This window comes from Dendrobates tinctorius, unplaced genomic scaffold (genome assembly GCF_039654945.1).
Source record: "Dendrobates tinctorius isolate UK_male_01 unplaced genomic scaffold, ASM3965494v1 ptg000030l, whole genome shotgun sequence".
NCBI lineage: Eukaryota > Metazoa > Chordata > Amphibia > Anura > Dendrobatidae > Dendrobates > Dendrobates tinctorius.
This window is the reverse complement of record NW_027361698.1, coordinates 9,749,111-9,821,199: the sequence shown is the minus strand read 5'-3', so window position 1 is coordinate 9,821,199 and position 72,089 is coordinate 9,749,111.

Genomic DNA, 72,089 nt, shown 5'->3' with positions numbered 1-72,089 from the left:
GAACGTTAGTAACAAAACAATTTTTTTTTCTGTGGATGAGGCCTGTATAACATAGATTAGATGCTTCAAACTATTTCAAACTGAGATCTCCCCTACTGTAGAACATTAGTAACAGAACAAATTTGTTTTTGTGTGAATGACGCCTGTATAACATAGACTAGATGCTCCAAACAATTTCAAACTGGGATCTTCCCTATTGTATCACGTTAGTAACAGAACAAATTTGTTTTTAGTGTGGATGAGGCCTGTTTAACCTACAAGATATGCTCCAAACAGTTTCAAACTCCGATCTAGCCTGCTGTATCACTTTTCTAAAAAAAAAAAAATACTGTGCAACAGCTCTGCACAGAGAACAATTTCTCTGCCACAAAATTTTTTAATGTGCATGAGCTCTGCAGACAGCTTAATTTCACGCCACAAAATTACAACATAGGATATGGCATGCTGAATCCCACTAGCAACAGCCATAAAAATATTTTTTTACTGTGCAACAGCTCTTCTCACAGAACAATTTCACCGCCACAAAATTTCAACGTGTGATATGGCAGTCTTTATTACATTTGGCAACAGAAAACATTTCTTTTTAATCTGGAGGAGCTATGCAGATAGTTCAATTTCACAGCCACCAAACGGCAAGGTGATATATGACTTGCTTAATCACGTTAGCAACTGCCCAAAAAATATTTTTTAACTGTACAACAGCTCTACACACAGAACAATTTCACATCCACAAAATTACAGAGTGGGATATGCCGGGCTGTATTATGTTTAGCAACAGATTTTTTTTATACGAGTATGTGCATGAGCTCTGCAGACAGTTTAATTTCACCGCCACAAAATGACAACGTGGGATATGGCATGCTGAATCACGTTAGCAATTGCCAAAAAAGAAAATTTTTTACTGTTCAGCAGCTCTACACACAGAAAAATTTCACCTCCACAAAATTACAAAGTGGGATAAGGTGTGCTGAATCACGTTTGCAACAGCTAAAAAAATTTTTGACGGCACACAGAACAATTTCACTGACAAAAAATTACAACGTGGGATATGGTGAACTGTATCACGTTTAGCAACAGAATTTTAAAAAAAAAATGTGCATGAGTTATGCAGACAATTGAATTTCAGTGCCAATAAATGACAAGGTGAGACATGGCATGCTGAATCACGGTAGAAACTGCCCCCCCAAAAAAAATATTCCTAGCCAACAGCTCAAATCACAGAGCAATGTCACCAACAGTAAATTACAAGGTGACATATGCCTTGCTGTATCACATTTAGCAACGGAAAAAAATAAGATTTAGAGAGGTCTTCTTGGGCATGAAGCACAGTAGAGGCAGTGCACAACACACTTCTATGAAATGTGCCCTGCTGTCTTTGTCTGTGGATCTCAGTAATAGCACAAAAAAATGCTGGAAGGTTGATTTCACAGCTACACAGGACACTAGCTATCTAAACTATCTGACTTAGAAACAACCATCTAGCTAAGTAGCTAAAATCTATCAGCACCCAGGACCAGTGTCAGAAGCAGCTTTTCTGCACTGTTACATTGTCAAAATGGAGCTAAAACAAGATGTCCGCTCTTTATATGGAGAGGGACATATGATTTTAGCAGCCAATGACACAAGCCATTGTGTCCGGACATTGTGGATGTTTCCTGTGCACTGATTGGCTGGCTGCAATGTGCACACATAAAGTTTGAAGAAAAAAAAAGTTTACAAGCATGCCGATCCTCTGAGCTCTGTCAACCCCTGATCAAACACATGCCCCACACTCATCATACACCACCATTATCATAGCCAAAGTGCTCAAAATACTTAAGTAGCAACGCAAATATTTTCTGGCACTTTTTACTAAATGTTACCAATTTTTTCTGATTTTATAAAATTTTGCTTGTGTTTCCGATCATGAGTCCGAATGTGCGTATTCGTGCCGATTTTAGGATTGGTGATTGTTTTTTGAACAAATTCGCTCATCACTAAATATTACAGGTTATGTCTACTATATTCTATGATGGGGCATTGATCAAGGGAACTAGTCTGATTACTCTATGCTGAGTCAGGAAGAACTTTTTCCCATAATATGAGGCAATTGCCATTATATCTTATGGGGTTTTTAGCTTCCTCTGGGTCAACACATTAGGATTGTAGTTTAAATTTAGATCGACTTGTGTCTTTTTTCAACCTTAAAGGTAAAAGAATATTGGAGCCAGTCATCGATATATCATGGCTTTTCCTATTGATCGCCCAAATCCTTTCAGCTCTTGAGAGATCTATCATGTTCACGGTTCCATCAAAATATATTAAAACAATAAAAAAAAACATAAGAAATCATTGAAGGAGATTATACTCATTTACTAAGGCAATTATTTTTGCAGACAATATGCAAAAAATGCCACTATAATAAATACTAATGTGACTTCATCTAAATCTTTACACAGATTTAGTAATAATGTAAGATCAGTATGACAATTTCAAATGGGTAATTTCACAGAAAATAAATATGGCCAAATGTGTTCATACAATTAACAAACTCACTATGACTTCCTTACAGCTGCATAGTAGTAAAAACAATAGGCAGTTAACTGTGGCTCTAAGCTAAGGCATCATGATTCTGAATTTGAAAAAAACACAAAAATTGAGCTTGGTTTGAGTTGGTATACATGCATGGTATACATGCATATAAACGCATGTTCACATTGGCCAGTGTGTGAATAAGGGCAGACAAAAGGACCGGGTCCCAACCAGCTGCAAATTGTATTTAAAGGCTTCCCCTGACTGGTGTCCACTGGTTGGGACTCGGTCCTTTTGTCTGCCCTTATTCACACACTGACATCAACTTTAACACATGATAAGGTTTTTAATATTAGACAGTGTAGGACCGCCCCGATCAGAGTCACCTTGTCGATGGTGGGACGGCTTTTATGCTATATTTTATCAAATACAGTATTACTAAGAACTCTGTATTACTTAAATGCACTTTGCTTTTTATTTATTTAATTACAGCAGGGTTTTTCTCATTTTGTCTTTTGTAGATTCTGTATGGTTCTGAATATGGTCAGATGGATTCCATCTGTATAAATGTCTAGTTATTGAGAAAAATTTGAAAATGTATAGAATTTAATAATTTGCATTTTATTTTCATGCCTTACTTACTTCACCCACCTATTTTGGCTTAAAATATAACAGTTGCCTTAGGAAATTAATTGAATTGACATTTTGTTTATATAGTCAGGGTTCTGTGCCCATATAGAAAACAGTGAAGCATGGAAAGTCATAGAAAGTGTACATTGTATGAAGTGAAAGGTTTACAATTCAAACACGGCTAGACTACACAATATGAAGCAATTTATCTAGTGAATATCAACTTTAATCAGGGCTGAAGAGAACAGACCAATGTTACTTTCCTGATGTCTAAGGCTTACATTTTATTGACAGAATGTCATTTATAACATAGAAAGAGAATTTTATATGGCTTTGTCTTCAATGGGAGTTAAAGTGAAAGAGTTAACCTTTATCATTGGCCTTCTGCTTCAGCTTATACATAAGGTGTTGATCAGGAAACATGATTTGATTAAATCTATAAAGAGGTTGTTATTTAGCACAACTCTTGCCATAATGACACTGCCCAAAGATGGAATTCATAATAATTATCCTTGATCATTAAAGTTTTCTATATAAAATAATAATAACAGAATGAAAAGAATGTGAGAGTGGGTAGTGATAAATTTTGAAAAGAAATATATTTATCTTTAAGGCACTACTCCAGCATTTTTTTTTATTTCAGCTCTGGAATGGTGCCACTAATGTAATTCCCCTGCCCTTAGTGCAAGGGGGTAAGATATAATGTCTTTCATGTTTCCCTTTCCTCTGATTGTCTTCCGGTTCTTGATGTTTACAGATGTGTTTTATGACAATTGCTTGCGGTACTGCTACATGTATAGCTATGTATACCGCTCATAGCTTATGGTATTGCCACTTGAATTTGTTAGCATTAAATAGAAGACTGTTATATATTGCTTTGTATTCGTGTATTATAGTATAGCATATATATTATGTGTCCTTTGTACATGTACAGTTAGGGAGAGTTAGTGTATCCTTCTTGGGACAGTAGAGGAGGACACTCTTAGTACATAGTTTTCCCATAGACCGGGTAGGTGTAATTATGTTGCGGGCCACTAGATGGGGGCATACTAGTGGGGTCTGATAGGATGTTTATAGAGGGTTAATTGTAGGAGGGGGTGCTGAAAGATAAGGTTAGTGATGAAGAGTGGTTTAGTCAGACGGGTCATGGCACCCAAGTGTCCACATGGGCTATAGGCCCGGACAGCTCGGCAGCCACGTAACATTAAGTCGTTATAGCCCACATTACCCACGGCCACTGTATGTCTTAGCAGTGGGTCAGAACAGGAAAAAGAAAATGTGGCAACCTGAGCCAATGCTTTTAGGGCAGAAGTTGGCTGGATTAAGGAAATTAAAGGAGTTGGAGCTTCAACGAGATCGGTACAGATGGGCCGGATGCTTCACCAGGGGCCACCAAACGTAGTGATTGATGAATTCATGTCTGGTGTCAAATAGGCTGCAGGAAATGTCATTATAGTGAGGTCAGGCCAGGAAGGAACTGGGAAGCAGTCTAGTACGGTCCGGTCTGGTAGTGTAATGCACAGAAGTGACAAGAAGCAAGGGAAAGATGAGGAAGCAAGAAAATGTTATAATGTACCAACTGTGGATGTAACGTGCAAAATCTTAAATAAAGAAAGTGTTAACGTTGTCTCAGACTGTGTCTCCATTGATGGGGTCGCCTAGAAGAGAGACTGTTGTGGCCTGGGAAGTGCCTGGGTGAAGTTGAATCTGGAGATGCAGATATGCTGAGAATAAAAGTATTGTTTCATGCAGGGGAAGGACTGGACGCAGCTGCCAGCAGAATACAGGTCACGACTACGGTCCTGTCCCTCCCTTACGCTTGGTGTAGTTGACAAGATTCAGCGAGGGAATGCTGCAAGTGATGAGCTTGAGAAAGATGAAGTTTGGCAGGATGCGGTTATCTTGCCATGTCGAAAATCCACTGAAAGAAAGAATGAGAATGTATGTGCGACTATTGTCCCCTGTAAGATGGTCAGGAGAAAGAGCCAGAAGTTGCTGTTGATGAAGAAACATTGAATTTGTCTACTACTAATTTTTTGACAACACCGGACTTGACTAGTGCACCGAATTTGACCGATTGGGGAGGAAAAACTAACACCTTCATTGTGGCCAACATGGCGGTGGTAAGAATGGCGGGAAAAGGCAGAGAAGAAGTAAACAACGAAAACCGCGTCCTTCGTCGGCATTTCCGTCACTCTTTGGCGCCTAAACTTGCCTGTCAGTATGCCCGGGTCCGTCCCTGGTGGGAGCGGCTGAAGAGAAGGAGAACTCGCCCCTTGCAACTGAACAGCAATGGAGGGGAGAGGAGGGGGTGTTCCCCCTGGGAGTGTATGGGAACAGAAGAAACATGCCATGTATGGCCGCGTCTATCGGAATTGGCTGCAGAAGGCTGATGAGATGGAGAAGTGGGTACCTGTCAGCCAGCGGAAAGCCGAGTTTGCCACGGTGGAGTCTGCAGCCTCTCAGTCCCCAAAGCCAGGGACTGAGGTGCTGCGCCTCCTGGAGTCATGGCGTACGGCATGAGGAGGAAGAACCTGGCCGTGGGACCGGAGTGTGCAGAATGTATTATCGAAAAATGGTGAGAGTGCCCCGGGTGCCTCGGTTTGGAATCTGCCGAGTCTGGACCACTCCGTCTTCGTCTGCTCCTGAAGATATTCCCCAGGATGTACCACCCAGGCGGCAGGTGTGGGTACCCTGACTAGGACCCACACCAGAATACTTGCGAACGTTCCCGGTGCCGTTCAGGTGGAGGGGCAGCCTCTCCAGTCCGGATCTCCCCTTCGTGATATTGATGCTGTTGCTGTTCCACCCAGTCGGATCCCGAAGTCCGTGGCTGCGGAGTCATCTTCGGCCCGTACCAGGGCATGAAAATCTGGAAGATATGAAAACATGGGTCCTTTTCCAGAGTCAGCACAGGTCCCATCATCGGCTGGCACCCGGAGATCTGATGGTGCTGTAGTGGCACCATTCACATCCTCTGCGGCTGCAAGGATGACACCTGATGGAGCGATACACGGTGCGTGCTGTTGAAGTTGTGTCCCTGTGGGCACTGTAGCCCTATAAAAAAAAAGGTTTTCTTCCCCGGTTTTCTTATGGTGAGCTTAAGTTTTTCAGTTTTCTTTGGTAGCGCTGAAAATAAGCGTTGTCGATGATGAATATTGATGTCCTAGAGGACAGCGAGCTAGGCAGAAGAAATGGAGCCTATGCAGTCTTGCTTTGTTTTTTTTTGTTGTGCCTGTTGCGCCCATTCTGCTGGAAATAGGAGAGACTGTCTATTTAACCGGAGACCTCTGAAAAGTCTGTACTCCCCTCAAAGGAAGGGAGAGCATCTCTCCTAGGACTGAGAACTTGGAGTGTTGAAAGAAACAAAGCAAACCATCTCACCTGTAAACCACGGGTGCACGGAACTCCACTAGATCAAGCGTGTTCAACATGGGAAAAAAAGGATGACGTTCCAGCTCCCATAAAATCTTCAACTTTATTAATACAATAAAAGCATTGAGTATGGTAACATGCTCACTGGGTCAGCTCAAGGCAAAGCAACAATGCTGTGATAAAGATCGCTCTGATCGAAACGCGTCACTTTGCCTTGAGCTGACCCAGTGAGCATGTTACCATACTCAATGCTTTTATTGGATTAATAAAGTTGAATATTTTATGGGAGTTGGAACGTCATCCTTTTTTTTCCAACTTGGAGTGTTACCTGTGCACCATGGACTGTGGTGCATATTGGAAGCTGCTAATATTAAGCCAATGACTTGCGGCTTTCTTGCGGTTTTTATTACTGATGGTTTTTGTATCGTACTTTGGTCGAGGACGACCAAGTTCAAGGAAATGAGCAGTGTAAGAGGGTAAGATATAATGTCTTTCATGTTTCCCTTTCCTCTGATCATCTTCTGGCTCTTGATGTTTACAGATGTGTTTTATGATAATTGACTACGGTACTGTTACATGTATAATTATGTATTACCACTCATTGCTTATGGTATTGCCACTTGAGGAAGCAAGAAAATGTTATAATATACCAACTGTGGGTGTAACGTGCAAAATCCTAAGTAAAGAAAGTGTTAAAGTTGTCTTGGAGTTGTCTCCATTGATGGGGGTCACCTAGAAGAGGGACCGTTGTGGCCTGGGAAGTGTCCAGGTCAAGTTGAATCTGGAGATGCAGGTATGCCAAGGAGAAGAGTATTATTTCACGTAGGGGAAGGACTCGACGCAGCTGCCACCGGAATACAGGTCACGACTACAGTCCTGTCCCTCCCTTACATTAGTATTATACGCACCAGCTTCCGTCTTTAGTTTTCCTGGCACCGCTCCGGTCCTGCACCCCCATTTTGTGACTGCAACTTCTGACTGACCAGAAGTTAGAGGTAATGGTCATAAACTTTCAATGTAAATCTTTGAGAGCCACATTCTGGCCATGTTCTGGCCCTCATAGACTTACACTGAGTAGTGACTTCCGGCTTGCCCAGAAACCACTTGATCCATCCGGCAGGTCACAACCTGCAGAAAACTGACCAGAGTGGCACAGGGTACAGAAGAAAAAGAAGGATGGTAGTATGATACAGCGTGCACAATATTTACATTGATAGCACCACCATAACGGTAAAATGACAGAAAAACCTGGAGTGATGCTTTAATCCGTGCTGGAAGGGTGTTTCTGACTGTGTGGACTCATAAAGCTTGTATAGAATGGCTTTGTAGGGTCCTTTTATTACAAGTTCTGCCAACAGTTATCTGTATTAATTTCTCTGTAATGTTGGAAACAGTTGTATTTTTATTACGTATTGACAAGAATAAAGCTTACAGTACATTGCTTTTGTGACTGACATATTTCTTAACATCACACATATCTATGGTGATAAAATACACACCATCTTTGCTGGTTTTCATTAGGACATATTCTGGTACCTTTGTCAAATGAGCTTTCCTCTTTAAAAATAATTTATTTGCCCGTAGTCAAAATACCGGTGTAGTTCCAACAGTTTCCTTCCTGTATATGATTGCTGCTTTTAAGCAGGATTAAAGGAAGATTAATCTAAAATGTGTTAAGTTACGGAAAGATCAACTTTCTCCATACTTTGCATTCCGATGGTCATTTTATAAGAAATTACATTTGCCTCAATATTTATATGCTAAGAGATACAAAAATAAGTTTACCCACACATAAACAATCAAAGAAAAAAAAAAGGTTTGAAAAAATTTATAAAATGTAAGCAATCCATCTTCCTTTTCTCCAATCATAGTGTACTTAATGTGATATAAGAATACATTGAATTTTCACAGCTTACTGTATGTTTATAATATGGCAAAGTTCAGCTGGCATTCCTGTTCATCAAAAAGATTGATAGAGGTTTCTGGTAATCAACAGAAATTCAACTACCATGAGCTGGATGTGAATGACTAACAACATAATTTGCTGCCTGTTCTATGAACCCAGGTATTAATGTCTGTATATTTTGGTGGGCAGTGCTAAGTTCATCTTTCCATTCACTAAATACTCTTCATGTCAAGGCAAGACATTGATCTACTGCATCTAAGCAACATTTTTCAAAAATTAACATGAGGTTCTTTCTTTACTTTATGATAAAAATATATAATCACATTACCATGAAATGGTGTCTTGTAAGTCCCTTCTGTAATAAGAGTAGCACTGCATCGTGACCACTGTTGCTGCAATACTGTACGCAATTCCAGTGCCCAACAGCACCCGTGCTGATTATCAAAGCCCCACCTTGGCTCTATACCATAGGAGCATACAGACATGGCAACAATGGTTGGCATACAGCCTCAACACTAAGTGATCTGATCTCAAAAACTCATCTTTTCATGTGTTATGAGACAACAACCCGAGAACAATAAGGTGGGACTCCAAACAGTAGTTTTCCACCATATTTGGGATATACTCAGGAGAAATTGCACAACAAATTGTACTGTTCATTTTCTTCTGTTACCCTTTTGAAAATTAAAAAATTGGTGCAAAATAAACATTTTCGTGGGAAAAATGAAAATGTTAATTTTTTCATTCCACATTGTTTTAATTCATGTGAAGCATGTGAAGTGTTAATAAACTTTTTGAATGTGTTTTTGAGAACTTTGTGGGGTTCACTTTTTACAATGGTGTCTCTTTTGAGTATTTTCTGGCATACAAAGTCACTTCAAATGTGATGTGGTCCCTAAAAAACACGGTTTTGTAAATTTTGTTGGAAAAATGAGAAATAGCTTATCGCTTCTAACTTTGTAATAAAATAAAATTATGCTTCAAAATTGATTCAGATGTAATGTAGACATATGAGAAATGTTATTTATAAATTATGTTGTACAGCCTGACTAACTGGTTCAAGAATATAAAAATTGAAAGTTCAAAAATTGTGAAATTTTCAAAATTTAAGACAAATAAACTCAAAATATTTCAACCTAAATTTACCACTAATATAAATTAAAATGTGTCATGAAATAACAATCTCAGAATCAGTGAGATTCGTTGAAGTGTACCAGAATTATTACCACATAAAGTGAAAACTGGTCAGAATTGTAAAATTTGACCTGGTCAGAAAAATTAAAACAGGCTTGGGGGTGAAGCAGTTTATAGAGTAGAGAATAAGGTGCCACTGCAAAAGTTGCCATGACATGTAAGTGGACTTAACAACACAAAAATAGCTGTCCACTAGATCAGCGTGGTGTAAACAATATTAATTGCAAATTGCCTAAGGCAACAAAAAAAACATCTAAAGATCTAAGAACATAGCCGTTAATTGCTGCTTCTAAGTATAACATTTAAAATCCTAACAAAGGTCAGTGTGCAAAAGGAACAATTTCATACTATCTCACTATCACAGTGTTCATCTCGTTATTCACATGCCTTTACTTGTATTGTGGTTTATAGGGTATTGCAGGTGCGGCCGCTACCTAATTCCCCTCAAGTACCCACGCGCACAAGGCCAATGTCAATTGAAATTCCCTAAAGCCTCTCCAACATGTTTTACCAGAGACCTGGCGTCATCAGGGGATAGAAGCTAAATGATCTGAGCACATGTGAGACAAGGGCTTTTAAAAGCTCTGATTGTAATGTCACCATATCATATCCAATCATCATGGACTACACAAATATTCAATCATTGATAAGCCACTAGGTCTTCCCCTTGACCAATTCCTTTCTGTTTTTCATCCAACTTCCCCCCTATTGGGTGATCGTAGATTACAGGACCTATCAAAAAGTACTCCCCATGGAGTACGCGGTATCTCCCTTATCAGTAGTCTCCCTAGAACAAGGGACACACATACCAGTCAATTAGGATTAGGTGCGCATGCTTAATTAAGTCATTCACCACTATATAACTCTGACTACAATTAGGATATTAATATGTGTGTCTCACGATAGATGGACAAGCCCCTTACAAATAATCTGTCTCAATACAATAAATTCAATCATTTTCATGCAAAAAATACAATAACATATATAACAATAATAATAACAATAATAATCGTTAGTCTTAGAATCAGCAATTAAAGGTTATGTTTTAAGGTCTTTAGATGGTTTTTTTGTTTGCCTTAGGCAATTTGGAAGTAATGTAAGTGGACTTATACACTTAGATCCAGATGTTAACCTCAAACCTTATTTTCATTTTTTTAATTGCTTAGTCAAAGTATGTCAAGGTGGTCCATGTCTTTTAATCTACAGATATAAAATAAAAAAATACTTATATGACCGTAATCGCACACTACTCAAAGGCAAGTAGACAATCTCAAAGACCATTAGGTGAACTTTAAGAGGGTGCAAGACCATTCCATGGTGATCTATTATACTAGGACTCAAAGTCTGCTAACCTGGTTGTTAGGAAGTGGTTAAAAATATTTTATCTTTATTATTCTGAACTTTAAAGATGACTGTAAAATGTAGAGTAAAAAGAATGAGTGTACGTCTGCAGGACAATCTGCTATATGCAAGCACAATTGCAAAGGTGATTCATCGTTGTAGCTTCTATCTTTAATACATGTGCAGTGTGGCCCATGTCGATGACGGCGCAAGAGCCCTCACGTTATGTGGCACTGGCCCAGTCATTGGCTGGTTTGGTAGCATCGGTACATTGGGACTCAGGTCCGTTGAACACCCATTTATCTTCTAGCACCCATGCAAATCTGTGCCAACTGTAATAGAATTTTATTTTGGCTTTTTTAGTTAATGTTCAGGACATACGCAAGTGACATACAGGGAAGTAGTGTTATAAACATATACCAGCACTTGACATTCAGTGAGAAATAGCCATCGTCCACTCAGTTCCACACAGGACTCTCCTGCATCTGTTATTTTATGCAACTTTAATAAAGAGAGACTTTTAATGGGACGGTGAGTGACAGCCTCATTTCTTTGAATACAGACTTTGCCCTTGTTGTTTTATTGCACCAGATTGGCACCTGAGATCCCGGGTATGGGTCATGTCATCGCTCCCCTGATTTAGTCCGGTGTGTTGGCTTCAGGTGTTGCAGGGGTGCAAATAATTTTTTCTTCTCCACGTGTACTATAAATATATACCAGCACTTGACATGCTTTTACATGTCATCGTATTTGTGGTATCATCATATCTCATGAGGAGACTGATCCAGAAACACCCATAGCCTCCTCACAACCCTTATAGTTTTCTTTCCTTTTTTATCTTTTTGCACTTTTGAACATGCAGACCACTGTGTCTATTTGTTTGCACTAATACACTTTATTATTATGGTGGCTATTTTAACGTACCCAGGTTGCTAACCATAAGGGGGTTATATCTGTAGTAGCTGCACGGTTATTAGTGTGTGACTATCGGCTAACAAGCATTTCTTGTTAGTAAATCTTGCAGCAAAGAAATGTAGTAAAATTCATGATAACATCCATCATAATAGACATCATAGTGTGTATCACTTGTCATACAGTTTGACTGGAAACTGACAGCACTTTTAATGGTCAGCAATCCTTGCAGCAAGCAGTTGTACAAATACATATTCTCAAAAAATTAGAATATCATCAAAAAGTTAATTTATTTCAGTTCTTTAATACAAAAAGTGAAACTCGTATATTATGTGGAGACATTACAAATAGAGAGTGTGTTTTCATTGGCTGTAAGCCATAATCATCAACATTAACAGAAATAAACACTTGAAATAGATCACTCTGTTTGTAATCCTTCTTTATAGTATATGAGTTTCACTTTTTGTATTGAAGAACTGAAATAAATTAACTTTTTGGTGATATTCTAATTTTATGAGAAGCACTTGTAGGTCTCCCAGACAGGCAAGCCTGCATTTACTTTCAGTCAACTACCTGTGCTACTTTACTTTCATTTTTCTACCAATATTACTCTATGAAACTGATGTTTGTGCTATCTGAGTGGCTGGAATAAAAAACAAACTTGGAGGTGTTACATGAGGTGTGAGGTCACCCAGCCAAAAATGCTTACACCGCTCCTTTAACCATCAGGTCCTCATTAGAACTTCAATTGTAAGCTGTAAATGCTGGGCCACACCCTGGTACCTCATGCATGGCCCACGGCTGACTGCTTGTGTGCCTTTATAATATATGCTACTGTGGGTCAATTGATCAGTCTACTACCTGTATTACTTTCCTTACATTTTTATATCAATAGTAGTCTATAAAACTGATTTTTGTGCCATCTGAGCATGGCTGGAATAAAACAAAAACTGGCGGTGTTGCTTGAGATATCAGGGCTCCCAGCTAAGAAAGCTTAGTCCGCTCCCTTAACCACTAGGTCCTTATTAAAACTACAATTGCAAGCTGTAAATGCTGGGCCAGACCCTGATTCCTCATGCATGGCCCTTGGCTGACTGCTGCTGTGCCATTTGCAAATTTCTACTGAGGGTCAATTGATGCCACTTTTCCAGGTGCCTGCCCCTAATTTTAGGCGTTTGGGAAGCTTTTTCTCACCTCTTAAGGTGTGGTCTATGCATTTTGGTTTTGCCTCCCTTTGAATCTAATCGGGTTCAGATATGTTCATCGAACAATAGGGTCCGGTACAGAACCCTGAATACAGAATTTTTTTTTGCCGGAATTGCGGTCTACTGTTCGTGTTCGGATGCCAAATAAAGTTTGCAGAAATGCTGCCGCCTTTCAAATCAAGAAGCTTTTAGTCACCCCTTGGGAAGCTTTTTGTTACCCCTTAAGGTGTTGTCTATGCATTTTTTGGGGTGTTTGCCTTCCATTGAATCTAATGCGGTTCGGGTACGTTCGTCGAACCGTTCGGTGAACGGAGATTCATTCGGCGAATCTGAACTGAACCGAACCTTGAAAGGTTCTTTAATCCCTAATAGTTTCCCAATACACTTGTGTGCGTAGTAGCCGGTTAAATATTAAATTGCTGTGTTAAGAGCTCTTCTTTTACAATATGTTTGGTATTATGAATGTACAGAATTCTATACTATCTGTAAACATACAAATTCAATATTAAAAAGACATATTTACAGAGAATCATGTGCCAAGTTAGCTAAGATTTTTTTTTATTGCATACTCATCCTAATGAGCAACAAGTTAGCACTGTATTGGTCGTTTAGTGTAGATTTAGTGTAGTTTTTTCCTCATCCATATTCTTGGCCATGTGTATAGAGTAGGAATTTTTGTAATGCTAGAGCATCAGTCATTGTTTGTGTTTCTTGTCTTAATATAGTGTGCTTTAATACAGTACAGGCAGTTCAATGTTTACAGTTTCCCATCCCTGAGAAAACCTATCAGTGTCACTAGAGAATACAATGACGTACTTTTAACCACAGAGAAATAATCCTTCACTAACCAAAACCGAATATAGTGACTCTAAAAACAGAATTGACAGTAATTATTTACTAACCTACTCTCCAAGAAAACATGTCAGGAATACTGCATACATTGTTTTGCAGTAGCCCATGGGAATAGAAGGAAAGGGTGCATCAAATGAAATGATATCCCTTAGAGATTATCTGTATCTAACAAATATTCTTTCTACAAATCAAGTAAGCCATGTAAAAGTCTCAAAATTTATGGTTGCTTCAGCATATATTACTGCAGCTGTCCAACTTTAATTATATAGGAAATATTCTCCAAACTCTTGACAAATAAATGTTATACCCTGTTCAAAATTATACCAAAGTTACTGTACATGTGTCAGGTGTCAGGTAAATCAATCTATATAGTTGAGTCTTAAATGACTGACATTGGCTTGCAGCTTGGATGCTGTGAGGCATGTCGCTGCAATGGTGTGTAGCGCCACTCCTTTAAGGCTATAAAAAGTTAGGGACCCACTGAAAAGTTTGCAGTGACATGGCAGTGGGCTTCATACAGTATGATCAGAATGTTAAACTAAGAATGTCAAGTTCAGTTTTGTAAATTTTTTCCTAGCGACAATAGATCAATGTATGATTTTTGTATGTGCTGTCCATGTCCTTTTTCTACAGTTCAGCTTACTACTTGACAAAACTTCTTCAAAACTGTAGTTGTAAGGATTTATTCACACATCAGTATTTTTGATCAGTATTTCATCAGTGTTTCTGGGGCTGAAAATCCTTTTCTTATACTTGAATAGGGCTGTTTCTGAAGTATGTACATGCATTTCTGACATCGTCATTCAGATTAGACAGTCAAAGTAATTTCTGCAAAAAATATACTACCATTGAACATATCCATTAGTCATTAAAGAGGGCATGTCAATTTTGCCGGCCAACTCGGTGAAGTAACATCTCACACATAGTAACTTCAACAAAGCAGGATTTTTTTTTTCCATTTTTGGAAAATCTCATAGGCCAATTCTAAATCCTTTCACTGAGAGTCAAAAAGCGTTACTGATCTGACAGAAAGAAAACATTCCTTTTCCAGCATAGGTCTGTTACAATTTCTATAGGTAAATTGTCATTCAACACTGAAAAATATACAAATGGCCTTTGGAAGCTTTTTTTCCCCTCACTATCTTTGTATGTTGTGAACTCCCATCTGAGAACTAGTAGAGGGACCATACCCAAGAAACTAATGTCATTTTAACCCCTTAGCGACAGAGCCAGTTTGCAGCTTAATGACCAGGCCAATTTTTACAATTCTGACCACTGTCCCTTTATGAGGTTATAACTCTGGAACGCTTTAATGGATCCCGCTGATTCTAAGACTGTTTTTTCGTGACATATTGTACTTCATATTAGTGGTAAAATTTCTTCGATAAGTCTTGTGTTTATTTATGAAAAAAATGGAAATATGGCGAAAATTTTGAAAATTTTGCAATTTTAAAACTTTAAATTTTTATGCCCTCAAATCAGAGAGATGTGTCACACAAATTTCTTAATAAATAACATTTCCCACATGTCTACTTTACATCAGCACAATTTTGGAAGCAAAATTTTTTTTTGTTAGGAAGTTATAAGGGTTAAAAGTTGACCAGCGATTTCTCATTTTTACAACAAAATTTACAAAACCATTTTTTTTAGGGACCACATCATATTTAAAGTCATTTTGAGGGGTGTACATGACAGAAAATACCCAAAAGTGGCACCATTCTAAACACTAGACCCCTCAAGGTGCTCAAAACCACATTCAAGAAGTTTATTAACCCTTTAAGTGCTTCACAGGAACTAAAGCAATGTGGAAGGAAAAAATTAATATTTAACTTTTTTTTGCAAAAAATTTACTTCAGAACCAATTTTTTTTATTTTCACAAGTGTTAAAAGAGAAAATAAACCACAAAATTTGTTGTACAATTTCTCCTGAATACGCCGATACCCAATATGTGGGGGTAAACCACTATTTCAGCACACGGCAGAGCTCGCAAGGGATGGAGCGCCGTTTGACTTTTTCAACGCAGAATTGGCTGGAATTGAGATCGGATGCCATGTTGCGTTCGGAGAGCCCTTAATGTGCCTAAACAGTGGAAACCTCCAACAAGTGACCCCATTTTGGAAACTAGACCCATTAAGGAACTTGTCTAGATGTGTGGTGAGCACTTTGAACCCCCAAGGGCTTCACAGAAGTTTATAACGTAGAGCCGTGAAAATAAGAAATCTATTTTTTTCCACAAAGATGATCTTTTCGCCCCCAAATTTTTATTTTTTACAAGGGTAACAGGAGAAATCATACCCACACAGTTGTTATGCGATTTGTCCTGAGTACGCCGATACTCCATATGTGGGGGGGAACCACTGTTTGGGTGCATGGGAGAGCTCGCAAGGGAAGGAGTGCCATTTTGGAATGCAGACTTTGATGGAATGGTCTGCGGACATCATGTTGCGCTTGCAGAGCCCCTGATGGGCCTAAACAGTGGAAACCCCCCACAAGTGACCCCATTTTGGAAACTAGACCCATTAAGGAACTTATCTAGATGTGTGGTGAGCACGTTGAACCTTCAAGTGCTTCACAGAAGTTTATAACGTAGAGCCGTGAAAATAAAAAATCCATTTTTTTCCACAAAAATGATCTTTTTGCCCCCAAATTTTTATTTTTACAAGGGTAACAGGAGAAATCATACCCGCACAGTTGTTATGCGATTTGTCCTGAGTACGCCGATACCCCATATGTGGGGGGGAACCACTGTTTGGGTGCATGGGAGAGCTCGGAAGGGAAGGAGTGCCATTTTGGAATGCAGACTTTGATGGAATGGTCTGCGGGCATCATGTTGCGCTTGCAGAGCCCCTGATGGGCCTAAACAGTGGAAACCCCCCACAAGTGACCCCATTTTGGAAATTAGACCCCCTAATGAACTTATCTAGATGTGTGGTGAGCACTTTGAACCCCCAAGCACTTCACAAAAGTTTATAAACGCAGAGCCGTGAAAATAAAAAGTCTTTTTTTTATTTCCACAAAAGTGATTTTTTTAGACCCCAATTTTTAGACCCCCAAAGTTGGCAAATAGTGGAAACCCCTCAATTCTTGCTCCAACCCTAACCCCAACACACCCCTAACCCTAATCCCAACCCTAACCCTAATCCCAACCCTAATCCCTAATCCTAATTCTAACCCTAATTCTAGTTCGCCCTAACCCTAATTCTAACCCTAGTCGTGACCCGAGCCCTAACCCTAACCCTAACCCTAACCCTAGCCCTAGCCCTACCCTAACCCTAATGGAAAACTGAAAAAAAAAATATTTTCTTTATTTCATTATATTGGCCTATATAAGGGAGTGATAAACGGGGGGGTTATGTACTATTTTTTTTATTTTGATCACTATGATCGTTTATCATAGTGATCAAAATAATGAATGGAATCTGCCAGCTGGAGCCGGCAGATTCCCGGCGGGCGCACTGCGCATGCGCCCGCCATTTTCAAGATGGCGGCGCCCATCGGAGGATGCCGGCGGGACGTGGGACCACCGGGAGGGGACGGAGGGCCACGGAGAGGTACCTGGGGGGGATCGGGGACCCTATTTCTCTCTCCTCTGATGTGCGATCACATCAGAGGAGAGAGAAATTAAATGTAAAATCGCGGCTTTTTTTTTTGCGGTCGCCGTTATAGGGTTAATAACGGCGATCGCAAAAGCGGGGGTCGGTAAAAACCGACCGATTCATGTTCTCTGGGGTATCGGCTACCCCTGGCAGCCGAGACCCCGGAGAAAATCCGACACTGGGGGGCGCTATTCACTTAAATCACAGCGCCGTGAATTAACGGCGCTGTGGTTTTAGTACCCTTAATTACCTCCGTTAAAAGGCGTATCGGCGGTCGTTAAGGGGTTAAACCAATAATTTTGGCTGGCCCTGGTGGCCAGCTAATATGTTTAAGGGGTGGTCACCCAACTGTCCCTTTGTGAGAGTGGAAATAAAGGATCTGGAATGTTGAAGTTTTCATGGGAGATAAACTGCAGCCAGACATGTTTGCCAGCATGCTAATCCCTACTCCATAAAATCTCAATGCATGAATGCCCAGTCTAGCAAAGTGTGGCTGTATGGAGTGATCAGGTGTAGGAATGAACAGACCTGTGTATGTTCGGGTTCTTTGGGATCGGCCGAACTGTATTTCATAGTTTGGTTCGGTATCCATGTGACCCCGAACCCAAATCCAAAAGAAGGCAATAGTGACCCAAACTTTGTAGCTTTAAATGGCTGTAAAATGATCTCGGCAAGGGCATTACAAAAGTAAGCAAAATGTGGGTGTAATATGCAGGTGTTGGAGTGCAGTAATACAAATGCTGCAGAGCAGGGGTTAACTATATTTAATTAATCAAAAGTAGGGAACTCCGAGCAGGGGGATACCAGGGTAAAAGGGTACAAAACTAAAGTGAAAAAACGGTTGTTTAACAAACAATCTCTGGTTAACAGTTCACTTATCGTGGCTCCGCAGCCTGTCATTTGCTGAAGGTCCCTTGGGTAGCAGGATGCTGGTGGCGGTTGGTGTGGTCTCTGCTGGCGTGCCCGTCCAGCACACGGTCCTACTTCTGGCGGCAGCTGTCTGTTTCAGGTTTTGCCCGCTGAACCCCTAGTCCATATGTCTGCGGAGCAAAATAATAGAGCTCTCCGTAGGATTCCTCTCGACGTGTGTCTCTTTGAGCAGCCACCTTCATTTGAAGGTCTGCGCTGCAATGCTCTGCCTGACGTGCGCCTCTCTGGATTTCAGAGCTGCGATGCTCCGTCGGTCGCATGCTCCCCTGTGTACCTGCTGGTTTTGGTGAGTAGCTCACTATGCTGCCCTTTCTCTTCATGCCGCAGCCTGTTGCTCCCCTCTCAGAATTTGTGGTCTGTACATCATCAGCGTTCTGACGGGAAGACTGCTTCCGATGCCATGCAACCCATTTTACCTCACAATGACTGGTCACACTCCTTTCACCCTGGTTACTGGCTTGCTCCGGCTGCAATCTCGTTCCCCCAGGAACAGGAGGTTCGGCCCCAGCAGTTCCGAACCCAGCGCTTCAGCAGCCCTGGCAGCCAGCTCTTCCTTTCTACATGCCCTGCAAACAAATGTGGTTAGGAAAACAACTTAAAATAACAGAATAACAAAAAAATAATAATAATCTTGAACCAGGAGGCGGAGGTCCAAGTGGTGGAGGAGGTGAAAATGGACGTGGAGTTGTTGGTGGAAGAGGCAGAGGAGGGGGTAGCCAACACTTTTTTTTTGGGGGGGTGGGTATTGTGAAAACAGGCTCTGTGGGGGTACTCTGCATACAGGAAGAGTAATAATAATCTGCTGGCCACTCTATCTTTCTGTATACAGACCCAGTAATCCTTTGCACTTTTTTTGGGTGCAAGTAATGTGGATAGGCAAATGACTTAAAGGGGTTTTCCCAACAACACAGTTAATTTTGCAGTTGATGTTCCTCTGCTGAGATAAACTTATAAATGTTCCCCTGCTGTGTACTGTGTAAGGCTGTGTCTCACCATACAGGAACAAGGTCTGATAATACCATATCTCCTGGAGAGGGGAGAAAGCAAAAGAGGGGGGGGCGTGGCCGGATGCCTAGGATGCCAGTTGCATGAGCTAAATGCTCCTTCCCTGAGACCCTGCAAAGCGACAATTCCAGCGCCTTTCCTGCATATTAATCAACCCACCCAGCTGCCTGAATCCTCACTGATCACTGGCAAGATGACAAGGGGTAAGAGAAATCTCAAAAACCAAAGCAAACTGGATATTTTCTTCAACAGGGATACCAGGCAAGATGGCCCCTCAGTAAGCAGAGTCTCCTGCTCCTCGGAAGAGTCCCCCTCTCCACTGCCCCTGAGCCCAGCAAAGACCACCACTTCGGTGCTGGATGAGGCAACACCCATCTCACCTTATCTCCGGGGTCCGGGTCCATCACCAGGATCTAGATTTTTCCCCACTTGCGGAAGGACACGAGGGAAACGTAGTTCCAGCAGGCCGGCGGATGGATATGCAGCAATGCACACCTCTCCTGCACTTCCAGAATAACAAGAAAGATGTTGCAGAGAAAGGGGATTCTGGAAGGGACATCCGGGTAAGGTGGGAACTCCTTTCCACACTCCAAGGAAAGAGGGTAGCAGAGCACCTTTGGTGGTTCCCTGCTTGGAACACTGGACGTGCTGGGAGGTGGGTGGAGTTAAGATACATAAAAGAGTGGGAAAGTGTAGGATGACAGGGTCAGTCTGTCAGAAGGTCAGTCGGGTAGGAAGTCACTCAGACAGGAGTGAGGATCCCTGGAAGAAGGGATGGAGGAAGGGGTGCTGCAGCTGCCTCAGTGATCTGAGCCAACTGGCACGGGAAAGGAAAAGAAGGAGAAAGATGTAGAACTGAAACCTAAGCTTCTATAAGAAAGAAAGACAAGTACGGAACGAAGGAGTAGAGAGAACAGAGAGGACGTGGGTCAGAAGAGGAACCCTGCCTATAGGTTCTCAGCGCAAGGCCGGGGCCCAGTCCCCGAGGTTGTATGGACACTTATGGTTCTGCAGCAGACACCGGTGGAGTAGTTGGCTGTAAATGCACTACTCCCATCTAAGACTTGGGGCACAACAGCAATTGGATAGAGAGCCGGGACTCAGGAGAAGGGAGTCCCCGAAGCAGGCTACAGCTGTCTGCCGTACAAGTAGAGTTCTTGGGAACATCAGTCAGGAGGAACTCCAGTGTAACTTAGTACTAGGAGATCTTCACACTTTAAGGCGCTATAGAGGAGTCGTTCAGAAAGGTACATGTTGGCGGAGTGTTGGAGGGGAGAATCCTAACTTGCCCGGAGGTTGATTGAGTCTCTGACCCAGAGGACATGGCCCGGAGGCAGGCACCTGTGTGTGTGTACAACGGACTGTGAGTAAAGCTTTGGAACTACAAGCCCCGGTGTCCTCCATTCATTTGTGCGCTAACACATTCAGCACCGCTACAGCTGGGTACCATTCTCCACACCGCCTGCACCTCTACTCTTCCATTGCATCCACGCTGCCCTGGGGCTACAGCTTCACCTGTGGGGAGCTACACCATCTAGGCTGCAACACACCACCAGCCCCAGAGGATCTGCATGCAGCGTCGACCTAACATCCTACTTGCCGAACATCACAGGTGGCGTCACAAACTATTCCACCATTTACATTCCCCCATTGATTTGGGCACCCAGGGCTACGGATCCGGTCACCACTGCTGTGACACATCCCGCTGACAGTGGCCCGGTACCGTGTACCCCACGGCTCTGGGAGGGCGACCCAAAAGCAAGGGCCGTGTAAAGGACAGTCATTTGCGGTCCTCCTTGCCAGAAGGTACAGATCACCCCACGCTTAACCCCAGGATTGCTGCAGCCCATTTTGTTTTGGCTGCGCAGGCTTATGGACTAGGGGCTCAACGGGTAAAACTGGAGCCCGCCTGTTGCCGCCAGAAGATGGATCATCACCCAAGGGACCATATCTGTAGACATCCCCCCGGTCGTTGCCAGTGCTACGACCCCCACAGGATCATCTGCTGTGGAGGAACATAAAGGACACGATAAGTTGATAATTGGGCTGTTATTATTTTACAACTACTTTCAACATTTAACCATTTATCTCCCTGCGAGTTTATCCCCTTGTTAAATTAAATTTTTAAACTTGTTAACCCTTACTCTGCCTCCTTTAGTCACTGCATTCCGCAACCTGCTTACATTACCATGGTTCTGATGGCGGTTTGCGGATGTGGGTTGGGTATGTAGGAGGTCAGGGCCCTTTCAAGGAAACTCCTCTCATGTTTCCAAAAACCATTGGCCTTAGGGGACTGCACAAGTCAAGATCTGGAGCCTGGGTTGAGTCTTTTAAATTCTAGTGAGATCCCCAAGAATATTGGGACTAGATTTGGCATGGTTTCCATAGTAAGCTATATGTGAGGAACAACTTGAAATGCAGGAACTCTTAGGACAAGAATTCTCCTTGCGAGGATTTTTCTTACTTGCAGGATAGCTTGGAGCACGTTCTGCTTCGCTGTCCCTTTCATATTGAGTTCTACAGTTAGGTGGGAATTTCCCTCTACTGACCTGGGCTAGTGGGTCCCTCTTAGGCCGGGGTCAGACTTGCGAGAAACTTGCATGAGACTCGCACCTCAATACTCGGCACTGTCGCCGGCACTCGGGACCAGAGTGTTCAGCTGCAAAGAAATACATGCAGCTGAATGCTCCGATCCGAGAGCCGGTGTCAGTGCCGGATATTGATGTGCGAGACTTGTGCGAGTTTCTGAGTGGACTTATGAGCCATTCAGTGACCTACAGGGGTGGGACCATACCACTTTATTTTATACTGTAAAGTTAGTGCAAAATCTTTCAGTCAGAAGAAGTTAGTAGTAACATCTTGGGTCGCCTGGTGAAAAAGTGCATTCCCTGGAGTATAAAAGACTGGGTGCAAGAAAGACCTCTCATCTTTTGAGGGGCTTTTCCTTGTTTTAAATAGTGGTAATGAATAGAAGGTTTACAGGCACTGAACCTGAGCTTTAAACTGTATATATGTAGGTTTGTAGGTTTCTCTCTGTATATAATTTGTAAATATGTAATTTTTAGATAGGTGGGTTTTAGTACTTTTTGAATGAGGGTTAAGGGACTGGGGAATGGGAGGTGTGTTGGTCCGGTCTGGCTGGGGCCCCATCTGGGGAGACTTTGCGGCTCTTTCTTTGCTCAAAAAGGCATACTGTTATTCTTGACTTTGTGGCCGAAGCTGGGGTGGTAGGTTAGTTAGATTTAACCCCTTAATGATCACCAATACAATAGACTCCACATTTCTCCACATTTCAAAAAATTGTTTGTAACATCAGCAGCAGTAGAGAGTGCAGGCACAGAAGACACCACAAAGATGGCACAGACTGCAATAACGCAAGATCAATACATAACACTAAAAACTACACCATCGCCTAGTCTGCCCATTCTGCAACAAGCCGAATGCGCTTATCCCTTAGGACACCAACAGCTGCCCTGAAGACACATTCTGAGAGAACACATGACTAAAACATCCAAGGTGTGACAGGCAAGCTCAGGTGACTCTTCAATTTTTGAAGACCAAAATGTAAAAGGGTCCAAACACCCCCTGATGGCATTGATATTGAGCTCTAGATACTTTACAGTCCATCACAACGATATTCACTCATCCTCTCCAGTCGTTCAAAATGTGACAGACTTGTACTCTGCTCTGCTGGTACATGGGCTGGTCTAAAAAATGTGTTAAACAACTCACAGAAATTGATTATGCCACTTACACTGCTGCAGCTGCTAATCTTTTGACAATGATGATTTGATGTTCCTGGGGTTGGATGTCAACAACTGGGATGCACACTGTGTGCCTCACTGCTGTCTTGGGGAAAACAACTCTTAAGATTGTCTACAAGTGTATTTCGATAAACCAGCATTCACACATCCATTTACAGGTGGGGGATGCTTCTGGCTAAATTTACTCTTGTGCCAAGGTTCTAACAGAGTGGCAATCCAGTAGTCAGCACTATTTCTAAGCCTAAAAATACGCGCATCATGTTGAAGATAGTGCAGCAAGAAGGCGCTCATGTTTCAAGCGCTTCCATTAGGTCCAAGTCCATGCTGTGTTGCTGGATTGGTAACAATCAAGCCTATGCAGTGTTGGTGGCATGGTAACAATCAAGCTTGCTTCCTCTTTCCCTTTCCACCCACCACGGACAACATAGAGCATATCATTATCCGCTTTATCTTCTGACTGTTGTATTTCCATCACTTTGTCCTCAATTTTTTCCTCGGCTCCTGCATCTTCACTAACAGTTTATATGGTACCATGAACCCGAATTGATTGCTGTTAGCCACCCACCCATGGCATCCGCCTGTGCAACGACAGTCCAGAAATTTGAGATGTTGTTCTGCATCCTCCTCTGCTTCCAACTCTTCCTCTGGGACATCCCTTGCTCACACAGACTATTCAATTTGAGCTCCAGCATATAGATGATTGGAATAGTGATGATGATAAAAACATCATCAGCGCTAGCCAGCTTAGTAGCCATTTCAAAACTGTGCAGAAGGATGCAGAGATCCTTCACCTGTGCCCACTGCACGTGATTTACACTACATATTGACTGCATTGGCCCAGGCTATGCAAAAGGACATCGTGCACCAGGACTCGTCGCTACTGCCACAGCTGCTGCAATAAGAGAATCCATCGTGTCAGAACATCGCTAATCAAACAGTTAACTGGTTGGTCGAAAGACCTCTGTAGCGATACAAGTCAATGACCCGCAGGGTGCGATTACTGGAAGTGAGCACACAGCAACTGTGCTTTCTGAAGCAGTGCATCTAAGCTGGGATAGTGGCGGAATAATTGCTGTACCACCAGGTTGAGGACGTTAGCCATGCAAGGCACATGTGTGAGGTTGCCATGACGTAGAGCCACCACCAGGTTTGCACAGTTATCGCACACAGCCTTCCCTGACTCCAGGTTTAGTGGAGACAGCCATTGCTCTAACTCAGCCTTGATACCTGTCCACAACTCTTGAGCTATGTGACTGCAATCTCCAAGGCATATTAATTTAAACACTGCCTGATTGTGGTGAGCCATGGCTTCGCAGTGCAGAGGTGGGGGAGATTCTATCTGCACTGTTCAAATGTGTTTCTGATTGAGTGAGAGGTTGAGGGCACAGGTGGAGGCCCTAGAGGAGGTGGAGGAGGCAGAAGCACTGAAGGAACTGTTAGATTCAAAGGTTTGCATCTCAAGTCTTGGAAATTCAAAGTCTTGGCCACCTGACCCCGCTGTCCCTAAAGTCACATGGTGCCAAGTCAGCAAAATGTAACGCCCCTGTCCATGTTCGCTTGTACAGGTGTCAGTGGTGAAATACACCCTGGTAGATATAGATTTTTTAAGAGAACAGTTGATGTTGTCAGTGACATGTTGGTCTAGCGCAGGCACAGCCTCCTTGAAGAAGTAATGGCGACTGGGCAACTGGTACTGGGAGAGATGGCAATCAATTTTCAGAAACTATCTGTATCCACCAGGCAGAAAGCAGAAAGACAGCATTTCCGTGGCCAACAGATTGGAGATGGTGGAGTTCAAGCTCTTAGCTTTGTCACATGTAGAAGGAAACATTATTTTATGTGTCCACAACTATGGGACCAAGAGCTGGCTGCTGTGTTAAGAGAGGGTAGAGTATGGAGAACTGGAGAAACTGCTTAACTGTGAGTAAGGTGCAGGCGGAAATGTTATGGTGAATTGAAAAAGATGCATTGTCGTAGGTGACACAAATATAGCAGTTATGTCTACTAACATAACAGCTGACCTGCTCTCACTCCCCACGACTGTGGTGGTTAAACAAGTGGAGTTTCTATGGCCAGATACCATTGTGTGAACACTTGGAATAGTGACGAAGGATGAAGAAGCAGCATATGGGGTTGATGGGACTGCCAGTGGTTGGCGAGGCCCGCTATTCCGCATTTTAGCACAGTAAGATTCCAAAACTAAGGCATAGTTATGGCGCATGTGCTGGTTCATGCAAGTAGTTGTCAAATTATTGCAATTTTGCCTCTACTGAGTTTTTTTAGCTAGTTTGACAGATATAGTCTGTGTTGGGTCATCCTTTGTGGTCTCAAAAAATGCCCAGACTAGGCAATCCTTACTGCCCCTGCGTACTGCACACTTATTAATGGTGCAGGCCACAGCCAGAGTTGGGGGCTGAGGATGCAGTGCTTGTCGTGGTTGTGTCACTTCATGTCTGTGTGGGAAACCACAATGCAACAGCCTCTTCTTCCTCCTTTCCCACCTCCTCTGCTGAACTACTCAGCTGCGTACTTCTGAGTTCACACCAACTGTGAAATACAAACTCATCGTCATCCTCTCTGTTCTCACACTCCCCGAGAGTCATCCTTCTCCTCTTTCTGCCCTGACGCCACATTACAGTCTGCGTGCGCCTCTGGTATCTGACTCTCATCATGATCACCTCCACCCTTGGTGGCTAACATCTGGTGACGAGGGTCTGGATTCTGCTCAGACCCTACTTCATCAGGTCCCGATTCAACAAGAAAAATTTTGGGCATCGGTGCCGATGCTTTCCCCTTCTGAAGTCTGTGATTCTTTGGAGCAGACCACTGATGCCCATGAAATTCAATGTGTGAACAGCTCTTCAGAATGGCCCATCTGAGGTTCCCCACAGTCAGTTGGGCGTTTGGAAATTTTTGACGCGGGGTGAAACAAGGGTGATTGGGTTGCCATCTCTAAAGATTGTACTGTGTATGATGTTAAGGTAGAGGAAGAGCAGGAGAGGCCACTTGATTCAGCACTTGCCTTCCACTTGAGCATATATTATTTCTGAGCCTCATTCACAAGGGGTACCGCTGTGCGGCTGCCACAGAAAGGGAGTCAAGTAGGCCGGCCAGTAACATATGTTGTCAGTGGTCTTTGGTTAGGATGATGCGTTGTTTGTTTAGTTCAGCATTCATTCGAAATATCACGTAACCCACATACACGTCCAACACCAATCCTATTCCCCCTTCCACCATGACCACGCTTTTTCCCACTCATATTGTAAGTAGCCTTCCTATCTTGTACCCTGCCGTTTCACGACCTTAGGTCCACAGCTGTCAGTCACCTGTTACTAAATGAACAATCACTATTTATTTTCTTAGGAAATCTAGCCTTCTATTTTGCCACTGAAACACAGTTTTAACACAAACGACTTGTAGTAACTAATTTGGCCTCGTGACTGGAACACTTTATTAGGTTTAACAATTTTTAAGTGGAAATCTAGCCCTCTGATTTGCCACTGAAACACAGTTTTAACACAAATGATTTGGAGTGTCTAATTGGGCCTCGTGGTTGCACCATCATAGTAGGCCTCATGAATTTTACGTGGAAATCTGGCCTTCTGATTTGCTACTGAAACACAGTTTAGCACAAACGATTTTGAGTAGTTAATTGGACATGGTGGCTGCAACACTATCTTAGGTATAATGATTTTTAAGTGGAAATCTGGCCATTTGATTTGCAAATGAAACACAGTTATGGCACAAATAATTTGGAGTAGCTAATCGGACCTCATGGCTGCACCACCATATTAGACCTAATGATTTTTACGAGGAAATCTGGTCTTCTGTTTTGCCACTGAAACACAGTTATAGCACAAACGATTTGTAGCAGCTATTTGGGCCTTGTGGCTGCAACACTCTATTAGACCTTGGAAAGATATATATATTTGTACCGTGTTAGCCAGAAGACAGAAGAATATTTAGAATTAAGAGTCCTCAGTGGTTGATACCTTTTAACGGCTAACTGAAAAGATGGTAACACATTGCAAGCTTTCGAGACTACTCCAGTCTCTTCATCAGGCTAAACTAATACAACATCTGAAGAATCACATATTTATTCACAAAACAGAACAGAAATAAGGCAATGGATAAGACAAGTGACGTGAAGCAGAATTGTCATTATGGGAGAGGGATAAACATAAATATTGGAACAGTTGATAGATAAGGAATGTGAAAGTTATGTTGTCCTCTGATTGGGGTCTGGTTGTGAGTTGTGTGATGCCCCCAGTCTTACTGTTCTCCTATTATACCCTAAGATGTCCACTCCCCCTCCCCAAGCAGGCCTGAAACAGAAATGCTAGTATATAAATAAAGACAAACTAAGGGGTAAGACAAACATGGTTAATAAAAGGCTTCTAACATACAAAACACTCACCGTAGGTAGAGAGTTATATAGGAAATGGTAGGAAAGTACAAACCAAATGGGAATAGGACAATGAGGAAAGCATACACCCAAAAACAACATGCAGCAACCTCCAGCAGCTACATTTCAACACAGCTACTCCAAGGAGCTAGGAAGTAATAATAATAATATTTTATTTTTATTTTTATAGCGCCGACATATTCCGCAGCACTTTACATTTCAGAGGGGATTTGTACAGACAATAGACATTACAGCATAACAATAATCACATACAGTAGATTATAACAAATAACAAGAGGAGTGAGGACTTTCACTGGTGAGGAAGAGACGGTCTGGCCAGATTTAAATGTAAGATCTGCGATTCACAATATATAGAGATTTTCTAACCCTATTTCTCCCAGGAGAATGTGACTTTCTTGTGACAACAATCTTTTCTGGTATCAATATATCCATCTTTCCACTGGCTTGCCGTTTTCTCCAAAAAATCCTGTAATGAAAGATTATGAAGTTTGGTGAGATCTGGAGAACTAAAGCACTAAAGACCTCAATATTCTCATGCTTATATATTATGGTACAAAACTTTTTGTAGCCTTTAGACAAGATTGACCTGTCTACGTGTCATTAACACATCAACAGAGTTGTCACGGTTCTCCTGACCCAAATTTGAGAGCCTTTAGTGCGTATATGAGGCTGTCAAGGTCACATCAGAGACTTGTAGACAGTCTGTGCATATCAGTTTGGGTACATAACACAAAACACAATTTGTGAATCCACCTTATTGAAAGTGACATTCAACCATAAAAATGCATTTTTCTTCTCTTTATTTATTGCCTTTTACAATTATATTCACTTACATTTTTTTCATTTTATTTATTTTTCCTAAATGTTTAGTTAAAGACAAAAAACAGACATGAAAGTATTTATAAATGGTGAAATGTGAACCTCACAAATCCTTTTTACATTAAGATTTTTTATATCCTTTTATTATGTCTTGTGATATGCAAACAAAAATAAACATTAAGGCAAAGCTAAACAACCTAACACTGGGATTTGTACAGAACGTAACTAAAATGAGAATCCTAATAATTAAAATTCTTAGAATTTGTAATGAAGTTATAAGAATTTAAATAACCTCTGGGAAACATGAAATTGGCAAAATTTGCAGTAAGTTAACTTACAAAAGTTCCAAGAATAATCCATAAATCTATTCTTATTATCTGATTGTTCACGTGTAAATTTAAAATAGAAATTGATATAATCATACAAGTCATAATAGATTTTTTTTATATCCTGGACTTAGGTTATAAATGGTTCAAGCAAACAATTTGCCTTCATTTTATTTTTCCAGGAAGATAATCTCCTATGTTGAAGATATTGATATACAGCTAACACAGTAATCAGAGAATGGCTGTTATCCAGATAAAAAAGACATTAAATGTACAATATAAATCAAGAAAAAAATAATTATATTTGTAGTTTTGGTACTTTTTAACCTAACTGGGCAAAAGGGTTTGTACTTATAGCACAATGTGCAAAGTCATACATAGAAAGTATATTATTTAGTTGATGCTTTACTCTTTTCATTATTCACCTTTTTATCTACTCATAATGCTTCAAGAGCTGTTCATATCATTTTTGCAAACTTTGCAGAGTTGAAGGAAATGGTTTACCCCACCGTATGTGTAAGCTGTAGGTATGAAAAGTAAACAGTAGTGAATTTGTCTTGTTTTTGCATATGTGGACCTAATGAGAATTAGTACAAATGATCTAATTTTTGATATTCAAATTTGCCGGCTTCGCCAATTTTTTTCCAAAAATCTATTTGCTAGTATTGCTTAGTGTTGTGATTGCGCAACAATTCACATGAGAGCATAAGAAAAACACTAAAACTGCAACGGTTCCTTTACCAACTACGGTTCCTACGTGGACTGAAATAGCAATAACAAAAGATGAAAAGATGGCAGCTCGGACTTATGCTGCCTGAAAAGCCATCAAGTGTTTCACGTTCCTCCTAAGAAACCGGAGGGCAGAACAGAGTGCAATTTACCTACAGAAGAGAAGGAGTACTGAGATAGATCCCAGAGTATGTCAAAACAAACCATGAAATAGAAAATGAAAAGATAAGGTATATACTGCTAGAGAGTATACCGGCTGTTAGGCGTTGGATTTCTTCCTCTGCAAGGGAGGAATCCCGAGCCTTGCCTTCTGCGGACTCCCATTCAGCCCTGACTGCAAAGGAGGCTGCTCAGCAGAGGCGTCGATCCCGGCATCTTGCTCAGGCTATTGCTGTCAGTGTGGTTTCTGCTGCAATCCCTGGCTCTGCTTTAGCAACCTGCACTAGCCAGCAGCTAGCAGCTCTTAGGACTAAGTCCTTCTTTCAGCCTACTGAGCATGCCCTTGGGACGTGCTCTCATTGGAAGCCAGAGGTCACATGCTCAGGTCCTGTTGCTGCTCCGATTGGACCACTGGGAATGTCCCGAAAGGCTGCAGCTATAAAAGGTCCGCATGGCGCCCGGCTATGCGCTAGTATAAAATTATAATCGTGTATATGTGGATGTGTGTCTGAGATCTGGTGCATGACTCATTATGATCCCCTCCCTAGCGTTGTTGCATGTGTTGGGTGATTGAGTTAGCTAGCGCCAGACTGTGCCATTCAGCACTAGGCATGATAGTACTGCGTCTGTAGCAGCATCCATCATAGCGGCGCCGTGCGCATTTAGTGCGCTTTCCTGGCCCAAGCTTTGGCTGGTTAGTGGCGTCTGCCAGAACGGCGCTGTACACACATAGTGCGGAAATCATTAGTTTGCTTTCCTGGCACGGCAGTTGCGGTGCCGACGCTAGTGGGTCTAGAGGGAATCTAACCTCTTGTTCTTTGGGCAGGGTCTTGTGACCAAATACTCTAGCATTTTCTCGGCGGTACTGCGGCCCTGTGATGTAACAGGGTCCGCCTCATACATACCGGGTGAACTTAACCCATGTGTGTTTATGCTTTACTGTCTTATACTGTCTGTCACTACTTAGCAGCAGGATCCATCTCTACATGGAGGACCCCAGGCTTCAAACGCACCTCATATCTCCCTTTTTATTTATTGGTGCGTTGTTGTGAGTTCATTTTTCCCTTCACCATTGAGGTCTGATGAACTCCCTGCTCTAGTGAAGCAAGGTAGTGAGACTGATTACCAAACACCTGGGCAGCTAGATGATGACTGGGTGGCTGGAATTGAGGACTGGATATAAGGCTGCCGACGCCCTTCTTCCTGGCTGGTGACTTTCCTGCTGGATTCTTGGAGACCAGTCTGATTCCTGCATCTCAAAGCTAAGTTTTCTGCTCTTCTTTGTACTCTTCAGTTTTGTTTTTGTTTTGCCTTGTTTTTTGGGAGTTCTGCCATCCCCTGCCGGGGGTGAGCTGAATTCCATTTTTGTCTCTGATCTGTTGATCTTTTGCTCTGTCTTCAGAATATACCTGAGTACTGATATAGTCTTTTGAAGCCTAGCGACTTCAGGGCCTGTTTTTCCTATCAGTCGGTTGGCTCATTTTGGTATGGTTTTTGCGGGTGGCAGACAGCAGCTTTCCTATCCTGTCCTATGTAGTTAGCTTGGGCCCCATCATTTGCTCAACCTATCTTTCTATCTGTGTTAGTGTTTTCATCTTGCTTCACCGTCATTATATGTTGGGGGCTGCCTATTGCTTTGGGGTCTGCTGTGGGGCAGTTTAGTTTTTCCCCTTTCTGTCTTTAGGCTATGTAGTTCTCCGGCTGTGATCGAGGGGTCTAGGGCACCGTAGGAACCCCCCACGGTTACTGCTAGTTGTTGTGGATAGGTTCAGGGGTCTGCAATCCGAGAGCTGCCATCCTCTCTGGTTTTTCTGGACTTAGCTGGTATTTTGTTTTTTCCTCCTTTGGTGACTCATCATAACAGTGCGTTCTGTCAGCCCTAACAGTATACTAGCACCAGGGTCTGGCTAGTAATGGCAGACGAACAGCAACTGCAGCGGTACTTCAAGCAGCTGGAGGGCAGGTTGTGTCAGAATTTTTTTTTTTGTGCATATTTTTTCCTCTATATCTCTGAGGCCGTAGGGGGAATTTTTCTCTCAATGGAGATGAAGCAATTGTCTGATCGTGTGGAGCAGCTCGCTGCTGAAGTGTGGGGAATTTCCGCCTATCTTGCTCATTCACATGCTGCTGAACCAAAGATTCATACTCCTGATGTGTTTTTTGGGGATCGGTCTAAATTCTTGAATTTCAAGAATAATTGTAAATTATTTTTTGCCTTGAAGCCTAACTCGTCAGGGAACTCCGCGCAGCAGGTTAAAATTGTCATCTCTTTGCTGCGCGGCGATCCCCAGGATTGGGCGTTTTCTTTGAAACCTGATGATCCTATTCTGAATAATGTAAACGCATTTTTTCAAGCCTTGGGGTTGTTGTATGATGAACCTAATGCTATTGATCAGGCTGAAAAGACCCTGTTGGCATTAAGCCAGGGTCGGGATTCGGCAGAGTTGTACTGTCAAAAATTCCGAAAGTGGGCGGTCCTTACTACCTGGAATGATGGTGCCTTGGCAGCCCTCTTTCGGAAGGGTTTGTCAGAAACTATAAAAGATACTATGGTGGGATTTCCTGTTCTCTCTGGTCTTGACGATTCTATGTCATTAGTCATTCAGGTGGATCGGCGTTTACGTGAACGCAAAACTACACGAGAGATATTGCCACCTGTTGAACAAATGTCTGAACCTATGCAATGTGATAGAGTTTTGTCTAGGGCGCAACGTCAGGAGTTCAGAAGGCTTAATAAGCTGTGTTTTTTTGTGGAGATGCCTCGCATATTATTTCTGTCTGCCCTAAACAAGAGAAACGTTGTGCACACACGTTTTCTGTGGGTGGTGTTAAACCTAAGTTTCTTCTGGCAATTACTCTGATCTGCTCCCTGTCCACATTTTCCGCCAAGGCTTTTGTGGATTCTGGAGCAGCTCTGAACCTGATGGACTTGGATTTTGCTAAACGTTATGGATTTCCTATGACACCACTGCGGATGCCTATCCCTTTGAGGTCTATTGATGCTACTCCTTTGGAGAAGAATAAACCTCAGTTTTGGACCCAGGTGGTAATGCGGGTCGCCCCAGACCATCAAGAAAATTGCAGATTTTTGGTGTTGCATAATTTGCATGATACCATTGTTCTGGGGTTTCCCTGGTTGCAAATCCATAATCCAGTTCTGGATTGGAAATCTTTGTCTGTGGTGAGTTGGGGTTGTCGGTGTGCCATTAGTGATGCTCCTGTTTTCTCCACCTCTCCCCAGTCACACGATGTTCCTGAATATTTGGCTGACTTTTATGATGTATTTAGTGAGAATGAGTCTGCGTCTTTGCCTCCTCAAAGGAGTTATGACTGTGCTATTGAGCTGAACCCGGGGTGTAAATTCCCCAAGGGTCGGCTTTTCAATTTATCTGTACCCGAGCACGAGGCTATGCGATCCTATATTAAGGAGGCGTTGGAGAAGGGTCATATTAGACCATCCTCTTCACCCTTAGGTGCTGGGTTTTTTTTCGTGGCTAAAAAGGATGGTTCATTAAGGCCATGTATTGACTATCGTGCCCTCAACAAAATTACTGCTAAATATCAGTATCCGTTACCCCTGATTTCTGATCTATTCTCCAGAGTTAAAGGTGCTTGCTGGTTTACCAAGCTTGACCTCAGGGGGGCGTATAATCTTATTCGCATTAAGCATGGGGATGAATGGAAGATGGCGTTTAATACTCCGGAGGGACATTTTGAGTACCTGGTGATGCCTTTTGGGCTCACTAATGCCCCTTCTGTCTTCTAGTGCTTCATGAACGATATATTCGGAGACTTTGTGGATAAATTTTTGATTTTCTATCTGGGTGATATTTTGATCTTCTCCAAGAATTGGGTCTCTCATGTGGAACATATTCGGACTGTGTTCCGGATTTTGAGGGAGAATTCCCTGTATGTCAAGGGATCGAAATGCCTTTTTGGGGTACAGAGGATTTCATTTTTGGGATTTATTTTGTCTCTGTCAACTATTGAAATGGACCCGGCCAAGGTACAGGCCATTTATGATTGGGTTCAGCCCACTTCTTTGAAGGCCCTCAAGAAGTTTTTGGGTTTTGCTAATTTTTATCGGAAATTTATAGCTAATTTTTCTGGTATTGCCAAGCCATTGACGGATTTGACTAGGAAGGGTGCTGATGTGCTGAATTGGTCTCCGGAGGCTGTTTCTTCCTTTCAGGAGCTGAAGCGAAGATTCACTTCTGCTCCGGTTTTGCGGCAACCTGAAGTCTCACTCCCGTTTCAGGTGGAGGTGGACGCTTCTGAGATTGGTGCAGGAGCGGTGTGGTCCCAAAAAGATCCTGTGACATCTAAAATGAATCCTTGTGCTTTCTTTTCCCGAAAGTTCTCCCCATCCGAACGTAACTATGATGTGGGGAATCGGAAACTGTTGGCCATGAAATGGGCATTTGAGGAGTGGAGACATTGGTTGGAGGGAGCCAAACACTAAGTTGTGGTCCTTACTGACCACAAGAATTTGATTTACCTGGAGTCGGCCAAGCTCTTGAATCCTAGACAGGCTAGGTGGGCCTTGTTTTTCACACGTTTTGATTTTGTGGTCTCTTTTTTTCCGGGCACTAAGAATGTCAAGGCAGACGCCCTCTCTAGGAGTTTCCTTGCTGATTCTCCTGTTGTGACTAAGCCTGCTACCATCTTAGGCGAGGGGGTAGTTCTTTCTGCCATCTCGCCCGATTTGAGACGTGCTCTGGAAGAGTTTCAGGAGGACAAACCTGAGCATTGTCCCAGTGGAAAGTTGTATGTTCCTGACCAGTGGAGGAAGAGAGTGATGTCTGAAGTTCATTGCTCTGCATTGGCTGGTCATCCAGGTATTTTTGGTACTAGAGATCTGGTGAGTCGATCTTTTTGGTGGTTCGCCTTGTCTCGTGATGTCAGGAATTTTGTGCAGTCCTGTGGGACTTGCTCCCTGTCTAAACCTTGTTCTCGCTCTAGTGGCTTGTTGATGCCTTTGCCGGTGCCCAGGAGGCCATGGACCCATATTTCAATGGATTTTATCTCTGATATGCCTGTCTCTCAGAGAATGACTGTTATTTGGGTGATTTGTGATAGATTCTCTAAGATGGTCCATCTTGTACCACTCCTTAAGTTGCTATCTTCCTCTGAGTTGGTGCCCTTGTTTTTGCAACAGGTGGTTCGCTTGCACGGGATTCCTGAGAACATTGTATCTGACAGAGGAGTTCAGTTTGTGTCTAGATTTTGGAGGACTTTCTGTTCCAAGCTGGGAATTCAGTTGTCCTTCTCCTCTGCGTTTCACCCTCAGACCAATGGGCAGACGGAGAGAACAAACCAGACTTTGGAGTCGTATTTGAGATGTTTTATTTCTGCCGATCAGGATGATTGGGTTTCATTTTTGCCCTTGGCCGAATTTGCTTTAAATAATAGAGCTAGTTCTGCCACTTTGATGTTACCTTTTTTTGTAGCTTTGGTTTTCACCCTCGATTTTCTTCAGGGCAGGTGGAGCCTTCTGCCTGCCCAGGTGTTGACACTGTGGTGGAGAGAATGCACCAGATCTGGGACCAAGTAGTGGATAAGTTGTCTCTCTCCCAGGAAAAGGCCCAGCGGTTTTCCAACCGGCGTAGGACCGTTGGTCCCCAGTTTAAGGTGGGTGATATGGTTTGGTTGTCATCAAAAAATATCGCTATGAAGGTGGCTTCTCCTAAGTTTAAGCTTAGATTTATTGGACCTTACAAGATTTTGGAGATTATTAATCCGGTCTCTTTTCGGTTGGCTCTTCCTGTCACATTTAAAATTCATAATGTGTTTCATAAGTCCTTGTTGAAGAGGTTTGTTGAACCAGTAGTTCCTGTGGTGGCACCTCCTGACCCTATATTGGTTGAAGGTAACATGGAATATGAGGTAGAGAAGATACTGGATTCCCGTCTGGCTAGACGGAGACTCCAGTATTTGGTTAAGTGGAAGGGTTATGGTCAGGAGGATAATTCCTGGGTCTCTGCCTCTGAGATTCATGCCGAAAGATTGGTGCGTGCCTTTCATCGGGCTCACCCGGATCGCCCTGGTGGCATGGATGAGGGTTCGGTGACCCCTCCTCAAGGGGGAGGTACTGTTGTGAGTTCATTTTTCCCTTCACCATTGAGGTCTGATGAACTCCCTCCTCTAGTGAAGGAAGGTAGTGAGACTGATTACCAAACACCTGGGCAGCTAGATGATGACTGGCTGGCTGGAATTGAGGACTGGATATAAGGCTGCCGACGCCCTTCTTCCTGGCTGGTGACTTTCCTGCTGGATTCTTGGAGACCAGTCTGATTCCTGCATCTCAAAGCTAAGTTTTTCTGCTCTGCTTTGTACTCTTCAGTTTTGTTTTTGTTTTGCCTTGTTTTTTGGGAGTTCTGCCATCCCCGGCCGGGGGTGAGCTGAATTCCATTTTTGTCTCTGATCTGTTGATCTTTTGCTCTGTCTTCAGAATATACCTGAGTGCTGATATAGTCTTTTGAAGCCTAGCGACTTCAGGGCCTGTTTTTCCTATCAGTCGGTTGGCTCATTTTGATAGGGTTTTTGCGGGTGGCAGACAGCAGCTTTCCTATCCTGTCCTATGTAGTTAGCTTGGGCCCCATCATTTGCTCAACCTATCTTTCTATCTGTGTTAGTGTTTTCATCTTGCTTCAACTTCATTATATGTTGGGGGCTGCCTATTGCTTCGGGGTCTGCTCTGGGGCAGTTTAGTTTTTCCCCTTTCTGTCTTTAGGCTATGTAGTTCTCCGGCTGTGATTGAGGGGTCTAGGGCACCGTAGGAACCCCCCCACGGCTACTGCTAGTTGTTGTGGATAGGTTCAGGGGTCTGCAATCCGATAGCTGCCAACCTCTCTGGTTTTTCTGGACTTAGCTGGTAATTTGTTTTTTCCTCCTTCGGTGACTCATCATAACAGTGCGTTCTGCCAGCCGTAACAGTATACTAGCACCAGGGTCTGGCTAGTAATGGCAGACGAACAGCAACTGCAGCGGTACATCCAGCAGCTGGAGGGCAGGTTGGCGGCTCTCGAGCACACAACCTCAGCTGTGGATGTTACCACAGTAGTTGTTCAGGCTGCTAGCGCGGCTGCAGCAAGTTTGTCCACTGTCACCTCTGTTCGAACCTTATCCCGCCTTCTGCTCCCAGATAAGTACTCACGTGATAGCAAGTCATGTAGGGGATTCATGAGCTAGTGTGTGATACACTTGGAGCTCCTGGCTTCATGCTTCCCCTCAGAGCGGGCTAAAGTAAGATTTATTATATCACTCTTGTCAGACAGGGCATTGGAGTGGGCTACGCCGCTGTGGGAGCACAACGATCATGTGGTGCAGAGTGCTTCGTGGTTCCTGAGCACTCTGAAACAGGTCTTTTTGGGACCTCATGTCACCCATGATAAGGTGCTCCATCTGCTGGCGCTGTCACAGGGTTCATCCAAGGTCACTCATTTTTCCGTCCACTTATGGACTTTGGCATCTGAGCTGGAGTGGCCGGATAAAGCCCTTATCCCTGTATATTGGAGGGGGCTGGCTGACCATGTGAAGGACATTTTGGCCACTAGGGAGATTCCCGACACACTGGAGGAGCTAATAGTGGTCTCCACTTGCATCGACCTTCATTTTAAAGAGTGAGGGTTGGAGCGAGCCCAGTGTAGGCAGAGGTTTCGGCTAGCTCCCACCTTTGCCAGACCTCTGGAATCTCCGGTTCAGGCGTACGAGCCACAGGAGGCCATGGAGGTTTCTCAAGTGAGATCTAAGTCCCAGTCTGCTCGAATACCCATGGTTTGTCCTGTCAGCCAGCAGTCAGGACATTGTGCCAGGAAATGTCCCCAGCGGTCAAGGAGACATCAGCATTTAGTGGTTGTAGGAGGAGGTACACTAGACACGGCAACGTTTTCTCCCAAATTGTCCTTCAAGGGGACCATTACCTTAGGCACAGCCACTCACATGGTTGAGCTTTGCGTGGATTCCTGGGCGGAGGGCAACCTCATGTCTTCTGCCTTTTCCCAACGGCACGCAATACCCTTGGTGATGCTCGCTTAACCTGTGACCGTACGAGTGGAGAATGGGTCGACTCTGGCCTCACAGATAACACACCAGACCATCCCATTTATTCTGTCCATGTCTCCATCCCATCAGGAGATCATCCCGAGGGGATTGATGAGGTCCTGCTGGGGATACCTTAGTTACGGTACCACTCCCCTCACATAGAGTGGTCCACAGGGAGAGTTCTGGGATGGAGTGAATCTTGTGAGGGTAGTTGTCTGAGGGATTGCCTTCAGGTTGCCACTACGGAAGTACCCGCAGAACTTTCCTCTCTCCCCAAGCTCTATTGGCCCTTTGCAGACATGTTCTCCAAGAAGGCTGCGGAGATCCTTCCACCTCACTGCCCCTATGACTGTCCGATTGACCTCTTGCCTGGTGCAGAGACTCCCCGGGGTCAAGTTTATCCCTTGTCTCTCCCAGAGACAGAGGCAATGACCCAATACATCCAGGAGACTCTGGCAAGAGGATTGATAACTAGTGTTGAGCATTCCGATACCGCAAGTATCGGGTATCGGCCGATACTTGCTGTATCGGAATTCCGATACCGACTTCCGATATTTTTTCAATATCGGAATTCGGCATCGGAATCGGAAGTTCAGTTGATTGACGGCCTGACGTCATCATGATGCGCGGTGTGTGCGCATCATGATGCGCCGTCATTTCGGGCCTTCCGGGGGTCTCTGCCGGCCTGCCGGGGGGCTGTGCCGGCCTGCCGGGGGGCTGTGTGGACTGCCCGGGGTCTGTACCGGCCTGCCGGGGGGCTGTGCCGGCCTGCCGGGGGGGCTGTGTGGACTGCCCGGGGTCTGTACCGGCCTGCCGGGGGGCTGTGCCGGCCTGCCGGTGGTCTGTGCACCCTGTGGGGGTCTGTACCGGCCTGCCGGGGGGCTGTGCCGGCCTGCCGGGGGGCTGTGCTGATGTCCGGGGGTCTGTGCAAGCATCGTCCGATGGGACTACAAGTCCCATCGGGCGATGCCTGCTACCATGACAGTGATTGACACATTAGCCAATGATGGGACAGTAGTAGTCCCATCATCCGGCTAATGTGTTAAATGTTAAAAAAAAAAAAAAAAAAAAAAAAATACTACATGCATGCTACATACATACTACATGCATACTACATATATACTACATACATACTACATACATGCTACATACATACTGCATGCTACATACATACTACATACATACTACATACATACTACATATATACTACATACATACTACATACATGCTACATACATACTGCATGCTACATACATACTACATACATACATACTACATACATACTACATACATGCTACATACTGCATGCTACATACATACTACATACATACTACATGCATGCTACATACATACTACATATATACTACATACATACTACATACATGCTACATACATACTGCATGCTACATACATACTACATACATACTACATGCATACTACATATATACTACATACATACTACATACATGCTGCATGCTACATATATACTACATGCTACATACATACTACATACATGCTACATACATACTACATATATACTACATGCATGCTACATACATACTACATACTACATATATACTACATACATACTACATATATACTACATACATACTGCATGCTACATACATGCTACATACATACTACATACATACTACATGCATGCTACATGCATGCTACATGCATGCTACATACATACTACATGCATGCTACATACATACCACATACATACTACATGCTACATACATACCACATATATACTACATACATACAATACATTCATACAATACATACATAGACATACAGTACATATAACATAGAGTAACATACTTACCAATACTTGTCACATTGTTCCCCGAAGCCATTGTCTATTCCGGGATAAATATTAACATAACAAACCACAAAAATACTCACCCACGATCCGAAGCAGTCCACGAGTGTGTCCCACGACGATCTTGGGTAGAGAACTGCAGCATCAGATGATGCTGCCGTTCTCTACGGGCTGCAGGAATCCAATGACGGAAGGTAGGTATCCTTCCGCACTGTATTCCTCCGCCACTTAAAAAAAAAAAGTCCCTAGTCTCACTTTATGCCATTGCTGTGTGGGAAATTCCCACACAGCAATGGCATAAAGTGAGACTAGGGACTTTTTTTTTTTAAGTGGCGGAGGAATACAGTGCGGAAGGATACCTACCTTCCGTCATTGGATTCCTGCAGCCCGTAGAGAACGGCAGCATCATCTGATGCTGCAGTTCTCTACCCAAGATCGTCGTGGGACACACTCGTGGACTGCTTCGGATCGTGGGTGAGTATTTTTGTGGTTTGTTATGTTAATATTTATCCCGGAATAGACAATGGCTTCGGGGAACAATGTGACAAGTATTGGTAAGTATGTTACTCTATGTTATATGTACTGTATGTCTATGTATGTATTGTATGAATGTATTGTATGTATGTAGTATATATGTGGTATGTATGTAGCATGTAGTATGTATGTGGTATGTATGTAGCATGCATGTAGTATGTATGTAGCATGCATGTAGTATGTATGTAGTATGTATGTAGTATGTATGTAGTATATATGTAGTATGTAGTATGAATGTAGTATATATGTAGTATGTATGTAGCATGTAGTATGTAGCATGCATGTAGTATATATGTAGTATGTATGTAGTATGTATGTAGCATGCATGTAGTATATATGTAGTATGTAGCATGTAGTATGTATGTAGCATGCAGGTAGTATGTAGCATGTAGTATGTATGTAGCATGCATGTAGTATATATGTAGTATGTATGTAGTATGTATGTAGCATGCATGTAGTATGTATGTAGCATGTAGTATGTAGCATGCATGTAGTATATATGTAGTATGTAGCATGTAGTATGTATGTAGCATGCATGTAGTATATATGTGTTATGTATGTAGCATGTAGCATGCATGTAGTATGTATGTAGTATATATGTGGTATGTATGTAGCATGCAGTATGTATGTAGCATGCATGTAGTATATATGTAGTATGTATGTTGCATGTAGTATTTATGTAGTATGAATGTAGCATGTATGTAGTATGTAGTATGAATGTAGCATGTATGTAGTATGCATGTTGTATGTATGTAGCATGTAATTTTTTTTTTTTTTTTTTTTTTACATTTAACACATTAGCCGGATGATGGGACTACTACTGTCCCATCATTGGCTAATGTGTCAATCACTGTCATGGTAGCAGGCATCGCCCGATGGGACTTGTAGTCCCATCGGACGATGCCTGCACAGACCCCCGGAGCCTGCACAGACCACCGGCAGGCCGGCACAGCCCCCCGGCAGGCCGGCACAGCCCCCCGGAGCCTGCACAGCCCCCCGGCAGGCCGGCACAGCCCCCCGGCAGGCCGGCACAGCCCCCCGGAGCCTGCACAGCCCCCCGGCAGGCCGGCACAGCCCCCCGGCAGGCCGGCACAGCCCCCCGGCAGGCCGGCACAGCCCCCCGGAGCCTGCACAGACCACCGGCAGGCCGGCACAGACCACCGGAGCCTGCACAGACCCCCTGGCAGGCCGGCACAGCCCCCCGAAAGGCCCGTACAGACCCCAGAGAGGCTGTACAAGGGCAGGAAAGGGTTTTTCTTATTCCGATACCGGAAGTCCCATAGACTTGAATGGGACTTCCGGTATCGGAATCGGCGATACCGATACTTTTTTTAAAGATCGGCCGATACCATCCGATACGATACTTTGAAGTATCGGACGGTATCGCTCAACTCTATTGATAACGAAGTCAGTGTCTCCTGCAGGGGCGGGATTCTTCTTCATGCAGAAGAAGAATGGAGAACTACATCCATGCATAGATTACAGGGGTCTTAAAGCCATCACCGTTAAGAATAAGTACCCTCTGCCCCTGATATCCGAGCTCTTCGATAGGTTGCGGGGAGCAAGGGTATTTACTAAGCGTGATCTGCGGGGTGCTTACAACCTGATTCGCATTCGTGAGGGGGACAAATGGAAGATGGCATTTAACACCAGGGATGGGCACAATAAATACCTGGTGATGCCCTTCAGGCTCTGCTATGCCCCAGCCATTTTCCAAGACTTTGTGAACGATATCTTCTGGGATATGCTCTCCACCTCGGTTGTAGTCTATCTGGATGATATTCTCATCTTCTCTCTAGATATAGACTTCCACTGGAGAGACGTTTGCAAAGTCTTCGACCTCCTACGAACAAACAAACTCCCTCTATGCTAAGTTGGAGAAGTATGTGTTTGAGCAGGAGCCCTTGCCCCATCAGTGCACCCCCTAGATGAATTCATTAGACAGCGTAGTTTGTAAAATGAGTTCACATATAGGGAGTTTCTGTTGTTCTAGCACCTTAGGGGCTCTGCCAATGTGAAATGGCACCCTCAAACCATTCCAGCAAAATCTGAACTCCAATTTGGCGCCTCTTCCCTTCTGAGCTTTGAACTGTGCCTCAAAAATAGTATTCTGCTGCATATGGGTTAATGGCGTACTCAAGAGAAATTGCACAACAACTTTCTCGGTCCAATTTCTCATGTTACCCTTGGTAAAATAAAAATTGGAGGCGAAAAGATCATTTTTGTTGAAAAAATATGATTTTTTATTTTTACGGCTCTACATTATAAACTTCTGTGAAGCACTTGGGGGTTCAAAGTGCTCACCACCCATTCCTTGGGGGGGTCTAGTTTCCAAAATGGTGTCATTTGTGGGGTGGTTTCCACTGTTTAGGCATATCAGGGGCTCTCCAAATGCGACATGGTGTCCGATCTTAATTCCAGCCAATTTTGCATTGAAGAAGTAAAACAGCGCTCCTTCCCTTCCGAGCTCTGCCATACACTCAAAAAGTGGTTTACCCACACATATGGGGAATCATACTCAGGACAGATTGCATAACAACTTTTGGTGTCCAATTTCTCCTGTTACCCTTGGTAAAATAAAAATGGGATTTGAAGTACAATGTTTGTGAAAAATGTTTTTAAACATTCCAAAAAGTCCTGTGAAGCACCTGAAGGGTTATTAAGTTTCTTGAATGTGGTTTTGAGCACCTTGAGGGGTGGAGTTTTTAGAATAGTGTCACTTTTGGGTATCTCCCTCAAAGTGACTTCAAATGTGATGTGGTCCTTAAAAAAAATGGTGTTGTAAAAATGAGAAATCACTGCTCAGCTTTTAACCCTTATAACAAAAAAAATTTGGTTCAAAAATTGTGCTGATGTAAAGTAGCAATGTGGGAAATGTTACTTAAGTATTTTGTGCGACATATCTCTGTGATTTAAGGGCATGAAAATTCAAAGTTGGAAAATTGTGAAATTTTCAACATTTTCACCAAATTTCAATTTTTTTCCACAAATAAATGCAAGTCATATCAAAGAAATTTTGCCACTATCATGAAGTACAATATGTGACAAGAAAATAATCTCAGAATCACCGGGATCCATTGAAGCGCTCCAGAGTTATTACTTAAGGGACAGTGGTCAGAGTTGCAAAAATTGGACCAGTCATTAACGTGCAAACCACCTTCCGGGGTAAATGGGTTAACAACACACAGCACAACAAACATTTGGGCTTTTTTATCATCCTTTTAGGGGGGTGTATATGCCTTCCTTGCAAATGTTTATGCATAGTGGGTACATATGGGATAGGTCGTGGCTTTTTCCCAAGGGATGGTGCAAAAACTATCCTAATTTGGAGAGCAATGGCTTCTTTGGGATCCAACAGAGATTTGCATTTGCAAAATGAATAATCAATGGTATATACTCAAGCCAAGTAAAACTCATCTTTTTATTTAGAGAGCAGAAACAGGTGTGCTGTTTTGAAATTAAACAAAAACAATGGTTTCTCATCTAGTAGTGAAAAAAATACCTTTTTGCGATTTGCAACACGATTGCTATTCGCAAAATGACTAAGCAGGAAGCAATTACACTGGCTTTTATAAAGTTGTCTAAGCATTATCTCTTTATTTAAGGAACAGAATCAAGTTATCTGCTTTCAAATTGAAGAAACAATGAGTTGTGAACAAGCTGTAAGAAAATAATTCCTATTTTTTAGCTTCCCAGCAGTAGTACAGTATCTATAATAATAAATGCCCTAAGCAACTTCCAGTTGTAACAACTTCCGTCCAGTTGTAACCGGTGACGTCACCGCACACCTCTTTCCATGTTAACCCTCAACACACACACTCCTCTCACCTTTCACCATCTCCACTCACTCTTTCACTCCACATACGACCCTTTCTCTCACTCCGTCTCTCATACTCACGCCGTCATCGCCGCTGATCCACGATCCCCGACATCTTCTTCCGCCGGCTCCATCCTGGATCCAGACGTCCTCCACGCTGGCGACATGTTTTTGCGGCGACGCCATTTTGGATCGGCGAAATCCCGCGTTAGTCAAGATGGCGTCGCCGCAAGAACATGTCGCCGGCGTGGAGGATGTTGGGATCCAAAATGGCGTCGGCGAAATCTCGCGAGATTTTGCCGACACCATTTTGGATCCCGACGGCATCCACGGCGGCGACATGTTCCTGCGGCGACGCTATTTTGGATGGGCGAAATCCCGCGATAGTCAAGATGGCGTCACCGCAAGAACATGTCACCGGCGACGACGACGACGTCGGGATCCAAAATGGCGTCGGCGAAAACTCGCGAGATTTCGCCAACGCCATTTTGGATCCCGACGTCGTCCACGCCGGCGACATGTTCTTCCGGCGACGCCAACTTGACTATCGCGGGATTTCACGATACTCAAGATGGCGTCGCCGCAAGAGCATGTCCGGCCCTGCGCCTACACCAACAGTGTCCCCAAGACGGAAGCCACGGATCTCGCCGGGCGACGTGGGTCAGGCCCCGGGATCCTCTATCTCAATGGCTACCTTTTTTGGGAATAACGGTGTTTGCGGCTGAGGCACCTGCAATTACCTCAGCCTCCGGTTTGCTAACTGAGCCTTTGATGTTCTCTACTAGTCTCAGGGGTCGGCTCCCCCACTGCAGCCTGGTCCCTCCAGTACTGGATACAGGCCCCACGGGTGGCTTCCGCACTTCCAGTGCCCTAAGGACCCCTTCTTTCTGTCTAGGAGCTTCATCAAGATGTTCCTCATGCTTTTCGGACCCTCAATCTTTCTACAACAGTCCTGCCTCTCCGCTGTTCCGCCACCGACTGACTGGATATTTCCAGAACAATCCATTTACCTCAGGACTAACTCCTCCCACTAACTGTCACCTAACTCTCACTGATTGGATGTTCTCAATCACACCAATTCTTAAACTCCTCCCCTTCTACCTACCTTCCCCACTAACTCCCCAACACCCTTTCCTGGCCAGCCTGGTGTGTGTTGGGTGTAAGTGTTAGGAGTCCTGGGTGGTGCCTCCTCCTTACCTGAGGGTGGGATATCACACTTCTGGATGAGGTGCAGTACCTCTCTGGCGACTGGACCCTCAGGGGCACCACATAGCAGCCCCATCAGCAGCACAGTATAGATGGAATGATGGACAGGGAGTATACGCTCAGCTGGATGTGGTCTGCTGGCATTGGCAGCAGTAGAACAGTGCATATTTCATGTGGGTATTGGGTGTGCTAGAGTACTAGATACTTAGAGCTAGACATTTTAGGGAAAGGCATAGAAAATTTCCTGACAAGTTCGTTGGCATTCATGTTATTCATAGTGATGAGCAAATACAATCGGCACTATTCGTTACTCACACAAATAGTACGGTATTTGGGATATTTGTTACTCGGCGAGTAATTTGCTATTCGCCGCCATATATTCAAGTGACCCGTTCAACATGTGTGGTGCTTTAGTTGCAGCCAATGAACATGCTGGGCTTGTTTGCCAATAACAATAACAGTAATGCCAGCATCATCATTGGTGTGGCATTACTGTGATTGGCTGCCCGAACACCGGGTGTTCATTGTACTGTCATGTGCATGACAGCGCGGCAAACACCGTTTCTGATCAGTGGTGAAATTATCACCACTGGCCAGAGAACCACCATTACCAAGCGTGAGCATGCAGCTGTGATCGGACGTATAAAGTTCACCTCAGGTCACTGATGTCAGCTGATGGGACTACAGCTCCCATCAGCTGATGCCTGCTGCCGCTAATAACAGTGAGAGCAGGAGAGGCTGATGGGAGTATTCACCAGCCGGCTCCTGCGCTGTAAATAAATAATTTAAAAAACAATGGCTTGGGTTCCCTAGTATTTTTCAGAAACACCCAGGGAAAACTCACAGCTGGGGGCTGCAACCCTCAGCTATCAGCTTCAGCAAGGCTGGTTAACAAGAATAGTGGGGTTTCTATGACGTGTTTTTTATTTATTTAAACAAATAATTTAAAAATAAATGGCATAGGATCACCCCATTTTTGAAAATCAGCCTTGCTAAAGCAGACAGCTGGGGGCAGTTATTCTCAGGCTGGTAAGGGGCCATGGATCTCACCCCCCCAGCCTAAAAATAGCAGCCTGTAGCCACCCAGAAATGGCGCATCTATTAGATTCGACAATTTTGGTGCTTTGCCCGACTCTTCCCACTTGCCTTTTAGCGGTGGCAGGTGGGGTTCATTTTTGTGGGGTTGATGTCACCTTTGCATTGTCAGGTGACATCAAGCCCACGATTACTAATGGAGAGGCATCTATAAGACACCTATCCATTACTAATCCTATGGTTATATGGTAAATAAAGACACAGCCAGAATAAAGTCCTTTATTAGAAATAAAACAAAACACACTTTTCCTTTTTTATTTAAAAATAATAAACACATTTATACTCACCTAATGCCTAATTCCACTGAATCCCTCGTCTTCTGTAATGAAACAAAAATTTTAATAAAATGTCCCTCACTTGTGCGTCATTCTGTACCACGTCATAATCCATGTCTGGGGAATTAATAGTTTTCAACTTAGAAGGTGCCAAGATGCGACTGTACAGGCTGGGAACCACTGGAGAATGTGAGGCTGCGAGTGCAGCATCAGTGATATCATCAAGGTTACCGCCGGTCACTGCAGCTGCGTTCCCAGCTGGGTTGAACTGTGGTGACCTCAGCACCGTGGGAAACAGTGATGACGTCACCGCTTGCTACTGAAGCTGCGCTCGCAGTGGCTCATTCACCAGTGGATCTCAGCCAGGACGGTCGCATCTTGGCACCTTCAAGGTTGAAAACTATTAATCCCCCAGACATGGATTATGGTGTGGGACAGAACGATGGACAGGTGAGGGATATTGTTTTCTTATTTCAGTGTTATTACAGGAAGCGAGGGATTCATCTATATATCTAGCTATTCTATGTGTATATTCTATATGTGATCCATCTATTCTATGCTGTCGGGCCCTGCTGCGATTTTACAGTATGCAGCAGATGAATTTCATCTATCGCGGTGTGAGTCAGAAAGGCATGCAGGCATCTTGCCCATGCTGTTCCCATTTAGTTTTAGCACTTTCCCATTTATTTCAGCTTTTTTCTCAGGCCCCCAGACCTGTTTGTTGGGTCTAGCAGAAAAATTTTCATCTTTCCCACTGACTTGAATTGGATTCGTTAATTGGTATGAATACACAAATATTAGAAATTATTGGTGCCGATTTTCCCGAATATTTCACTATTCGCTCATCGCTTATTAACTACCAACTAAGAGCTTTCAATAGGCCTATAGCCTTTCCAGTGAACAAAGTATTGTAAGGACCCCCTCACCACAGTGAAATCAAGAATCCTTTTAACCTCATACTTCACACTGCCTCTAATCGACACAGGAGGAAGATTAGCAACAGAAGGTACGAGTGGATGTTATCTTTTCAGCAGGGATCTGTGAAATATTTGGAAAGAAGAGAGAAGTTTTAAATGGAAGGCTACAGGATTGACTACTTCAATTATTTCATATGTTTCAATGAATATGGGTAACAGCTTAGCAGAGGGAGCCCTGAGTTTAATAACTTTAGTGGATAATCACACGTTTGTCCCCATCAACAAAATTTGGTTCATCTGTACATCTTTTTTTAGCAGAAGAGGTCTGCTTGCTCTGTACCCTGCTCAGTTTTTCTACATAATCTTGAATATTTCAACAGATTTGCTGACCTTTGGAGAATATAATTCAGTGGCTGGAAAGGAATACAAGCAAGAGTGATACCCATGATTACAGAAGAATTTAGTGATCGTAATGGATTCTTGATACTGATTATTTATGGCTGTAAGGGCTCATACTCACTTGCAAAAGACTCGCACACAAACAGACGTACGCTTCCAGCCTGTTTTCTCGACACATAATTAGGTATGAAAACCTGTTGGTTCAATGAAAAAGGAGGAGGAGGAGTACTTGGAGTATGACAGGAATTTACATATTTCATGAAATTGACATCACATAGAGGCAGAAGCAATTTCACCATACATATTATTCTAAGAAAACACTATAACAAGACCAATATTTCCAATATTATGGAAATATACATATGACAAATTATACCACCTTAGTGATAATGTAAAAAAAAGCTGTTAAAAGACCAATATTGTTATAAATACTGCAAAATAATGGAAAAATGATACCATCAGACCACAAATACATATTACCAGCATACACTGTACAGTGATAATATCAGAATAATAATACTTATCATTAGAGTTGAGCGATACCGTCCGATACTTCAAAATATCGGATCGGAATGGATCGGCCGATCTTTAAAAAAAGTATCGGTATCGCCGATGCCGATACCGGAAGTCCGATTCAAGTCTATGAGACTTCCGGTATCGGAATTTGAAAAACCCTTTCCTGCCCTTGTACAGCCTCTCGGGGGTCTGTACGGGCCTTCTGGGGGTCTCTGCCGGCCTGCCGGGGGTCTGTGCCGGCCTGCCGGTGGGCTGTGCGGACTGCCCGGGGTCTGTGCACCCTGTGGGGGTCTGTACCGGCCTGCCGGGGGCTGTGCCGGCCTGCCGGGGGGCTGTGCTGATGTCCGGGGGTCTGTGCAGGCATCGTCCGTTGGGACTACAAGTCCCATCGGGCGATGCCTGCTACCATGACAGTGATTGACACATTAGCCAATGATGGGACAGTAGTAGTCCCATCATCCGGCTAATGTGTTAAATGTAAAAAAAAAAAAAAAAAAAATACTACATACATACATACTACATGCATGCTACATACATACTACATGCTACATACATAGTACATATATACTACATGCATGCTACATACATACTACATGCTACATACATACTACATACATACTACATATATACTACATGCATGCTACATACATGCTACATGCTACATACATACTACATACATACTACATATATACTACATGCATGCTACATACATGCTACATGCTACATGCATGCTACATACATACTACATGCTACATACATACTACATGCATGCTACATACATACTGCATGCATGCTACATATATACTACATGCTACATACATACTACATACATACTACATATATACTACATGCATGCTACATACATACTACATGCTACATACATACTACATACATACTACATGCATGCTACATACATACTACATGCTACATATATACTACATACATACTACATACATACTACATATATACTACATGCATGCTACATACATACTACATGCTACAAACATACTACATACATACTACATGCATGCTACATACATACTGCATGCATGCTACATACATACTACATATATACTACATGCATGCTACATACATACTACATACATACTACATACATACTACATGCATGCTACATACATACTACATGCTACATATATACTACATACATACTACATACATACTACATATATACTACATGCATGCTACATACATACTACATGCTACATACATACTACATACATACTACATACATACTACATACATACTACATGCTACATATATACTACATACATACTACATGCTACATATATACTACATACATACTACATATATACTACATGCATGCTACATACATACTACATGCTACATACATACTACATGCATGCTACATACATACTACATGCATGCTACATACATACTACATGCTACATACATACTACATACATACTACATGCATGCTACATACATACTGCATGCATGCTACATACATACTACATGCTACATACATACTACATACATACTACATGCATGCTACATACATACTACATGCTACATACATACTACATACATACTACATGCATGCTACATACATACTACATGCTACATATATACTACATACAGTGGGGAAAAAAAGTATTTAGTCAGTCAGCAATAGTGCAAGTTCCACCACTTAAAAAGATGAGAGGCGTCTGTAATTTACATCATAGGTAGACCTCAACTATGGGAGACAAACTGAGAAAAAAAAATCCAGAAAATCACATTGTCTGTTTTTTTTTCATTTTATTTGCATATTATGGTGGAAAATAAGTATTTGGTCAGAAACAAGCAATCAAGATTTCTGGCTCTCACAGACCTGTAACTTCTTCTTTAAGAGTCTCCTCTTTCCTCCACTCATTACCTGTAGTAATGGCACCTGTTTAAACTTGTTATCAGTATAAAAAGACACCTGTGCACACCCTCAAACAGTCTGACTCCAAACTCCACTATGGTGAAGACCAAATAGCTGTCAAAGGACACCAGAAACAAAATTGTAGCCCTGCACCAGGCTGGGAAGACTGAATCTGCAATAGCCAACCAGCTTGGAGTGAAGAAATCAACTGTGGGAGCAATAATTAGAAAATGGAAGACATACAAGACCACTGATAATCTCCCTCGATCTGGTGCTCCACGCAAAATCCCACCCCGTGGGGTCAGAATGATCACAAGAACGGTGAGCAAAAATCCCAGAACCACGCGGGGGGACCTAGTGAATGAACTGCAGAGAGCTGGGACCAATGTAACAAGGCCTACCATAAGTAACAGACTACGCCACCATGGACTCAGATCCTGCAGTGCCAGACGTGTCCCACTGCTTAAGCCTGTAAATGTCCGGGCCCGTTTGAAGTTTGCTAGAGAGCATTTGGATGATCCAGAGGAGTTTTGGGAGAATGTCCTATGGTCTGATGAAACCAAACTGGAACTGTTTGGTAGAAACACAACTTGTCGTGTTTGGAGGAAAAAGAATACTGAGTTGCATCCATCAAACACCATACCTACTGTAAAGCATGGTGGTGGAAACATCATGCTTTGGGGCTGTTTCTCTGCAAAGGGGCCAGGACGACTGATCCGGGTACATGAAAGAATGAATGGGGCCATGTATCGTGAGATTTTGAGTGCAAACCTCCTTCCATCAGCAAGGGCATTGAAGATGAAACGTGGCTGGGTCTTTCAACATGACAATGATCCAAAGCACACCGCCAGGGCAACGAAGGAGTGGCTTCGTAAGAAGCATTTCAAGGTCCTGGAGTGGCCTAGCCAGTCTCCAGATCTCAACCCTATAGAAAACCTTTGGAGGGAGTTGAAAGTCCGTGTTGCCAAGCGAAAAGCCAAAAACATCACTGCTCTAGAGGAGATCTGCATGGAGGAATGGTCCAACATACCAACAACAGTGTGTGGCAACCTTGTGAAGACTTACAGAAAACGTTTTACCTCTGTCATTGCCAACAAATGATATATCACAAAGTATTGAGATGAAATTTTGTTTCTGACCAAATACTTATTTTCCACCATAATATGCAAATAAAATGAAAAAAACCAGACAATGTGATTTTCTGGATTTTTTTTTCTCAGTTTGTCTCCCATAGTTGAGATCTACCTATGATGTAAATTACAGACGCCTCTCATCTTTTTAAGTGGTGGAACTTGCACTATTGCTGACTGACTAAATACTTTTTTTCCCCACTGTACATACTACATACATACTACATATATACTACATGCATGCTACATACTACATACATACTACATGCATGCTACATACATACTGCATGCATGCTACATACATACTACATATATACTACATGCATGCTACATACATACTACATGCTACATACATACTACATACATACTACATGCATGCTACATACATACTACATGCTACATATATACTACATACATACTACATACATACTACATATATACTACATGCATGCTACATACATACTACATGCTACATACATACTACATACATACTACATACATACTACATGCATGCTACATACATACTACATACATACTACATACATACTACATGCTACATATATACTACATACATACTACATATATACTACATGCATGCTACATACATACTACATGCTACATACATACTACATGCATGCTACATACATACTACATGCATGCTACATACATACTACATGCTACATACATACTACATACATACTACATGCATGCTACATACAATACATTCATACAATACATACATAGACATACAGTACATATAACATAGAGTAACATACTTACCAATACTTGTCACATTGTTCCCCGAAGCCATTGTCGTCTACGGAATAAATATTAACATAACAAACCACAAAAATACTCACCCATGATCCGAAGCAGTCCACGAGTGTGTCCCACGACGATCTTGGGTAGAGAACTGCAGCATGAGCTGATGCTGCCACTCTCTACGGGCTGCAGGAATCCAATGACGGAAGGTAGGTATCCTTCCGCACTGTATTCCTCCGCCACGGATTTTTTTTTTTTAAGTGGCGGAGGAATACAGTGCGGAAGGATACCTACCTTCCGTCATTGGATTCCTGCAGCCCGTAGAGAGCGGCAGCATCAGCTGATGCTGCAGTTCTCTACCCAAGATCGTCGTGGGACACACTCGTGGACTGCTTCGGATCATGGGTGAGTATTTTTGTGGTTTGTTATGTTAATATTTATTCCGTAGACGACAATGGCTTCGGGGAACAATGTGACAAGTATTGGTAAGTATGTTACTCTATGTTATATGTACTGTATGTCTATGTATGTATTGTATGAATGTATTGTATGTAGCATGCATGTAGTATGTATGTAGCATGTATGTAGTATGTATGTAGTATATATGTGGTATGTATGTAGCATGTAGTATGTATGTAGCATGCATGTAGTATGTATGTAGTATGTATGTAGCATGTATGTAGCATGCATGTAGTATATATGTGGTATGTATGTAGCATGTAGTATGTATGTAGCATGCATGTAGTATGTATGTAGTATGTATGTAGTATGTATGTAGCATGTATGTAGCATGCATGTAGTATATATGTGGTATGTATATAGCATGTAGTATGTATGTAGCATGCATGTAGTATGTATGTAGTATGTATGTAGTATGTATGTAGCATGTAGCATGTATGTAGCATGCATGTAGTATGTATGTAGTATGTATGTAGCATGTAGTATATATGTGGTATGTATGTAGCATGTAGTATGTATGTAGCATGCATGTAGTATATATGTAGTATGTATGTAGCATGTAGTATGTATGTAGCATGCATGTAGTATGTATGTAGTATGTATGTAGCATGTAGCATGTATGTAGCATGCATGTAGTATGTATGTAGTATGTATGTAGCATGTAGTATATATGTGGTATGTATGTAGCATGTAGTATGTATGTAGCATGCATGTAGTATATATGTGGTATGTATGTAGCATGTAGTATGTATGTAGCATGCATGTAGTATGTATGTAGTATATATTTGGTATGTATGTAGCATGTAGTATGTATGTAGCATGCATGTAGTATGTATGTAGTATGTATGTAGTATGTATGTAGTATGTAGTATGTATGTAGCATGCATGTAGCATGTAGTATGTATGTAGTATGTATGTAGCATGTAGTATGTATGTAGCATGCATGTAGTATATATGTAGTATGTATGTAGCATGTAGTATGTATGTAGCATGCATGTAGTATGTATGTAGTATGTATGTAGCATGTAGTATGTATGTAGCATGTAGTATGTATGTAGCATGCATGTAGTATATATGTAGTATGTATGTAGCATGTAGTATGTATGTAGCATGCATGTAGTATATATGTGGTATGTATGTAGCATGTAGTATGTATGTAGCATGCATGTAGTATGTATGTAGTATGTATGTAGTATTTTTTTTTTTTTTTTAAACATTTAACACATTAGCCGGATGATGGGACTACTACTGTCCCATCATTGGCTAATGTGTCAATCACTGTCATGGTAGCAGGCATCGCCAGATGGAACTTTTTGTCCCATCGGACGATGCCTGCACAGACCCCCGGACATCAGCACAGCCCCCCGGCAGGCCGGTACAGACCCCCACAGGGTGCACAGACCACCGACAGGCCGGCACAGCCCCCCGGCAGGCCGGTACAGACCCCGGGCAGTCCACACAGCCCCCCGGCAGGCCGGCACAGCCCCCCGGCAGGCCGGCAGAGACCCCCGGAAGGCCCGAAATGACGGCGCATCATGATGCGCACACACCGCGCATCATGATGACGTCATTTCGGCTGTCAATCAACTTTGAACTTCCGATTCCGATGCCCGATATTGAAAAAATATCGGATGTCGGTATCGGAATTCCGATACAGCAAGTATCGGCCGATACCCGATACTTGCGGTATCGGAATGCTCAACACTACTTATCATTAACAAAAACATCAATAGTAGATATGAGCGAACCTTTCAAGGTTCAGTTCGGTTCAGTTCGATTCGCCAAATGATTAGACATTCACCGAATGGTTCGACAAGCATACTGTCACGATTAATTTTTGGATTTGTGGCAGCTCTGGTTCTGCTATAATTTAAATGTAGCTTTTCTTCATTTTTGAGCCAGCAAGGCTTAATGTCAGTTTCCTTGCCGGCAGCTGCTTTGTTGCTGGTCAGCTAATGTAGATGGTGACCACTCCCACCATCCTTTAAATAGCCACATGACCCATCAGCTGACTGTCATTAACCCCTTCATGACCCGGCCTATATTGACCTTAATGACTAGGCCATTTTTTGCAATTCTGACCAGTGTCCCTTTATGAGGTAATAACTCAGGAACGCTTCAACAGATCCTAGCGATTCTGAGATTGTTTTTTCATGACATATTGGGCTTCATGTTAGTTGTACATTTAGGTCAATAATTTTTGCGCTTATTTGTGAAAAAATTGGAAATTTGGGGAAAATTTAGAACATTTTGCAATTTTCACATTTTGAATTTTTATTCTGTTAAACCAGAGTTATGTGACACAAAATAGTTAATAAATAACATTTTCCACATGTCTACTTTACATCAGCACAATTTTGGAAACAAAACTTTTTTTTGTTATGAAGTTATAAGGGTTAAAAGTTGACTAGCTATTTCTCATTTTTACAACAAAATTAACAAAACCATTTTTTTTTAGGGACCACCTCACATTTGAAGTCAGTTTGAGGGGTCTATATGGCTGAAAATATCCAAAAGTGACACCATTCTAAAAACTGCACCCCTCAAGCTGATCAAAACCACATTCAAGAAGTTTATTAACCCTTCAGGTGTTTCACAGCAGCAGAAGCAACATGGAAGGAAAAAATTAACATTTAACTTTTTAGTCACAAAAATGAGCTTTTAGCAACAATTTTTTTTTATTTTCCCAAGGGTAAAAGGAGAAAGTGGACCCCAAAAGTTGTTGTCCAATTTGTCCTGAGTACGCTGAAACCCCATATGTGGGAGGGAACCACTGTTTGGGTGCTCGGCAGGCTCGGAAGGGAAGGAGCGCCATTTGACTTTTTGAATGGAAAATTAGCTCCAATCGTTAGCGGACACCGTGACGCGTTTGGAGAGCCCCTGTGTGCCTAAACTTTGGAGCTCCCCCACAAGTGACCCCATTTGGAAACTAGACCCCCCAAGAAACTTATCTAGATGCATAGTGAGCACATTGAACCCCCAGGTGCTTCACAAATTGATCCATAACATTACAGCTTTGAAGTTTCAATTAAGACAAGATGGGTGAGAGTAAGCCTGCAGTGTTGGGAGCCCTGATACCTCATGCGAAATCTTAAACGTGATTTTTGATCAGCCACACTCAGGTGGCACAAATATCAGCTTGGTATACCACAAATGTCATAAAAATGTAAATATAGTAACACAGGTAGTTGATTGAAAGTAATTGCAGGCCTGCCGGTCTGGGAACCCTACTGCTACAGGCAACACACATGAAGGAGAACCAACTTGAAGTACAAACATTTCCCAAAATTATTGACACACACCACTAAAGTGTCATCAATTTTCCTGAATAGAAATAGTATAATTGCACAAATTTTTGAAAACTTCAGTTACTGTATGGTCTACTTGACTCCCTTTCTTTGGCAGCCGCACAGTGGTATTATTATTATTTATTGTTATGGTGACATTTATTCCATGCCGCTTTACAGGTGAAAAGAGGTAAATAAAACCAAGGACAATAATCTTAAACAGTATGAGTTACCTACTGGTACAAGAAGAGAGAGGGCACTCCTGTGAGGGCTCACAGTTTACAATGGATGGGTGAAGATACAATAGGAGAGGAATTGAATAGAGCTGCTTGTGCAGCGGTATGGTGGAGCGATGGTTAGTGTAAGTTGTAGGATTGTCGGAAGAGGTGGTTCTTTAGGTTCCATTTGAAGGTTCCCATGGTAGGCGAGAGTATGATATTGTAACACCTACGGAAGCACCACCTAGAGTGGACCCTCTGGGTCAGAATACCAGAGCCCCCTGGGTGAGCTGACCAAGTGGAACCACCCCCTATACAGGGAGCATCAGGGGCAAGCCCAAATGGGTTAATATCTTGACGGCCGGTACCAAAGGGATGGCTCTTAAGCGACAACAGAGCAAGAGGCGTAGGAGTGGAAAGATGACAGGGGGCACAGGGAACCAGGAGGACGGGCTAGCAGCTAGCAGAAATGCAGGGATCGCAAAGAGGGAAGAGGATACAAGGACAGGAAACCTGGAACTGGAGTCGGGGAGGCAGATCAGGATCCAAGGGCTGACTGGAGACGTGGAGAAAATGGGCACTGCAAGACAAAAGAGTAGAGTAAGTGCACGTAGGAAGTGCGCAGGGAGGCAAGCCAAAGACCTGACTACAGATTAGCACAAGTGCCAGCACGAGGACTCACAACAAAGCAGGCACAAACGATAATCAGGCACTTACCTCACACAGGAAGCAGCCTGAAATAGTCAGTGGAGGCCGCCATGACAGGGCAGTGCTTGCGGGTCACAACCCTCCTGCAGCATAAGGCAGGGAAGGAGCTCACGTCTGGGACCTAAGGCGCATGCGCGGGCAGCAGACCCGCCGAGGATCAGAAAGTGCTGGTGAGATGCAGCGTGGGATCTGAATGCTAGGGGACAGAGGAGCCCAGGTAAGTATCGGAGTGTGTAACAGTACCCCATCCCTTACATCCCTCCTTTTTAAGGCCGAAAAGAAACCTCCCCAAAATACGAGGGGCATTGATGTTCTCCCAGGGTTCCCACGACCTCTCCTCAGGACCAAAACCCTTCCAATCGATCAAGAAGAAGGTTTTCCCCCTAACTTTCTTCATGGCAAGTGTATGCTTCACCTCAAAGATGTTTTCAGTACTAACAGGTCGAGGAGTGTAACCGGGAGAAGAATGAAAACTATAAATACCACGGGTTTAAGGAAAATTCTTAACGTCTTGACGGAGAGAAGACCACCAATAGTGGCGAGAAATAAAAGAGAGGATTTTCTTAGTCCCAGCTTGACCAGCAAGTTTGCAAGAATGACCCCAATGCAACATTCTCTCCCTGTCGTTCTCTGGTACAAAGGTCTTACCTGGAAGTAAAGTAGAGATGTTTAAATGAGCCACGGCAGGGACAGCACAGGTGCAAGCTACTGATGAGAACAGCCACCCATTCACCTAGCAAATTATGGAGGGGTTGGCTGCCTAGTAGCAAAAATGCACACAAATAGGGCTTGCATAGAATGCCAGTCACACAGGTAAGTGTGATGCAAAGTGTCAGGATAACAGCCTATTGATCACGCCCATAGTATTAACAAGCCGGCTGTCCAGGACCATATATATGCACCACACAGAGACAGATGCCACAGTACACCAAGCCAACAAAAAGGGACCTAGCTGCATCCTGCAAAAAATGATAAAAAGTGCAATAAAAGATGAAAAAATTAATGCATATGATTAATACATTAAATGAGATATTGGTTAATAATTTGGCCAAAATAGATAAGCTGGCAACCCAACGCCAAGGGTCCTCATGCTTGCGAGTCCTAACACTAATTTCAAAAACAGCTAACATAGAGAAATTCAGAAAAACATACCATAAGAAAATAGCCTCACCAAAACCTTGTCAAATGACAAATGCACTGGCAGGATGCAGCAGGCCCCCAATGATAAAGTCAAGGGCAGCACAGGTGCAAGCTACTGATGAGAACAGCCATCCACTTTGGTTCACAGATAAACGCATTCAGGTGTTAGAATGGCCAAGTCAAAGTCCAGACCTGAATCCAATCGAGAATCTGTGGAAAGAGCTGAAAACTGCTCTTCACAAACGATCTTCATCAAACCTCACTGAGCTCGAGCTGTTTGCCAAGGAAGAATGGGCAAGAATTTCAGTTTCTCGATGTACAAAACTGATAGAGACATACCTCAAGCGACTTGCACCTGTAATCGCAGCAAAAGGTGGCGCAACAAAGTATTAAGTTAAAGGGGCCGAATAATATTGCACGCCCCACTTTTCAGTATTTTAATTTCCAAAAAAATTTAAAATAACCGATAAATTTCGTTCAACTTCACAATTGTGTTCCACTTGTTGATTCTTCACCAAAAATTTACATTTGGTATCTTTATGTTTGAAGCATGATATGTGGGAAAAGGCTGAAAAGTTCCAGGGGGCTGAATACTTTCGCAAGGCACTGTATATATATAGATGTCATTGAGACACACACACACACATATATACAGTATATATATATATGTTTATATTTCATAGAGTTCTACATAGCAAAATAGCCGCTAATTCATTTGCCGGCTTCTGTAAGATCATTCCAAAACCCAACATGAAATGAAACATGGTTTACATACAGTTAACTATTTCATTTCATTTATTTTTTTTATATGTCTTTGACTAATAATTAGATGAGGGTATGTGTGCAAAATTTGGGACATGTAGGTGTTAAATTAAGGGGTTAATTCATTGAAAAAAAATTGTGTGGGCTCCCATGGCAATTTCTCACCAAGAGAGGTAAAGCCAGTGAATGAGGGCAGATTTTAATAGCCTTGCGAGGGACACCCCAGAAAAGGCGCATTTATAAGATGCGCCTTTTCTGGCACTTATCATCTCTCATCTCACTCCCATGTAGAGGTGGGATATGGGATAATATTAATGGGTTAATGTCACCTTGCTATTGGAAGGTGACATTAAGCCAGATTAATAATGGAGAGGTGTCAATAAGACACCTATCCATTATTAACCCTAGACTATTAAACGGTTAAAAAAACACACACAGACCGTAATTAAAAACTCTTTTAATGAAATAAAGACAAGTTTTTGACCAGATTTATTCCTCTGCTAATCCATAAATAAACCATGGACCTGTAACAAAAATAAAACAAAAAAGCAACAATATCCTTACCACTCCGCTGGCTAGTCAAGTCCCCCGCTGCAATCCATCAGAAGGGGTTAAGTGGTTTAGAATGGGACCGGTGCTAATGCGACCAGCCTGCTGTAAACCACAGCCTGAATAAATTAGTTTATCTCTGCGAAGCCTCCCTGGCTGCCCGGAAATGAGCTTGGGAAAGTTTATGCATTTTTTCCCATACTCATCAGTTCACCTCAGTTCAGCCAGGGACTCCGTGCAGCCTCACTGACGCCCCTGGCTGACCTGAGGTGAACTGATGAGCGTGGGAAAAAATGCAGAAACTTTATTCTACTATGTAGAACTTTATGAAATATAAGTATATATATATATATATATATATCTGTATATATATGTCTCAATGACCTGTTTATATATATATGTATTCTATGTGTCTATACCTATTCTTTCGTTTGTGTTTTAACCTGTCATTGGGCTCCATTATATGTCCATTTTGCAAGCCGCCGACAAAATCTTGCCAGATGGATGTCAGACGATGTCAAACGGATGCTCAGATGCGAGAAAATCGCATCCTCGCATTCCAGTCGGATGACAGACGGATCACAGTTCAGGAAACATTTGTGCGATTGTGGTAAGTCAAAATCAGACCGATTTTTTAGACGTTGTGTGTGACTCCAGCCTTAATCGAAAAAAGTTGACCAAGAAGTTTATATGATCCTTGAATTGACATACATACCATTTATGATTTGAGTTAAATGTAACAGGAAGCAAGAGGTTAATCCTACTACAATGCAGTAATAGTAGAACAGTCAACACAAGACTGAAAGTCAGAACAGAGGATCAAATGCTGTCTAATATCCATGCGAGTCCCTGAGGCCAGAAATTGGAAGGAGACAAATATGTGTCTCTCTGATCATATCAACAGATGTTTCCCTGCTTTTGCCACATTTCTCAGCTGAAACTTAAGATAAATGCAAACAAATTAAAAGGCTACAAGTATGAAATTAATTGTTATTTTTAATATTTTTTCAAAGATGTAAATTGCACCTATTGTGTATAAAACAAAACTGAAAAAAAAATTTTCTTAAAAGCTAAAATAATAGTCTGGATATCCTGTATCCTGGCAGTCTGGGGTTTTCCATCACATTCCTCTATGGAAAGAATATTGATTAGACGGTGGAAGCCGAACAACTAGTATAATAAACTGGCTAATATAGTCTATATGTGCATGCTCACTCAGTTGCAGGACTATAAAAGGGACTGGAATAAATTAAAATTCTTTAAAAAATATCTTATCAAAATTAATTCATGAAAATTTCAGTAATAACATGCTGGACATAGGGTAAAAAATAGCAGACTACATTATTTTTCAAGGGACTCTAGATACATCAGAATCTGCAGTAATTTACTGCAGAGGTCACAAACCCATCCCATTGGAAAAGGTTGCATGAAGACCAGTGAGGGACCCCTGGACCAGTAAGATAGAAATGGTGCTTGATTGATATGTGCAGGCAACCCTTTTAGCAATACGTTGCTTTATTATTCTTTCCAATAACTGACCTATAAAAGACCATTTATGACTAGTGTTGAGCATTCCGATACCGCAAGTATCGGGTATCGGCCGATATTAGCGGTATCGGAATTCCGATACTGACTTCCGATACTTTTGTCATATCGGATACCGGAATCGGAATCGGAAGTTCCCATCATGCTATGAGCCTGCTTGCTTTGATTAAGCCAATGGGAATCCTCCGAAGTGTGGGCACATCCTGTTAGGCATGTAGGCATGTTAACTATTGGCATGGCTGTGATTGGCTGCCGAAATGATGTCATGATGCACTATAAAAGCCACCGCAGCCGCCATTTCTGGTTCACTCTGCTGTGAATTCAGTTAGGGACAGGCTGCTGTAGAAGACTGTGAGGGACAGTTAGAAATAGCGATTCCACCAAACATCTAGTGCTTTACCCAGGCTACATAAACCACCACTGTAGCCTTCTTTGCCCTAGCAGCAGTGTTCACAGCTGTCTGCAAGGGCTGTGTGAGTGCAGCTCACGCTGTGGAGTGGGTCCTGCAGCCACGTCAGGTTGTAGGCTGCCCAGCGTGCCTCACTGCTGCCTCATACATCTTTTAATTTTTGAGCTGCATTTTTTACATAATTTCAATCTAGTGTGCTTCCATCCGTATCCATATACGTTGGTTGCAAACACTAGTAGTTGACAGCGGAGCCTTTCTGCAGCCTTTCAGTGCTAGTGTCCACTTTGCTGCACTGTTCACGGCTGTCTGAGAGGTCTCTGACTGTGTGTGAGTGCAGCTCACGCTGAGTAGTGTGTCCTGCAGCTACGTCTGGTTGTAGGACGCTCAGCGTGTCACTGCCTCACACATTTTTCTTTTATTGCAGCTCATTTTTTCTTCTATTAGTGTGCATCCATCCGTCTCCATCTACGGTGGTTGCAAACACTGTATAGGAGTACACAGCGGAGCCTTTCTGCAGCCTGTCAGTGCCAGTGCCCACTTAGCTGCACTGTTCACGGCTGTCTGAGAGGTCTCTGACTGTGTGTGAGTGCAGCTCACGCAGAGTAGAGTGTCCTGCAGCTACGTCTGGTTGTAGGACGCTCAACGTGCGTCACTGCCTCACACATATTTGTCTTTGAGTGCAGCTCATTTTTTCTTCTCCTATTAGTGTGCATCCATCCGTATCCATCAACATTGGTTGGTTGCGAACACTATATAGGAGTAGATAGAGGAGCCTTTTTTTCTGACTTGTGCCCTGCCGGCGCAGCCAGATTAGTATTACCCAATTTTTTTGGAGCCTCATCTTTTGCATTGTAGGTTACCTGCCTGCATTGTAATAGCTCCAAAAAGTTGGTGATACTATCAGTTTCAATTCTTTGTTCACATACTTTGAGTTTGTTTCCAACAAAGAAACCACAAAAAAAGTTCACCAAACACTACATTTGGAACTTGTGTAGGCCACATCAGCTCCTATTAAAGTGTAGTCCACACACACACACTTCATAAAATTAGTGTTTCTTGTACCTGTAACCAGCTGTTCAAGAATAAACTCACTAAGGCCCCCCTTTGTACTTTTCTGCCTATCTTAAGCAGTCTGGCAAGATGAAGAAGGCAGGGAGTAAGGCGCGTAGGCGTAGGCGTGGGCGTGGGCGTGGAGTTTCAGCAGGGAGAGGACATGGGGATTCTGCAGGGAGAGGACGTGGGGATTCTGCAGGTAGAGGACGTGGGGATTCTGGGCCTGCTGCGGGCACCAGTGGATCAGCATCCCCCAGTTTTAGCAGGCAACAGTCCTTTATGCGCAGCTTTGTAGGACCTCAACGTACCCCACTGCTGCGGGAGGAACAAATTGAAGCCGTTGTCAGATGGATGGCAGCTAACGCATCAACTTCAATTACTTCCACAGCCTCTCAGGACCAGAGCACCGAAGAGCAACCATCTGTCTCTTCACCACCTGCCAAAGTGCCCAGGCAGTCAGAGAGACATGGACAGGAGCCATCACAGTCTCTACTTCTGTCCTCGGAATCTGTTGGCTTGGAAAGAGGGGGCCAGCCAAGCAGCATTCCTGAATGTGAAGAAGAGGGAGTATGCAGTGATGCGCAACTTCTTTGTCCCTCTGAATCTGAAGAGGCGAGTGGGCCAGTGCCTATGGTCAGCACACCTCAGTACGCATCAGCTGATGACGAGACTCAGTTGCCACTTTCTGGTGCGTACGGTGCTGGCGAGACAACCCCGGAGAAGCAGCTGTTTGAAGAGGGGAGGGAAGATGATGAGGTCCTTGACCCATCATGGCGTGAGGAACAGGAAGGTGGTGGGAGCAGCTCGGAGGAAGAGATTCCCCTACCGGCCAAAACAGGAGGCAGAGGGAGGGGGAAGACTTGGTTGCCTGTACCCTCCACTTCGGCACCCGTTAGGAGCATTCCTCATTCCAAAGGCAAAACGGGCGCTCCCAAGACTTGCAGTGCGTGGTCCTTTTTTGACACAGTTGCAGATGACATTTGCTTTGTCAAATGCAAGCTGTGTCATCAGAAAGTCAAAAGAGGGAGAAATGTCAGCAACCTCAATACCACAAATATGTGGAAACATGTGCGCACCAAGCACGAGTTGGAGTTGCAGAGACACCCTGAAGACGTAGGCCAACGTACAGCACCACCTACCAACTCTTCAGTTCGTGTTGGGGCCTCTTCCTCCAGCTCACACACTGCTGGTTCGGCTTCCTCACAGGATCGCCAAGGAAGAACCTCTGCCACTGTTGTCCGGAGACCCTGTCAGATTCCACCCATAGCAGCACGTTCCCATCCATCACAGCCATCGGTAGCACAGGCATGGGATAAAAGGCGCCCTTACTCGGCAAACCATCCCCGAACACAGTCTCTGAATGCTGGCATTGCCAAACTTCTGGCAGTTGAAATGCTGTCATTCAGGCTGGTGGACACTGACACCTTCCGGGACTTAATGGCATTGGCAGTCCCCCAATACAACGTGCCCAGCCGCTTTTATTTCAGCAGGCGAGCCGTCCCTGCCCTGCAGAAAAATGTTGAGGGCAAAAAAAAAAATGTGCTACTAAACGCCGTTAGTAGCAAGGTCCACCTGACCACCGATGCGTGGACCAGTAACCATGGACAGGGACGATACCTTTCCCTCACTGCCCACTGGGTCAATGTTGTGGAGCCGGGTACAGATCTGGAGAGTGGCGCTGTACGTGTTCTTCCAACGCCACGGATTGCAGGACTCCAGTCTGTACACATAGACTCCTCTTCCTACTCAAGTTCCTCAGAAACAGCAGAGCAGGAGCCTGTTACGACCGATATGAGCACAGCCGTGGCCAAACGTCAACAGGCTGTACTCAAATTAATTTCTTTGGGGAATCGAAGCCACACAGCGCAGGAGCTCTGGAATGCTATCAAGCAGGAGAGCGATGTGTGGTTTGGGCCAGCGAATCTCCAGCCGGGCTTGGTAGTGTGTGACAATGGCCGAAATCTGGTGGCAGCTCTTGGCCTAGGCAACCTCACACACATCCCATGTCTGGCACATGTGCTTAACTTGGTCGTGCAGAGCTTTCTGAGGGACTACCCGGATCTTGATGCACTGTTGCACAAGGTCCGCATAGAGTGCGCTCACTTGCGGCGTTCCAGCACGGCAAGATCGCGCCTCGCTGCTCTGCAGCGACGATTTGGCCTTCCGGAACATCGCATCATATGTGACCTACCCACCCGGTGGAATTCAACGTTACATATGTTGGAGCAGTTGTGTGAGCAGCAGGCAGCAGTCATGGAGTACCAGCTGCATCAGGCGCAAACAAGTCGCACTGTGCGCCGTTCACACTTCAGCACCATTGAGTGGGCCTCTATGAAGGACATCTGCCTCGTTTTGCATGCCTTCGATGAATCCACGCAGATGGCGAGTGCAGATGATGCACTAGTCAGCATGACTGTCCCCCTTATCTGCCTGCTTCAACAAACACTGCAAGCACTAAGGGATGAGGTTTCGGAAGAGGTGGAGGATGAGGAGTCCCAAATGCCATCTGCTTCTGGACAGTCTGCGCTACGTGTTTCCTCACAAAGGCCTAGGCAGGGGACACTTTGTGAGGAGGATGAGGAGGAGTCGATGGAGGAGGAAGACATCTCTCCAGAGGAGGGAGGTACATAAACCTCTACTCAGTATGTACAGCGAGGGTGGGGTGATGCAGAGCAGGCCGAGGTCACGCCTCAAACAGGGGACAGCGGTTCTTTGACAGTTGGGAGTCTGCAGCACATGGTTGATTTCATGCTGCAGTGCCTGAGAAACGACCGCCGCATCGCCCACATTCTCGTCTCGGCTGATTATTGGGTGTACACCCTCCTAGATCCTCGCTACCGGGACAGCGTACAAAGGCTCATACCAACGTTGAACCGGGAGCGTAAACTGCGGGAGTACGAAGAGTCACTGGTGCAGTCCATAATGTTTTCCATTCCACCCGACAGCATTGTTGCTAGTGCTTTACAAAGCAGCTCTGTGCGTCGAGGCAGTGGAGGAAACTCTGCACAAAGAGGGAGCAGAGGCAGCGCCGCAGCACAAGGCAAGACCACTATGGCCCAAATGTGGCAAAATTTTGTGTGTCCACCACAATTGTCTACACCATCAGCGATGCCTCGAGTCAGCAGGAGGCAACGCTTCCGTCAGATGGTGTCAGACTACATGTCTTGCCCTGTCACTGTACTCCCAGATGGCTCTTCCCCCTTCAAGTTTTGGGTCTCTAAGCTGGATACATGGCCAGAGCTTAGCCAGTATGCATTGGAGGTGCTGGCTTGCCCTGCTGCCAGTGTATTATCGGAACGTGTCTTTAGTGCCGCAGGTGGTGTACTAACAGACCGTCGCACGTGACTATCTTCCGATAATGTTGACCGGCTGACTTTTCTGATAATGAACAAGGCCTGGATCTCCAAAGACTTTGCCATTCCTCTTACAGACTAAATTAGTGGTTGGCAACTGTATCCAGGTCTGCTGGTGTGTTCATTTTTCTACCACCTATAATCCCTGTGCTTCAACACAGCCAGTTGTCGCTCAGATGTGTCATCTGCACAGAGAAACACACTAGCTCCTGTGTTAGTGGGGTTCAGTAATGCCAGCTGATCCCCTGCTGTGTGGATGGCAAAGTCACCAGCTCCATCAACATTCAAACCACTACTGATTTTTAACCGTGCCCAACTTAGGTCTCTGGCTCCACTGTCTCTACTATTTCCCCTGGCCTCCAACCCCGCCATCTACATCTCTGAAGTGGCGTCAGCACAATCTACACTTGTTCCTGTGTTCCTGTGGCTCAGTCCCATCAGTTTATCCCCTGATGTGTGTCCGGCAAGGTCTCCTGCTCTGTCCACATTCCCATAACCAGTAGTGGGAATGAGGACAGAGCTGGCGAACTTGCCGGACAAACATCAGGGGATCAACAGACGGGACTGAGCACCAGTAACACAGGAACAAGTGTAGATTGTGCTGACGCCACTTCAGAGATGTAGCTGGCGGGGTTGGAGGCCAGGGTAAATAGTAGAGACAGTGGAGCCAGAGGCCTAAGTGGAGCATGGTTAGAATCAGTAGTAGTCAACAACCTCCATAAAAACCGCTGCCCATTGGCCTCTGCATGCGGCATGCGTAATCCTGGGCTCCAACAGTGTCAGTTGGTGTTCAGAAGTGTCGTCTCCACAGAGCCAAACACATTCATTCAAGTGTTAGTGGGGTTCAGCACTGCCAGCTGTTCCCCTGCTGTGGAGATGGCAAGTCTCCTGCTGCCTTCACCTGCCAAAAGCAATAGGCCCCAGCCTGCTCCTCGCCTAATCCTGGGCTCCAACAGCGTCAGTTGGTGTTCAGAAGTGTCGTCTCCACAGAGCCAAACACATTCGTTCAAGTGTTAGTGGGGTTCAGCACTGCCAGCTGTTCCCCTGCTGTGGAGATGGCAAGTCTCCTGCTGCCTACACCTGCCAAAATACAGTAGGCCCCAGCCTGCTCCACGCCTGATCCTGGGCTCCAACAGCGTCAGTTGGTGTTCAGAAGTGTCATCTCCACAGAGCCAAACACATTCGTTCAAGTGTTAGTGGGGTTCAGCACTGCCAGCTGTTCCCCTGCTGTGGAGATGGCAAGTCTCCTGCTGCCTTCACCTGCCAAAAGCAACAGGCCCCAGCCTGCTCCTCGCCTAATCCTGGGCTCCAACAGCGTCAGTTGGTGTTCAGAAGTGTCGTCTCCACAGAGCCAAACACATTCGTTCAAGTGTTAGTGGGGTTCAGCACTGCCAGCTGTTCCCCTGCTGTGGAGATGGCAAGTCTCCTGCTGCCTTCACCTGCCAAAAGCAACAGGCCCCAGCCTGCTCCTCGCCTAATCCTGGGCTCCAACAGCGTCAGTTGGTGTTCAGAAGTGTCGTCTCCACAGAGCCAAACACATTCGTTCAAGTGTTAGTGGGGTTCAGCACTGACAGCTGTTCCCCTGCTGTGGAGATGGCAGTCTCTCCTGCTGTCTCCGCATTCCAAAGACATTAGGCCTCTGCCTACACCCTCCTATTTCCTGGGCTTCAACACAGCCAGTTGTAGCTCGGAAGTGCCGTCCACACGGAAAGAAACACTTGCTCCCGTGTCTCAGTGGGGTTCAGTAACGTCAGCTGATCCCCTGCTGTGTGGATGGCAGTCTCTCCTGCTGTCTCCACATTCCAAAGACAGTAGGCCTCTGCCTACACCCTCCGATTTCCTGGGCTTCAACACAGCCAGTTGTAGCTTGGAAGTGCCGTCCACACGGAAAGAGACACTTGCTCCCGTGTCTCAGTGGGGTTCAGTAATGTCAGTTGATCCCCTGCTGTGTGGATGGCAGTCTCTCCTGCTGTCTCCACATTCCAAATACAGTAGGCCTCTGCCTACACACTCCTATTTCCTGGGCTTCAACACAGCCAGTTGTAGCTCGGAAGTGCCGTCCACACGGAAAGAGACACTTGCTCCCGTGTCTCAGTGGGGTTCAGTAACGTCAGCTGATCCCCTGCTGTGTGGATGGCAGTCTCTCCTGCTGTCTCCACATTCCAAATACAGTAGGCCTCTGCCTACACCCTCCTATTTCCTGGGCTTCAACACAGCCAGTTGTAGCTCGGAAGTGCCGTCCACACGGAAAGAGACACTTGCTCCCGTGTCTCAGTGGGGTTCAGTAACGTCAGCTGATCCCCTGCTGTGTGGATGGCAGTCTCTCCTGCTGTCTCCGCATTCCAAATACAGTAGGCCTCTGCCTACACCCTCCGATTTCCTGGGCTTCAACACAGCCAGTTGTAGCTCGGAAGTGCCGTCCACACGGAAAGAGACACTTGCTCCCGTGTCTCAGTGGGGTTCAGTAACGTCAGCTGATCCCCTGCTGTGTGGATGGCAGTCTCTCCTGCTGTCTCCACATTCCAAATACAGCAGGCCTCTGCCTACACCCTCCTATTTCCTGGGCTTCAACACAGCCAGTTGTAGCTCGGAAGTGCCGTCCACACGGAAAGAGACACTTGCTCCCGTGTCTCAGTGGGGTTCAGTAACGTCAGCTGATCCCCTGCTGTGTGGATGGCAGTCTCTCCTGCTGTCACCACATTCCAAATACAGTAGGCCTCTGCCTACACCCTCCTATTTCCTGGGCTTCAACACAGCCAGTTGTAGCTCGGAAGTGCCGTCCACACGGAAAGAGACACTTGCTCCCGTGTCTCAGTGGGGTTCAGTAACGTCAGCTGATCCCCTGCTGTGTGGATGGCAAAGTCTCCTGCTGCCTACATAGTCCTACTACTACTGATTTTTAACCGTGCTCCAATTAGGCCTGTGGCTACACTGTCTCTCGTATTTCCCCTGTCCTCCAACCCTGCCAGTTACAGCTCCGAAGTGGCGTCTGCACAATCCACACTTGTTCCTGTGTTACAGGTGTTCAGTCCGGTCAGTTAATCCCCTGATGTGTGTCCGGCAATGTCGCCTGCTCTGTCCACATTCCCATAGTTATGGGAATGTGGACAGAGCAGGCGACATTGCCGGACACACATCAGGGGATTAACTGACCGGACTGAACACCTGTAACACAGGAACAAGTGTGGATTGTGCAGACGCCACTTCGGAGCTGTAACTGGTGGGGTTGGAGGACAGGGGAAATACGAATATCAGTGAAGCCACAGGCCTAAGTGGAGCTTGGTTAAAATTAGTAGAAGTCTACAACCGATCTTAAAATTTCTTCAATGCATCCTCAGCCTGCTCCGTGCTTGTCCCTGGGCTTCAACACAGCCAGTTGTTGCTCGGAAGTGCCGTCTTCACAGAGTAAAACACTAGCTCCTGTGTTTGTGGGGTTCAGTAACGTCAGCTGTTCCCCTGCTGTTTTGATGGCAATCTGTCCTGCTGCCTCCCAATTGACAGCACATCAGGCCTCAGCCTGCTAAGTGCTTGTCCCTGGGCTCCAACATCGCCAGTTGCTGCTCATAACTGACTTTGGCACTCCCTCCTGCCCAGCTTGGTTCCAGCCCTGCCTGCTGTTTCCGGGAAGTGTCAATGTCAGTTTGCCACCCCAAGTTGCCATGTCGTGTTGCGGTTGGGTTAGCCGAGGCTAGGGTGCCAGCAGTTTAGGTGCTTCCTATGTGGACTGCGGGTTCTGGTAAGAAAGGCTTGTTCCGTAGTGCCAGTAGGACAAGCACCCCCTGTAGGACTGTGTGATTCGGTAACTGCGGCCAGCTTGCGGCATGCCAACTTTGCTTTTCAGGGGTAACTTCAGCTGCCCCTCCGGGTTCCAGCACCGTCAGCTGGTTCTCGTCAGAGCCTTTGGCCTAGGTGCCTCCATCTCGGTATCCGAGTTCCGGCAACGTCTGCTGGTCCTTGGTAGTGCTTTGTAGCACAGGTACCTCCTGCTTAGTAACCGGGTTCCAGCACCATCAGCTGGTCCTCGGTTGTGCCATTGGCTCTTATTCCTTCTGCTGCCCCTCCGGGTGCCAGCACTGTCAGCTGGTCCTCGCTATTTCCATTTGCTCTTGCAGCTTATGCTACCCCTCCGGGTTCCAGCACCGTCAGCTGGTTCTCGTCAGAGCCTTTGGCCTAGGTGCCTCCATCTCGGTATCCGAGTTCCGGCAACGTCTGCTGGTCCTTGGTAGTGCTTTGTAGCACAGGTACCTTCTGCTTAGTAAGCGGGTTCCAGCACCATCAGCTGGTCCTCGGTTGTGCCATTGGCTCTTATTCCTTCTGCTGCCCCTCCGGGTGCCAGCACTGTCAGCTGGTCCTCGCTATTTCCATTTGCTCTTGCAGCTTATGCTACCCCTCCGGGTTCCAGCGCCGTCAGCTGGTTCTCGTCAGAGCCTTTGGCCTAGGTGCCTCCATCTCGGTATCCGAGTTCCGGCAACGTCTGCTGGTCCTTGTTAGTGCTTTGTAGCACAGGTACCTCCTGCTTAGTAACCGGGTTCCAGCACCATCAGCTGGTCCTCGGTTGTGCCATTGGCTCTTATTCCTTCTGCTGCCCCTCCGGGTGCCAGCACTGTCAGTTGGTCCTCGCTATTTCCATTTGCTCTTGCAGCTTATGCTACCCCTCCGGGTTCCAGCACCGTCAGCTGGTTCTCGTCAGAGCCTTTGGCCTAGGTGCCTCCATCTCGGTATCCGAGTTCCGGCAACGTCTGCTGGTCCTTGTTAGTGCTTTGTAGCACAGGTACCTCCTGCTTAGTAACCGGGTTCCAGCACCATCAGCTGGTCCTCGGTTGTGCCATTGGCTCTTATTCCTTCTGCTGCCCCTCCGGGTGCCAGCACTGTCAGCTGGTCCTCGCTATTTCCATTTGCTCTTGCAGCTTATGCTACCCCTCCGGGTTCCAGCACCGTCAGCTGGTTCTCGTCAGAGCCTTTGGCCTAGGTGCCTCCATCTCGGTATCCGAGTTCCGGCAACGTCTGCTGGTCCTTGGTAGTGCTTTGTAGCACAGGTACCTCCTGCTTAGTAACCGGGTTCCAGCACCGTCAGCTGGTCCTCGGTAGTGCCATTGGCTCTTGTTCCTTCTGCTGCCCCTCCGGGTGCCAGTACCGTCAGCTGGTTCAAGAGGACAAAGAACAGGAAGACAACCACCAAGATGCAGAACAACAAGAGAGAGAAGACAAAGAAGCATAAAAAAACAAAGCAGAAGAACATTAAGCATAAGACTAATACTCTGAGCAAATGATATTATCTTATTTATAAGCAGAAGAAGACTAAGCAGTGTATGGGGGTGAGTCCGTTCCTCCTCGTGGTGCCCCTGGAAAAGGCCTGCTGCTGCAGGCAAAACTGAACGCGGAAAAATCCTGTTGTAAATCTTTTGTGATAGGCAGAACGGAAGGTGTAAACTTCTAACTTTTCTAGATAACAACTACAGGAATGCCTGACACAAACAAGAATATGATGAAGAAGAATAGGAAGAAGATGAAGAAGTTGAATATGTAGAATAATAATTGTTGAATAAGAAGAATATGAAGAATGTATGAAAAGGAAGAAGAAGAATGTAAAAAAAGGAAGTAGAAGAATAAAAAAAAGGAAGAAGAAGAAGAATGTAAAAAAAGGAATAAGAAGAAGAATGTAAAAAAAGGAAGTAGAAGAATGTAAAAAAAGGAAGAAGAAGAAGAATGTAAAAAAAGGAATAAGAAGAAGAAGAAGGTAAAAAAAGGAAGAAGAATAAGAAAGAAGAAGAAAGAAGAAAGAAAAAGAAGACATACATGTCTGGCAAAATATAAATGAGGCTAACATAGTCAATATCTTTGTAACTCCTAACGTCTTTAAAAAAAAAGTTTAATTCCTGCTATTCCATTTGATTGGGCTAAACCTCTATGGCTTTAATGTCTCCTCCACCTCCCACAATACATTCTACATTATTCTTAGTTGTTTTTCTTCATGTAGAATTAACCTACAAGGAAAGAAAGGGTTTTTTTTAATTCCGATATTTTGGCCCCATTGACTTGCATTGGTTCCCGGTATCGGAATCGGCGATACCGATACTTTTTTTTAAGATCGGCCGATCCATTCCGATCCGATATTTTCAAGTATCGGCTGGTATCGCTCAACTCTATTTATGACTCAACTGGGAAAAATTAACACCATTTTGGAAACTAGACCCCTTAGGATATGTTTCCACATTCAGTATTTGCTGCAGATTGAATGCTGTGTACAGCTGGAGCTTCCAATCCGCAGAGGCCAGATGTTACAGCATAGTGGAGAGGATTTTATGAAATCCCATCTCCACTATGCTTTCAAAGACGCAGGTGGCAGACCTGCATATACGCACATGCGGAGCGTCTTTCTAGACCGCAGCATGTCTATTTATCTTGTGGAGTCACTCAGTCTCTGCAATATAAATAGCACCATCCTATGTATAGGGTGCGGTGATTCCGCATGTGTTCAATGAACACATGCGGAATCACCGTGCGTGCAAAAGCCA